The sequence below is a fragment of the Trichosurus vulpecula genome, chromosome 1, assembly GCF_011100635.1.
Source record: "Trichosurus vulpecula isolate mTriVul1 chromosome 1, mTriVul1.pri, whole genome shotgun sequence".
In the NCBI taxonomy this organism is placed as follows: domain Eukaryota; kingdom Metazoa; phylum Chordata; class Mammalia; order Diprotodontia; family Phalangeridae; genus Trichosurus; species Trichosurus vulpecula.
The window spans coordinates 487,840,490-487,912,578 of record NC_050573.1 but is presented as its reverse complement, the minus strand read 5'-3'; the positions used below and the strand labels follow the sequence as shown (position 1 = coordinate 487,912,578).

The following is a 72,089-nucleotide window of genomic DNA, read 5'->3' as shown; positions in this document are numbered from 1 at the left end:
ACTTCTGTAGTTTTATTGCATTCCATGCAATTTAATATTAAGTATTAAATTTTCCCATTTTCTAAACAAATTCTTTTATTTTCTTACACATGTATGTATGTATACACGCGTATGTATACACACTCATGTATTCTGATATATGTGTAAATATGTACACACCATGTACATGTATACATGTATATAGCATACATGTATATGTAGGCATATATATGAGTGTATGTATATATATGTTACACTCATATGTATGTGTGTATATGTGTGCATGGGTGTATATATATATGTGTGTGTATATACGTATATATACACACATATATACATATACACACAGATACAAACGCACATGTAGATATATCTCATTAGCATGTTCTTCATTTGGTATCCTCTTCCATTGCTGAATGTTGATATCATTATCTTTTTAACTGTTTCAATTCAGCTCTTTACAAAGGGTGAGGTGCCACTTCCTCCTGCAGCTCCTTTCCTGGCTAAGCAAATCCATGACTTGTTTTCCATCCATTATTTACCAATGACTTAATTAGGGTATATTCCAAATTTCACTATATTTTATATCTTCTCTTTCTCCTTTTTTCCCACTTTCTCATTCTGTAATTTATTCCAAAAAATACATTGTTTAACCACTGTTAGGCAGGTGGTGGTAGAACATAAGAAGTTTAATTTATTATATATTAGGACTATTCATCCACCATTATTTTTATTTATTTTTTTCTTTTTAATTTTAAAACTTTTGTATACTTTAAAAAAGAAATCCATTCATGTTCCCTTGGTTGTTTCTATTTTAAAAAAGCAAATATATGGCTTTAACTTTTGCTGTTTTCAAAAATTTTAATTGTCTTCATTGGTATAATTTATTTGTGACTTCTGTTTTGCTTACTTGGATTTCTTTGCCTTTCTTGTGTTTCCCTTGTTTGATATATTTGCAAGTTAATAATCTATTCTTTTGTTTGTTTGTTTTGAAGAATGCTTTAAAACTTGCATTTTTTAAAGCTGCCATTTTTTTTCAAATATAATTTCATTTAGGTGTTTAGGGTGTATCAGTTTTAGCTGCTCCTTATCTTTCAGATTATATTATTCCATTATGTTCTGTGGTTTCTGAAAGGTAGAGAACAATATTGTGTTATTATAATGTCCTTTTCTTTACATAATTAAAGGGAAATATATTTCTCTTGGTCCTTAACAGAATTTGTTATTTTAAATTGGAAAGTTAAAAGCCACATGCCTTTGGAGTTTGCAGCACTTTTTATTTATTTTGGTTTTGGTTTTTCTTGTGGTAGTCTCCTGTATACTTTGTTTTCTGAACTCATTTATGGGATATTTCTTGCTATGGTCATTGGCTTTTTGACTTGTGTTCTTGTGTTCATAAATCCAATTTCAAATCAATGTGTTTTCCTTCAATAATGATTATCCATTTCTTACACTTATTTTTTTGTTTGCTTTTATTCCTTCATATTTTTCCCCATTTCAATATTCTTGCATTCCCAATCAATTACCCTCTCTTTCATTTTTTAGACTTGCCAATGTAGATTCTAGTTTTTCTAATCTAATTATTTCTAATGTGAAGTCCATAAATAATGTTAATTATCCCCTTCAAATTTCTTCTTTAAAAAATTCTAATTTCTCTTTTGAACCATTTGGGAATATCCTTCTGGTGTACCATGCACTCTTGAAAATCTACAAGGTCCTATATTTTATAAGGCATTGGTTCAATTTCTTTATCAGTGATCTTTATTTAGATATATTTACAGTCATTCAGATGTCTTGGTAGCCATCTTCTCCTCTGTTTTTAATATATTCCTTATTTTAGGAATACATATAGCTACATGTACTTGTTATAGGAGGTCTTAAGTGAGTTTTTTACCTACTGGAATCTTTTATAGTTTTAGTCTTTTTTTCTCCTCTCATTCTGCTATCACTCACATCCACAGGTTAAAAACAATGCATCAATGATTCCACCTTTATATTTTCATACTTTCACTATATTGAAGCTCAATTTATTTCATCTGCCATTAAAAATAAAATATTATGTCAGTACTAGAAAGAATATAATGTGGTTTGTTAGCAAATATAAATTCATAGTCTGATACATTTTCTCTCTTTGGCATTACTTGATTATTGTGGATTGTTGATAAATTAAATTACAATACCAGACAAGATCAAGGGGAATGCTTATGACCTAATTTATCTGGTTAGTATATTTGACAATAAAAAGGCAAATGCAACTTCTGAGAAAAGCTGATGAATTTAGAATCAAAATGTACATATCACACCAGTATTTTTATGTCAGTTATAAGAAGACTTAGTATAGAGTCAGTTTTGGATTATATATGTAATGATAATTGCAATTCGAACATAAAACAATCTAGACCATTCTCTAAGTCTGATTGCATGTCCCTTCACAATGTGATTCCGATCTACCTTTCAGTGTTAAATTCTTCTGTCATAATTCTCCCCTTCATATTTTCTATTTTAGATCAAAAGGGACTGTTTTTTCCAATTGTCTATGGTTATTCTCCCCTACCTTATATTATCCCTGTCCTTGCCATGCATGGAATGAATTCTACCTCTTTTGACATCTTTCTCTTTCTTCAAGGCTTATATGAAATATCACCTTCTACATAAAACCATGGGCAGTTAGGTGGCACAGTAGATAGAGCTCCAGTCCTGAAGTGAGGAGGACCTAATTTTAAATCTGACTTCAGACACTTACTAGTTGTGTGACCCTTGGCAAGTCATTTAACACTGTCTGATTCAGTTCCTCAAGTGTAAAATGAGCTGGAGAAGGAAATGACAAATCATTCCAGTATCTTTGCCAAAAATACCTCAAATGCAGTCATAGAGAGTTGGAAATGACCAAAAATACTCAAAAATGCATAAAATTTTTTCTGATCTTCACTCTCTGTCCTCTCCAATACATATATATGTATACATAATCTCTCACTCCTGTTTCTCAAAGTATTTTGTTTGAACTTTTCTTTTGCATGTATCACATTCTCTTTCATATAACAGATCTTTGACTTTATCTCTTTTTCCCAAAGTCATAAATGTTGCCATTGAATTTTATCTAAATATATGGTGTGAGATGACATTCAATACTAACATAATACTGCAAGGTCTCCTTCCCCCTAACTTTGTTTCATTACTTTCCTGGAAATTCTTGACCAAATTTCATTTTTTCCAGGTGAACTGGTCCTAAATATGATGGTTGAAATGAGGTCTCACCTTCTTTTGGAATTGTTTGGCCTTCTTTTCTGATGTCCTTAAGGTCCATGCTTTCTGGATGCTAGACTGAGCTGGAATTTCTGGGATCCTCCTTTGGGATTTTCATCTGCTATACAAGAACTTCAGGATCACCTAACTGCTGGGACATTTTTGTTGCTGTTGGACATCAGAGTATCTTTGGACTAAGTGTTATTTAGGGTCTTTCTCCTTCTGCACTGGGACTCCAGAGCTTTTTCATTCTGGGTACTCTTTAGGGCTTTTCCCCCATCAGATATCCAGGGCTGTCCTAGCTGTTCAACTAGGGTTTTTCATATTTTCTGTAATATTCTTTGGCTAATTTCCTCCATTCAAGGTTTTTGTAGGTTTTAGAAGTCATTTTATGTGGTTCTAGAATGGATGGAAGAATTTTTAACTGTTTCTCTTTTTTTCCTTCACTTTTTAAAGCAATTTACTGGTACAATTTGGTGGATCTTAGATCCTTTCTGTATTCCTTCTAAAATTCCAGATCCCACTGTTCAATTTGTTTTTAATCAATAACTTGAATAAAGATAGAGATGGCATTCTCATCAGATATGCAGATGACATAAGGTTTAATAGACAGCTAGCATATTTCTTTCCGAATCGTGATTCAAAAATATCATTACATATTGGAATTGAGGGACTGAGAAAACAAGATTAAATTTTATAGGAACAAATTTAAAGACTTACATAAATGTTAAATATCAATTTCCCAAATATAATATGGAGAAATCATGGCAAGATTTCTCTTCATCTGAAAATAATCTTCAGTTTTGCTGGATTATTGAACCAAATGTTTAGTGTGAGTGTTGCAGGTACATATTTTTCCTCTTTAGGGCCCTCATGAAAAATAAGATATTTCTATTTCAGGTTCATTTCTTCAGATTGAGCATCTCTTTTTTTCAACAAGTATTATGTACACACACACACATATGTATATATACATATATATGTATGTATATATACATATATGGCATAAACTCAAATATTGTCAACATATTAGATATGTTCTAGACACTGTGGTTCTTAACATTTATTAACAAAATAATCATTCTCATGTATGGTATCCATAATTAAAAATCAAAGTCTCATGGGGAAAAGTCTAATCAGAAATAAAAGCATGACTAGACTGTTACTTTCTTATTCTTTGATGATTTATGTCTATTAATGTAGACATAACTATAATGTGTCCATAAGGTGGAATCAGATCATTGGATCCAGATGATTTTATAGAGAAATAATTTGTAACATAAATAAATCTTTCACAAAAATAGAGAAAGGAAGCTCTAAACCATATATCTAGTATTCTTGGATGCCATAATATAGTCATAATAATCATGTTATTGAAAGATAGATATATAGATAGATTAGCCTTAGTGCATAGAGTATTAGATTAATGCAAGGAAATAAATGGCTGTGGTGTAAGCTTCTTGAGATACTAGTAAATTGGGGGGGGGGGAGAGGGAGAGAGAGAGAGAGAGAGAGAGAGAGAGAGAGAGAGAGAGAGAGAGAGAGAGAGACAGAGAGAGAGAGAGAGAATATGTTAGCTTAAGATTTTAAAACGTATGGAAAGGGGAAGCTGACAGTGGATTTAGGGGGAAAACTAAAGTAAACTAAAAAAAAACTCTGTTATATCTAGTAATAAGAAAATTGTAACTTAATCGAAATAAATGCATATTTATAAGATATTAAATAACCCACATGGCTAAAATAATAATTCAGAAACTTACAAATATAATTTTTGAAAGATAAATTGAACCATAAATGAGTTGATAAATGTGATAAGAAAGGTGGAAAGCTTGATCTAGATGTATTTTTAGCGAAACAATTTATAAAGTATATAAATGTACAAAAGTAGAGAAAGTAAGCAATGCACCACTCACTTTGTATATAGTTATACATATTACAAAAATAAGTACAGATACAAAAACCAGGGTAAAGAAGATACTAGGTATAAATGAGAGAAAAAATATGGATCTGTATCATTATTTAATATTGATGGAATAATATTGAGTAAAATATAATCAAAAAGGTAAAGTAGTATGTTTTTCCCCAAAACAATTTGCAAGAACCAAGTTGGATTTATTCCATTAATGGTTTAACAGAAGAAAACTTTCATCATCATCATCATCATCATCATCATCATCATCATCAATATATTGTATTAATAAAAATAACATCAATCTAATCAAACCAAACAAAATCCCTCAAAAGCTTTCTATCAAAATTCCATTGTCACTTATCTTCAAAATACTAAAATTAAAGGGAATAAAAGGGCCTTTCATTAATATAAGAAAAATCTTTATTTAAGTCAAGTGATAACATTATTTCAAATGGCTAAATACTGGAATGTTTTTCCAAAAAAATCACTAAATAATTAAGGATATTCACTGTCATTATTATTGTTTGGTATGTTATTGGAGATATTAGGTATAACGTGAGGGAAAAAAATGAAAGAATAACACTAGCCAAAGAAAACATCTCTATTTACAGATGATATGATGATTTAATTAACTAGAGAAGTCCAAAGGACTGATGAAAATGCATAGAAACCACAACTTCAGAGTAATTTAGATTAAAAAATATATAAAATCATCAGTCTTCATGTATATTATTAACAAAACCTAGGATTAATAAGTGGAAAAATAGTACTGAAAATAACAATAAAATTTACACATTATCTGGGAGTTAACATATCAAAGAACACTCAAGCCCTCTATAAATGCTCTTTACTAAAATAAAAGTTTAAATCTTTTGAATACATATATACACACACATGCATACACATATATGTATCTATACATATACATAAACATATATGTATCTATACATATATACACATATGTGTATATATACACATATACACATATATGTATACATGTGTGTATATACGTGATTGGGGCATTCAAAAGTAATGAAAACTGAAGAAAATTCTTTAATTAGTAGATTTAGTGACACGTTACTCAAACTAATAAGGTAACTTTGTAGGAAAAAATGACAAAATTTATTCTGACAAATAAAAGTCAAGTATTTCAAAGGAAATATTTTTTAATTCTATAATTAAGAGGAAAGACATACAAAATTTCTAACTATGATACTAAGTCATATTCATCAAATCTCTGTAGGGAAATAGTTGAAAAGATGATCAGTAGCACGGAGAGAACAAGGAAGCTCTCGATAGAAATGCATATTCTATAGGAAGTGGGTGGAAGAGAAGAGGAGAGCTATCCTCACACTAGCAGTTAACATTCAGTAAACAAATATTCATTAATTAGTATTATTGTTGTTAAAATATTTAAATAAGACAGGAGAGAGAGAAATGTTTTTCTCCTATTTAACTTGTAGGAAAGGGGAAAGACCATTTACTTTTCTTTCCACCAATTCCCTTTCCTCCTCCTCCCCTGAACTCCTCTGGAACTGCCCCTTCCCACCCCTTTCCTGTCCTCTTCTTCACTTTTACACTCTTTTTTCTTTCTTTCTTTCTTTCTTTCTTTCTTTCTTTCTTTCTTTCTTTCTTTCTTTCTTTCTTTCCTTCCTTCCTTCCTTCCTTCCTTCTTTCCTTCCTTCCTTCTTTCCTTCCTCCTCACATATTTTTTCTTTCTTTCTTTCTTTTTCTCTTTCCTTCTTTCTTTCTAACCTTCTCTCTTTCTCAACCCAGATGAGAGTGTATTTCAGAATCCTCCTTGCCTCATTCTACACTCATCCTCTTGACTTTAGTAATCATTTGTGATACCTTTTTCGAAGCAGTATTCATTGACTTTGTCTCTTACCTATTCATTTAAAGTTAAGGAAGATTATATAAAGTTACAGTATCACAATTCATTGGCTTATAAAGCTAGACTACAAAGGCCATCTAATTAATGCATCATAAAAGGGATCTCAGAGACCATTTCATCTAAGGCCTACCTTTTATAGATAAGGAAAATGAAGTCCAGTGTGATTAAGTTACACATATAATTAATGACAGAAATGGAAATAGAACCCAAGTCCTCTCACTCAATTCAGTGTTCTTTTTACTCTATTAGTTTATATTATAATTATTCTCTCTCTCCTCTTATATATGTATGATTGCATATATATATATATACATATATATGTGTGTGTGTATACATTTTCTAAAACACACACACACACATAATATGTATGTATATATGATTGTAAATTTATGTGTCTTGTGTTTCACATTAGGGAGGTCAAAATATACCTTTAAATTCATACCTCCCTTATCTTAAAAAGAAATCATAAGCAAGGAGAAATTGAAGATATGTGAAATAAAGGAGATAATTGATGGGATATGATCCTGGATATGAGAAGACATGGAATATGATCACTAAAAAGGCTTTTTGGAAGCATTAGGATTTGGCAAGCTTTGCAAATTATAGAAAACCACAAAGCAAACATTGTTTGAAGGATTTCTAGACATCGAATAAAGCTTAAGGCTTAGAGATCCTTCTAGACAAATTGGAAAAAGGAAGAATAAAGGTGAGGATCTATTGGCTCAGTCATTGATTAAACCTGTTATATTTCTTTGGTGCGAATAGCTCCATTTAGTAAATCAAGAACCCTACGTGAACAAAGCCTAAGCACCTCTGTTTTATCAAACAAAACATTTAGACAAAATATGTAAATTGCTTTTTCATTTTAGAAACTTCTGAAAATCACTAGATGAACTGGAATGATATTGCACAGGAAGTATATTCAAATTGGGTAGGTCTTGTATAAATAACAAGGCAGTTAACAACCTGGAGATTCAAGTAAGTTTGAGCCGAAAATAAACGTTTCTTTTTTTTTTCTTTTTTTGCTGGGCGGAAGGCAGGGCAATTGGGGTTAAGTGACTTGCACAAGGTCACACAGCTAGTAAGTGTGTCAATTGTCTGAGGCTGCATTTCAATTCAGATCCTCCTGACTCCAGGGCCAGTGCTCTACTCACTGTGCCAGCTAGCTGGCCCAAGAATAAACATTACTAACCAACTCCCTGAGAAAGAGTAATTTGGGAAGGAGAAGAGTCTAGAACTCAGTTTGTTCTCAGCCTCCATATCCCTCTACCTTGTGAGGACCTTATGAATTTTGAAGGACTGGAAGATTTTTAACTTTTCATCAGCATCCTAGCAATGTTTGAAAATTACTGATACCAGTGTAAGCACTAGAAGCCAAGGGGAAATTATACATGATGAAGAAAAGCAGGTAGAAGTTTCTATGAGTCCAGCAGAAAAAAGATACCATCCCTAAGGGGAACATCTTAATGATAGAAGTTATTAGTCACATTAGTCACTTCTGTTATCCAATGCACATTAAGTATGAACCAATATTCCCCTGGATCCAAGATGTACTGGTGGAAGAGTATAGCACGAATTTTTGTAGGGATATTTTATATTTGTTGTTCTTACTATACATCCTTCATAAAATATCTCTTTCTAGAAACTAAGTAAATTTGGCTATTTATCATTAACTGATAATCATGGGGGTGGGAAAGCATATCAGTTGACTGATGAGCTATATCATTAGAAAAGACACCACAACTATTTAGTACCTTCCCTAGTCATCTGAGGTAATATAGTAGCGTCATCTCCTGCCTCACCTCCCACCAGAGACTAGTTTAGCTATGTAGAGTTTGGGAGAGGAAGTACAGAGAATGTGATACATGAGAATTGCAGATTTTTCTTTATATATAAAAATAACATTGCCAAAGAGAATCCAAATTGCAAAAAGAAAAAAAAAACTTTCTTAAGCATTTTATATCAAGGCCAGAGTTATACGTTTCCCTTAAAATGAACAAAAATTAATGCAATAATTTCTTCTCTCATTACTGGAAACTGTTAAAAAATTATTTTTCTTAAATCACTGTGAAGAGAGAGAGAGAGAGAGAGAGAGAGAGAGAGAGAGAGAGAGAATATGTGCGTGCGCGTGTGTGTGTGTGTGTGTGTGTGTGTGTGTATGATGGAGGAAGGATTGCTATAAGGTGTCATTAGGAGCCTCCTAACAAATATGTTTTATTGTATTTCAGATTAGTACTGAAGATAACTAAACCTTAGAAATAAGTTATATTTACAGTAGTGAGTAAAGTGGAAAAATCAAACAAATCATTATCTCACTTGAATTAGTTTATCTACTTGAATAAAAAAGTATGCTATGATGACTTTCAATAATAGTTCAATTACTGTAGCTCTCATGAAGGGCCAGGTAGGGGCTTAAAAACAAATACATCAAGTGTAGGCATAGATTCAAAGAGTCAATTGAGGTTTCTGACAAGCAATTATAAGTCCACATCGAGATCCAAAATCAAATAAAGCTGACTTAGTGGCAGATAATAAAGGCTTAGCTATCCATAGAGCAGCTAATTGACCAGATATATTCCAAAATAAGAAAATCTTATACTTACATCACAGATCTAGATGAAAATATTAAACTAATTTCATAGAAATAGAGAAGAAAATATTTGAAAAAATACAAATTTAGTTTCTGACATGAAGCATTTGTAAAATGTGAAGCAATTAGAGGGGAAAAGAAGGGAAAATACATTACCTAGAGTGTTCTTCAACAGAGACTGAAGAGAGGCTGGTGATTAGTAAAAAGTAAGAATTATTAAATGCTTACTATATCTTGGTTGATATATATATAGATATAGATATAGATAGATGAAAACAGTAATATGCTATTGTCCTATCATTAAAGAACTTAAGTAGAAAATATTGTGATAAAATGTTGTAGATATTATTTTACACTGTAAGAAATCTGGAAAAAAAGGGTTAAATATTTATTCATTGTCTCTATTAAATTCAGTTATTTCATGAGAATTACCATACTGAAAAATTAATGTCCAAATCCTAAAAGAGTTCTCCTATTGCATAATTTTTAAAAGTTTCTTTTCATGGAAAGTTAAATTATACCTAGTCTTACTGTTTTCCATGAATGAAGATACTTTTGTACCATACACACTGGTACTGGAGAAAATAAACACCTTAAATCGTTTTCAAGTTTAAACTGAAAAAAATGTATCCATTCCTTCAGACTAATGAACCTCATAGGAAGAAGGCTGATAGAGATCAGGAAGCATTTCTTAGGGCTGAGAATCCAATGACTCTCTGACCTGACTGAAATAAAGCAAGAACTGTTTGCTTATGCAGTAACCACCAAGTTTACCTATCTACTTGGATACTGAGTTTTCAGAATTTGACTTCTAAATTGGTTTTAAGATCTAGTCACATGGTTCTCCTCTCCTAAACCTAAAAATTTATGAGCTCTGCACTTGTGTGTTTCCTAAGTAACAAACAGACAGTAGGATAAAAAATACCCTTTGGACAAGACATTTCCTAAAATTATGTAGTTAAACAGTTACTACAAAACTTTCACCCCAATAAACCTTGCACTCACTCCCACTGGTCTGCATAGTGCTTGTGGAAAGAGTAGAAGTGGTGAAGCAGACATGTGAGATATATGTGTAGCAAAGGCCACTAACAAGTCCTAGTAATGGAGGGTCTGCGCATCCTTTCTTTCTCAATAGAGTCTTCATGCAGCATCCCATGCATATAGCATCTCTCTTGAGTGGATTGTTCAACTAGGTTCTTAGAGGTTATCATTCCTAGCGTTCATGTCTTCATTACAAGACTCTAGATCTCTTTTCCAATTTGGGGAAGCTACTTCTGACCCCAAGTGACTGCTTTTCTGTATCCTTGTCTAAATGAAATTTATACCTTTACTCCATCAGTTGAATGTCAAATTCTCTTAAACCAATGAATTTTCAAACTGCTAGGTTGGGTGCCTCTCCCTCTGATGCAGGAAACCATGGCCAATGATTGACGGGGAGTAGAGAGAAATCCCTTCTTTCTCTTAAGGAAGAATCTCCACCTGCCGGTTTCCCAGTTATTACATGAAAGAACCCATCTCTAATATCTCATCCCCTTACTCATATGCTTTGAGGCAACGCAAGGGGGAGAAGGGGGATTTGGACATCTCACCAAAGGATCCCACAATTAACTTTACTCGCATGTACTGTAAGACATTTTGGGGAGAGGGAAGTATTTAAAAAATAAGTCCTGAAACAATAAGATCATACTTTCCAAGATATTACCTTGCCTATGCTTCTATGTATCTCTTCACAATTAAGGGCTGTTTACTAGACGGTAAGTTCTGTCAGAGGAAAGACTCTACCTGATGTATACTTTGCATTTTACCCAAATGTTTGGGATAGAATTTGTATAGTCAGCATTTATTATGTGTTTGTGAATGAATGAATGTATTTATACGTACATACATACAAATACAGGCAAAAAGTATATGTGTGTATGTGTATATATGTGTGTGTATACACAAATGTATGTACTTATATATACACATAAAGATAAATATGTGTTGTAGAAACAAATTTACTCATGTACGTATGCATGCATGCATACATATATATATATATATCAATTTATATCCGTGTCTATGTATAGTTATAGTTTATCAATCTATTTTCAATCTGTCTTCATTATCCAGATTTGCCATAGTTTTTCCTCAAAGTTATACCACTACCCTCCTCTGGCTGTCCCTGTAGTTCTTTACCATTTCTCTATCTTCCAGGCACAAAACAATTTCCATTCATTCAGCGCAGGCATCTATCCTCCTTTTCTAAACTTTCACAGCTGTCCAAGACAGGCATTTTTGATTGACAATGGTTACTGCACCCTCTCTCCACATACATCCCTTGAACAAGTCACTTAGTTTATATCTAGGCTATCAATGATTCACAGTTGGATATTTTTAGAAGTTATATCTTTTAAACTGGATCTTTTTGCCTTTTTAACTCCTGTTCCCTCTGAGTGCAGATGTGCTCTGCTTGGCATTACTATGTGGGCCAAAGGTCATTAATCCATGGCTCATGTGCCAAATATAAGATGATTTTGAGTGGCATGGATAAGATTGTCCCTGGGGAAAAATGTGAAGCAAATGGGAATCATATTTTGTCTTCTCTTTGTATTCTAACATGCCCTGCTCTCTTTTTCTTTTTATCTCCTGGTACACTTCTCCCTACTGCAAGATCTACACAGTGGATAGAGTGCTGAGCCTGGACTCAAGAAGAAGGGAAGTCAAATTCTGCCTCACACACTTGCTGGGTATGTGTCATTGAACAAGTCACTTAATCTGGGTTTGCCTAAACTAACTCATTTGTAACATGGGAAAAATAATAGCACCTATCTCTCAGGGTTGCTGAGAATAAAAAGAGATGATATTTGTAAAGCACTTAGCACAGTGTCTAGCAGACAGTAGGTATTAAAAATTATTCTTATTATTCTTATTATTTTATAAGCACCTATCATTTATATCTTTTTTACTTCTTTTGGTTGCCAACTAAATAATGTGTCCAAATGTGTTAACTGATACTTCTTTCTTTGAGGTTTGTATTTTTCATAGTGGCCATAGTTTGAGAGAGACATACTGATACTGGAATGGAAAAAGAGGATTTTGATTTTCGATATTCTCCTCCATCCAAAAAGAAAAGCAAGACCATGTAACTCTATTCAGTTGCTAGCATTAACATTACACAGAATAGCAGATAACAGTTTATTCAATCAAAATGTGTTCATTAAACACCAGGTTATATAATAAGTGAGGGTACAGAGACAAAATGGAAACATTTCCTTTCCTCAAGGCACTTACATCCCAATTGATGAAAACAATATATGTAAAAAGAGGAAATATAAATTGTATGCAAAGTAAATACAAACTGGTAATGATTGTGAATGAATGAAGACTTGGCCTAGGCACTTAAAGTGTTTCCAAAACCTAATATAACACATTCAAAAGACTGAATAGAATATCACCGAGAACAGGGATTATTTTACTCTATACTTCTATCTTTAGTGCTTGTCACAGTGCCTGGCACATAGTTAGTTCTTAATAATTAATTGAGATATTACCTTTCTGACAAAGGTCCGTATAATCAAAGGTATGGTCTTTCCAGTAGCAATTGTGAGAGTTATACTATAAGGAAAGCTGAGTGCTGCAGAATTTATGTTTCGAATTGTGATGGTGGAGAAGACTTTTGAGAGTCCCTTGGACAACAAAGAGACCAAATCAGTCAATACCTACAGGGATTAATTCAGACTATTTACTGGAAGGTCAAATACTGAGGCTGAAGCTAAAATACTTTGGCCATATGAGTAGTAGACGATACCCTGACAGAAAAGTCCATGATATTGGGAAAGATTGAAGGCAAAAGGAAAAGGGAACAGTAGAAGATGAGATGGATAGATAGTGTCGTAGAAGCAATGAACATTAGCTTGGACAGACTTTGGGAGAGAGTGAGGGATGGAAGGGCCTGGCTTGCTATGGTTCACAGGGTTGCAAAGAGTCAGACATGACTTAATGACCCAATGACAACAACAATTTCTTAATGATTGATTGATAGTATGAAAAAACAAATATTGAGGAGGAGGAGGAAGAGGTGAATGGGAAAAGGAGAAGGAAGACAGCAAATGTACATATAACACTTTAATTTTTACAAAGGACATTCCATGAGTCTCAGTGTAGTTTTAAGCTTTCATATTATAACTTAAGCTCTCACAGAGTAGTTTTTAGTCCTCTTCCTGGATTCTTTAACTCTGGTATACTCAAAATCTCAACTTTATAATCCATAGGATCTTAGCTCTTTTTATTGGCCATGGGCTTTAATAAGAAATTGTGAAATATTTTGCAATATACTATAAATTTACACTAAAACGTATGGAATAATCTCACCGTTCCAAAGTTTTTAACGTCTCTTAATGTCATGGTCTTCTTTGGCAGTCTGATGAGGTCCAGACCCCTTTACAGAATAATGTTTTTAAATGTATAAATTAAAATAGATTGTATAAAGAAGGAAATCAATTATATTGAGATACAGCTGTCAAAATATTTATAAACAAATTTAAAGACCCCAGGTTAAAAACCCCTGAACTGTTGACCTCATCTGTGTGTTAAAATAAAGTAGTAAAAGATAGTAAATATTACACAATTTCTTATTGGAGTCCATGGTTAGGAAGGATCTAAGATCATATGGATAAGTTGGGATTTTGACTCTATTGAAGCTGTAGAATTTCACATGAACACAGAATTTTCTCAACCTAAAAATTACATCACAAGTTATTCCACAATGTCATTTGAGCACTGAACACTGGAGTGGCAGAAGGGATAGATAAAATATCAGTGTGGGAAAAATTTAGTACAAAAATTAATAAATTTAGATTTTTTAAAAATGACATAAATATTAAGAACCTGGTAGAGGAAGGGTGGAAGAGGAAATCTATTGAAAACTGGTAAGTAAACTTTAGCTATTAAGGGAGACTGAAATATCCCTGAGGCATGAGGTATTATGTACAGACATGAATACTGGGAGTCCCAAATTTTTGCAACTATTACGGCTCTGACATTTCAGTTGATCTGACTAGGTAAACTTGGACTACTTCCAGAGTTTAAAGTCTCATTTATTTCAGCTGAAACAATTAATATGACTCTAAAAAAGTGGATGGTGCTTTTTAAATATTTCCCAGTACCAAGAGGTAACTTCAATAACAAGTGTTTCCTTCTTCCCTCATCTGACATCAGGGTAAATCTTTCCTTTACTTGCACTCAATATTGTATGTCTTTTATGATAACTAAGGTTACTTATCTTGTTATATCTTTCAAAACTTATATGTAATTTTGATATGTGCATAGAATATATCTTGTTGGAGGAGAGCCTTTAAGGTGATACTTTCTTTTGTAGACCCAAATATTCTTGTTTTGTTGGGTTGTTCTGCTATAGTTAAAAGGTTTTAGTACAATACTATCATATTTCCTACACTTTTGAGTCATTTTTGTAAATGAAAGTTTACCTCTTCATGTCTCATCAAGGATACCTTCAATGTATGCACAGTTTATCTCCATAAAATATGTATACAATTTAGAATGTAGGAACATAGATATTAATATTGTTATCAATCATTTTTGTAACATCTATACCTACGGTACCTTTTCCTCCTTTATACCCCTTAAAATTAATTCTGTAAGATTGTGAGATATGAGGTTGTGAGACTGGAGTTCAGCACAGGGGTTCTATTAGGATACATAGATTTGAGAATTATAAACAAAGAGATGGTAATTAAATCCACAGCAGCTAATGAGATTACCAAAAGAAGTAGTATAAAGAATGAAGAATGAAAATAGACCCTGTGAAACACCCATGGTTAGAGGGCATGACAGGGATATGACTCCAAAAAAAAAGGAGACTGGGAAAGAGTGGCCAAATAAGTAAGAGAGGTAAGAGGAAAACCAATAAAGAATGGTGTCCCAAAAACCTAGAGAGAAGAGAGTATCCAGAAGAGGATGATCAGCTGTGTCAAAGGCTGCAGAGAGGTGGAGGAGGTGATTTTTCCAGATGGTGCTAGAAAATATCCTAAGAAACTGATAGAAACAAACTTGTATTCTGTGTCTCATAAGAGTGCAAACCATTTCCCATCCCCCCACTACTGCTCCCTATGCTTCTCTTTTATAACTTTTTCTTCTTTAAGGCTATGTTTGGTTTGAGTCTGGCTTCCTTGATTGAATCATGAATACCTCTGGGTTGTTCCTTACTTTTTCTTGATTCAGTTTTCTCCCCTCTCCTCACGTCCACCCAATTAAATCATTTTTGTGGGGAATAAGTGATCTTTAATAATCAAAAGAAGAAATGCAGTCGGACAAACCTAACAAGTCTTAAATGACAATAATTTTTTTTAATGTTTATTGACTGACTCCAAATTCATTTGCATAATTTCTCCTTTTTTTTAGCTGAGGCCTTGCCAATAAGACAAGGAGGAAAGAATTTTGCAGGTAAATTGTTAAGGAGAGATACAAAAATAGCAGCAGCTTGAATTTAGAATTTTATCCCATTCATCCCTCAACTCTGGCCTTTGAAAATTCATTAAGAGTAGTTTAAAAGGTGTGAACAGTCCTTTAACTCACTTTCTTTTTAGAAAATAGAGTCATTCCTATCTAACTACTTTTACTAAGCCTTCATGGTTCTGAAGAGGGTTTGGGGTGAGGGGTGCTCGACACCCCAAAGTACCAACACACCGGGTCCTGCCAAAAGAATTCAACTCAAGCTTTCTCAGCCAAGGGAAATGACAAAGTTTATTAAGAGTTAGCCAAATAGGCCTGCCCAAAGAGATCCCACCCCTTGCGATGTCTGTAAGGAAAGCGGGCCAGATCAATCTGAGCTAGATTGGATCTGACCTAAATGACAATAATTAAGAGATTTACCTTTAAGTGTGAGAAAATCATTAAGAATTTGCTATTTAATTGGCTGAAGTTATGTTTAGAAAGACATTTGGCATGTAATTTCTTTGTCTATTACAAATTCGAAGAATCATTTTCTAAAACCCAAAGACACTAACAGTCTTCAATATTTTTTCTCCCTTCCTTCTCCATGCACTGTGAATTTTGTCAAATAGCTTAGTCGAGAAGGGTGCAGGTATGCTGTATTATCAGGTTCTAAATAATAACATATTTTGTTACATTGTTCTCTACAAAAAAAAGGAATGAATGCTTCTTAAGTTAGTCTGCAAAACAATTATGTTATACCTAGTGAGAATTTTTTCATGTCAAAGTACAGAAAATGTAATGCAAAAGCAATCCAGACAGAGACAAAATTCTACCATCAGTGATAAAAATATTTAAAAATTAGAGATTTGACAAGTAGAAGTGTTATTGAAAACAAAAGAAAGATTAGGCAAATGCATAGTCAAATAGTCCAATGATTATATAAAGATGATCTTGAATCTTTGCTAAAAGTGGGATAATTATAGTTAAATCGTTATTCTTTCTTCTGCTGTGATAAGCCTTTGACCTTTTTATTTGAATCCACACTGATGGTCAGAATTATCACATTATAAAAAAAAAACATTGTAGAATATTAAGCAACCTATAATAGTTGGAAATTTAAGCAAAACACTGGTTTCAGATATATTTTTTGACCTTTTTTCTGAAAAATGTATTCACAAAAATCCATGAAGTTTAATTAATCTTAATCATTTAATATCGTATTACTTAAATTTTCAGGGCAATTGCAATTAGTAGTAGCAGTATTAATGATACCACCATTGTATGTTTCTTACATGTTTCATTTTTTCTACTTCAGATTAACATAATTTCCTGGAAATGGAACAAATTTAAAATTTAAGCCCATATCCTAAACTTTGCAAAGTCTTCTTCATCTTTCTTTTTATGAGCCTCTAAATCTGCCCCCACTTTAGACAACGTTTACTCAATTGCTTCCTAAGAAAGGAGCAGAGTAGGCCTACTTCTCATTTTCCTTCTGAATTGCCTGACAAATTGACCTTTCATTGAACTCATTTTAAAGAACAATTTAAGTTTCTTTAAAGTACTATTGGAAGGACTTACCCTTTATGGCAGTCATGTACCCAACTATTGTTATTCTGTGAACAATAGCAGTCTTTCTGAGATCCTTCAGTTTCTTTTTTTCTCCATGTCACAAATTCCTGCCTTTTAATGTAATAGGCAATCATAAGTTTCCCCTCCAATTTTATTCTCAGCTTCCATTTAGGTCTCACCAGAATCTCTGAAATCTTGGAGAATCATTATGTACTTTTCTGCTCTTCCTTTGAGTTATTTTGAATCTTCCTACATGGACATAATTTTAAATTGTTTAAAGATATTACCAATATTGATGGGTATGTCATATATCCGACTTAACTAAAGTACTTCAAAATTATTTATAGTAATAATTACTTAGAAGTGGAATGTCTAGGTCTGACACATACAGATCTCTGATCAACTGTTTTTCTGGACAAGAGAACATGTTTCAGCTTACATCCAAAGAGCTATCTGAGTTTTCTCAAACAAGTAAGATTGCTAATTTCTTTGGGAATGCTAGCCAAATCTGACACATGGATGTCAACTTCTTTTAATTGAATTGTCAATTATAAAAGTTGCCCAATGTCAGTTTTTGCCCTCAAACAATCTGCCATGTTTAGAAATTAAATGAAGAATTAAATTAGAATAAATATAACTCATTTTGATCTCTGATGTGACATTCACTTGTCTCCTTTAAATAATATAACGTGTCTCATGAGCTGCAAGTGATATGAAAGTTTCATGTTTGAATGTTTCAAAATTTTTAGTCTCAGTCCTCTTCCAATATTTTCCTATCTCTTATATGGCCAGTGACCAACAAATACTAAGCCCTTGCCATAGTCTACCAACCTATTAACATACTAATCTATTCAGGCTGCTTTTGTCCTTCTAATGTCCTGAATTTTTTAAACTGCTGATACTGGAGGAATTTTCATCTTAAAAACTTTATACATGACTGCTGTGTTTCAAATACATCTATTTTACATTGCCAATATTCTTAAGTGCTAGAAAGTGTTTTATTTGTTCTCCTTTGTTAGCATGCAGGAGAAAAATCCAAGAAAAGATGAATGCTTTGTCACTGGACAGGTGGTCACATTCTGCAGCATTCAGTCCTTTAAATTGTACTACAATATGCTTTTCCACTAAGTTTTAGAAAGAACTATATGACCTCTGAATATTCTTAGCTTTGTACACACACACACACACACACACACACACACACACACACACGAAAGAAAGGGCACATGTATTAATGAATTCCCTACAATGTTCAGGGCACTGTTCTAAGGACCTTGCAAACATTAGCCCATTTGATCCTCACAATAACCCAGGGAAGTAGGTGTTATTATTAGACCTAATTTATAATTGAAGAAAATGAGGCAGATACAAGTTAAGTGGCTTGCTCAGGGTCACATAGCTAGTAAAGGAACCACAAATCCATAAAAAAATTAATTGTTCAAAGACCAATTGAATTTTTGTTTCAAGTTAATGAACTAATAAGTTTGAATATATATGTATGTATGTATGTATGTATGTGTATGTGTTTACACACCTTATTTTAATGGAATCTTGAATCTCAAATTAATCAAAATCATCAAGTTGGTTTTTATGTACCTATATCCTAAGTAAACACCGGGCATTCAATTATTTTCCTGTGTATTTTTTCCTCAAAAATCCCTCCTTGATTACCACCTGAATGTGTCATGGAGGTGATAGACAATTACATTAGAACTATGTTTCAAAATCAAATTCTCCTTTTAAAACTTAAATTAGAACCTTCAAAGATACTCTCATGCAATGCAATCACTGTATAACCTTGGCTTCGCGAATCAGATGGTATACTTAAAAACTAGGAGAGCTAAATACCCAGTAGTACTGAGAGAAATGGAATAAAATAGAAAGATACTATATATTCTGGTTCAGCAAGAGCTAAGGTAGTATTCTTTGCATGGGGCAATAGAAGATTAGAGAGCACAATCGTAGACTTCAGAATGAGAGCTTTTTAGCTACTTGAGGTAGGGGTAAGCACAACAAAAACAATGTCACTCTGTTAATTCTTTTAACCTGATTCAAAACAATTTTTTGATGTTTGTTTTTCTTAAAGTAATATATGCACCACAATCTGGAAATCTGCAAATCAACATACATTCCTAAATGTCAATGTTTTTGATTATGTGGAACAAAGAATATTGTGTTATTTTTTAGTGAATAAGTTATTGTTTTATTTGGGGAATAAACCTGTTAGCAATCTTTTATTTTCAAATAATAATATATATATGGAGAGAGAGAGAGAGAGAGAGAGAGAGAGAGAGAGAGAGAGAGAGAGAGAGAGAGAGAGAAAGGTTTTTTTTTCCTGGATCAAAAGTAGAACTTTGAAAATACCTACACATACTTTGATTTGACAACTTATTTCAATTTTGTTAAGCACTAATACTTAAACAACAAACACAGAAATACAGATAGAAGGTAGGTTTTCAGCATTCCCAATTCAAGTACATCCTCTCTGGAATATTTGGGAGAATACATGGATTAGAAATCCATTGCATGAGAAGTTGTGGAGAGGGTATTTTCTATATCACGAGGCAGAATATCCACATCAATAAAATCATAAAGCCTTCAAAGGATCAAAGTAACATAAAACTAGAATCCCATTTGAGTATTATGTGCCAGAGCATGTATTCATCTCTCATAACCTTCCAGTGTAAAGTGTCACATCCACAATACTTCAAGGCTTCACAATGAATGTATAGTGGAAATTTTCAATATTATGCTAAATCTTGCTATTTGTTTTAAGAATTCACATCTTTATTTATATTTAGAGCTGCGATAATTTTGAATTATAATATTTTAAAAACGGTATTAATTTCAAAGAAATTGATAAGGTGACTAAGGTTAGCAGATTGAAAACAGTAGTTGGCATTGCTTTTTATTTTTTTTTTTGAGTGGTGGAGCTTTTATTTATTTATTTTTAGCTTTGAAAAATTTATTGAAAATCCACCAGTTCCAAGTTGGTTTGGAAACATTAAACAGCTTCTTTTTCATGACATGGTCTTTTTTGAGTGGTCCCATGAAAGCTTTCTTCTCCTCCATAGTCTGGAACTGACCATGGCCAAATCTGAAGGTGGTATCGGTAAACTTCAGGTGGATCTTCTCCAGGGCATGATGTTTTATCTGTACCAGCAGAGACTTTCTCAGGGTAATAACACACTTATTGGTCCCAATGACACAGCCTTTCAGCTTGATAAAGTCATTTGCCATTTTACATAGTAGACAAAGCCTGCCAGAGGGTTGACACTCTTGTTGCACAGATCATAATCAGAGGATCAGTTGTTTTTGATTAATTTGCCATCTTTGATCTGACAGCCCTGCCCAATCTTGTAGATCTTTTTGTTGATCTCGATCTGATGGTGGTAGCCCTTCTGATCAGCTCTAGACATAGAGAAGGATATATGGGCTGGGTGCTAAGCTCCAGTACGTGCCACCTTACACAGGTTTTGGTGATTTTTGGAGGCAGTTTCTTTGTGTGCCAGCAGCTGGTGACGTGACACCTTTGTAACCCTTGCCTTTGGTGTCTCCAATGACATCAATCATCTTATCCTAACCAGATATAGCAGACATGGGGACCTGTTTCTCCAGCTTCTTCCAGACCCTGTATAGTTTCTCAGCTATACTGCCTCAATTCACCTGGATTTCCATCAGGTGAGGCTTCTTCTGCCTCAGAGGGAGCAGGCACACCTGGGTGTGAGCATTGACTTGGATCACCTGGCAGTACTTCTACATTCTGTTGAAGTCTTTCTCCAGATGTTTCTTGCTGTTATCATCTTGCCACTTCTTGCAGTACTTGGTGAAGGCCTTCTTCTTGGACTTATGCCAGTACTTACAGAATAGCCTCCTATGCTCATCATTTATGTGCATAGCAAAGATAGTTTTGAAGCTATACAGGCCTCATGGAGTTTGCACATAGCCCATGATGCCTACAATGATGATGGGAAGGCATCTCCACTATGGTGATGGCCTCAAGCACTTCCTTCTTTTTGACCTTTGAGCCAGACCTGTCCACCTCTGGAATGATGAGGATCATTCCTGCCTTATATTCCAGAAAAGCTGTGAGGTAGATGGGCTAAGAGGGGGTTATCTTTGTGAAATTACTTCACCTTTGCCTGGAGCCTGCTGCTCCTCTTATGAGGCAGGAAGCCCTGAGACCCGTGCCTGGGAGCTCAGAACTTTCTGTGGGATGTGATGCTGCTGCTGTTGCAACTGTAGCTGTAGCCGCATCCAAGGCAAGTTGGGGTGGGGGGAGCTTTAAAAAAAGCTTTCATGGTTTTTCTTAATTTTCTCACAATTACATAAAAATGATCTTTAACTTTTTAAGAATATTTTATTATTTATTTAATATTTTTAGTTTTCAGCACTGATTTCCCCAAATTTAGTTACAAATTTTTCCCCATTTCTATCCTCTCACCAGTCCAAAATGGCATATATTCTGATTGCCCCATTCCCCAGTCAGCCCTCCCTTCTGTCACCCCACTCCCTTCCATCCCCTTTTCCCTTACTTTCTTGTAAGGCAAGATAGATTTCTATGCTCCATTGCCTGCATATGTTGCTTCCCAGTTGCGTGCCAAAACAACTTTTTTTTGAACATCTGCTTTTAAAACTTTCTTTCCCCTCTTCGCTCCCCAACAATGCTCCCTAAGAAGGCAGGCAATTCAACATAGGCCACACATGTATCATTATGCAAAAAACTTCCACAATACTCATGTTGCTCCCTCCTATCTGGTCCCCCTTTATTCAATTTTCTCCCTTGAACCTGTCCCTTTACAAAAGTGTTTGCTTTTGATTACCTCCTCCCCTAATCTGCCCTCCCTTCTATAGTCCCCCCTTTTTTATCTTCCTCCTTCTTTCCTGTGGGGTAAGATACCCAATTGAGTGTGTATGTTATTCCCTCCTCAGGTCCAATCTGATGAGAGCAAGATTCAATCATTCCCCCTCATCTGCCCACTCTTCCCTTCCAACAGAACTGTTTTGTCTTGCCAATTTTACCCCATTCTGTCTCTCCCTTTCTCCCTCTCTCATCACTTAATTTGATTTTTTTTAGATATCATCCCTACATCTAACCCTGTGCCCTCTGTCTATATACATACATACTTATATACATATATATATATATAAAATATACACACACATACACACACACACACACACACACACACACACACACACATATATTCCTACCCTAATACTGAGTTCTCATGAATTACACACATCATCTTTCCATGTAGGAATATAAACAAAACAGTTCAACTTTAGTAAGTAAGTCCCTTATGATTTCTGTTTCTTGATTACCTTTTCATGCTTCTCTTGATTCTTGTGTTTGAAAGTCAAATTTTCTATTCACCTCTGGTCTTTTCACTGAGAAAGCTTGAAAGTCCTCTATTTTATTGAAAACCCATATATAGCCTTGGGGCATTATACTCAGTTTTGCTGGGTAAGTGATTCTGGGTTTTAATCCTAACTCCATTGACCTCCGGAGTATAATATCTCAAGCCCTTCAATCTATTAAGGTAGAAACTGCTGGATCTTATTTTATCCTGATTGTGTTTCCACAATACTCAAATTGATTCTTTCTGGCTGCTTGCAGTATTTTCTCCTTGATCTGGGAGCTCTGGAATTTGGTCACAATATTCCTAGGAGTTTTCTTTTTGGGATCTTTTTTCAGGAGGCAATTACTGGATTCTTTCAATTTCTATTTTACCCTCTGGCTCTAGAATATCAAGGCTGTTTTCCTTGATAATTTCTTGAAAGATGATATCTAGGCAATTTTTGATTATGGCTTTCAGGTAGTTCAATAATTTTTAAATTATCTCTCCTGGATCTATTTTCCAGGTCAGTGGTTTTTCCAATGAGATATTTCACATTATCTTCTACTTTTTCATGCCTTTGGTTCTGTTTTATAATATCTTGATTTCTCATCAAGTCACTAGCTTCCACTCACTCCAATCTAATTTTTAAGGTAGTATTTTCTTCAGTGGTCTTTTGGACCTCCTTTTCCATTTGGCTAATTCTGCCTTTCAAGGCATTCTTCTCCTCATTGGCTTTTTGGAGCTCTTTTGCCATTTGAGTGAGTCTATTTTTTAAGATGTTCTTTTCTTCAGTATTTTTTGGGTTTCCTTTCACAAGTCACTGATTTGTTTTTCATGGTTTTCTTGCATCACTCTCATTTCTCTTTCCAATTTTTCCTCTTCTTCTCTAACTTGCTTTTCCAAATCCTTTTGGAGCTCTTCTATGGCCTGAGAGCAGTTCATATTTTTCTTGGAGGCCTTTGACGTAGGCTCTTTGACTCTGTTGACTTCTTCTGGCTGTATGTTTTGGTGTTCTTTGTCACCTCTGAGTCTGAGTCCATTTTCACTGCCTGTGCATATTCCCAGAAAACTACTTGACCCTTTAGCTTTTTGTCAGGGTATTACTGCTTGTAGAGTAGAGAGTACTTTTTCCTAAGCTTGAGGGGCTGCACCGATTTTTTCAGAGCTACTTCTACACAGCAAGCACTGCCACACCAGCACCTCTTCTTCCCTAGAACTGCCAACCAGGCTTGTGGCACAGTTCCAGGCAGGGTAAAGCAGGCTTTGCACTCCCGCTCTAATCCACCACTTAATTACTTCCACCAGGTGGGCCTGGGCCTGGAAGCAACTGCAGTTGTAGCTCTGGAAGAAGCCTCAGAGCTGTACCCCTTCCACCGCCGTCGGGGTGGGTGGCAGACTTTGAACTCCTTTCACTCTGTCCCAGAAGTTTTTCCCACTAACCTGCTCTGTTGTCATTGGTGTTTGTGGTTTGAGAAGTCTGATAACTGCCACAGCTCAATGATTCAGGGCCCCACAGCCTTTTCTGCCTGACTCCTGGTCTGGTTTGTCCAGGCACTGCTCACGCTGGCCTCTGCTCCACTCTGCTCCCAGCTCTGTGAGATAGACCTTACCCAGAGACCCTCCAGGCTGTCCTGGGCTGGAGCCCTGCTTGCCTCTGCTATTTTGTGGGTTTTGCATCTTTAGAATTTGTTCAGAGCCATTTTTATAGGTGTTTGGAGGAACCAGCGGGGAGAGCTTAAGCAAGTCCCTGCTTTCCAACGACCATATTGGCTCTGCCCCTAGCCATAGTGATTTTTAACTTTCATAAAATTTTGAATTCTAAATTCTCTTTATCCCTCCTGCCTCTCCCATTTCATTTTTTGGTAAATTTATAAAATTCATTTTAATATTAAAATGAGACAAGAAAATAATATTGCCATTTTGTAGCACAACATAAGAAACTATTCAATATAAAATGATAAATTCCAATTTTAAGGAAACCTATATAGTAAATACTGTTTTCACTGTTTTCAAAGGTACCCAGCTTTTTTGCTTCCTTGTAGGTTTTCTTTTGTTCTCTGCTGTGTACTTTTTACTTTATTTCTTCCCATTCCTTCCCCTCCCCTGTTGGTGTTGCTTTCATGAATAGATATGAAATTATTACTAGCATATAATTACATATACATATATATATATATATATATATATGCATATATAGGTGCTTCTGAAGTGCATGATAATTTCTTCTTGAGTAAACTAAACAATTTTCCCATTTATCAAAGTTTTATTGTTCACTTATTTAGCAACTTAAACAAAAAATGTCATATTCAAAAAGATTCAGGTGAATGCTGGAGCAGATGTGGAAAAACTGGGAAAATAATGCCCTTTTGGCGGAGTTATGTACTGGTCTAAGCATTCTGGAGAACAATTTGGAACTGTGTCAAAAGGACTGAATAATTGTGTATATCCTTTAACCCAGCAATACCAGCACTAAGTCAGTAACCCAAAGTGACAAAAGAAAAGGGAAAAGGACCTATTTGCACAAAAAATATTTATAGCAGCTCTCTTTGTATTGGCAAAGAATTGGAAACGGAGGGCATGTTCATCAAGAGGAGAATGGCTGAACAAGTTGTAGTATATGTTTGTGATAGAATGCTATTGTGATATAAGAAATGATAAACAGGATGGTTTCAGGAAAACCTGGGAAGACATACATGTACTGAAGCAAAGTGAAGCAAGTGAAAGTAGGAGGACATTGCACACAGTAAGAGTGATATTGTGAGGAAGATCAACTGTGAAATACTACTGTGATTAAGACAATGGTCCAAATCCATTCCAAAAGATGAAAAATGCCATCCAACAGAGAGAGCACTAATGGTCACTGAGTGAAGATTGAAGCAGACTTTTTAAACTTTCTTTATTTTTCCTGTGTTTGTATATTTGCATATTTCCTTTTGCAACATGACTAATATAAAGATATGTTTTGCATGACTTCACATATATAATTCAACTATCTCATGCCTTTTCTTTTTTTAGTAATATTTTATTTTTTACCAATTATGTATGAGGGCAATTTTTTTATTATTTATTTTTATGAGACTTTGAGTTCCAAATTTTTCTCCCTCCACCTCCACCCCACTCTCCCTAAAATGGTAAGCAATTTGATATAGCATATATAAGTGCAATCATGTATAATACATTTCCATATTAGTCCCATTTGTGAAAGAAGAAAGAGAACAAAAAAGAAAAAAAACACAGAAAAAAATGCGGTGAAAATAGGATGCTTTGATCTGCATTCAGAGTCCATCAGTTCTTTATCTGGATATGGATAGCATTTTCCATTATGAGTCCTTTGCAATTGTCTTGGATCATTGCATTGGTGAGAATAGCTAAATTATTCATGGCTGATCATCACACAGTGTTGCTGTTACTGTGTACAATGTTTTCCGGGTTCTGCTCATATCTCTTGCCTTTTCAATGGATGGGGGGAAGGTTGGGAGGGAGGAAGAAAATCTGGAACTCAAAATTTTGAAAACTAAGTGCTAACAAATTTGCATATAGTACGGAAACATTTAATGAAATCATACTTATATACATATACATACACACATATACATACATACATATCTATATCTATATACATGCATACAGATAGATAGATAGATAGATAGATAGATAGATAGATAGATAGATAGATGGATAGATAGATTCGTGGTATAATGGGAAGAGCATTGAACTTGGAGTTCTGATGATTTAGTTTGAAGCTCTGCTCTTGATACTTGGTAGCTGTGTGACCTTGGATAAAGGCTATTTATGGGTCAAAGACCTATGGTGTACCTCAACTACTCAGTGGTGATGGAACCACATTGATTAGTGATATTCTCTAAGATTTAGTTTGCTAATCTTCAAAATGTCTTTCCTCCAAGGATCATCCTGACTAAATGTGAAAGATTCATTACTAAAATCTATATATGGGGTGTGATGCATTTTTTATCCATGTTAATTTTAAAGATTTAGTATCTTCATTAGTTAAAGGAGTTGGAGTGTGAGGTATGTTCAGGGAAGAGTAGTACCTCTGGTGTGAGGGCTACTAAAACCTTTTCAGGGCTGCTTTTCCACCTTTAGCATCTACCTGATTCTCACCTGTATCTCAAAAAAGCTGTAGCATGTGCAGCAATCACACTCTGGTAAATAATTTCAGGAGACATGCTAAACCAGGTTGAAGGTAACTGATGGGCCTCAAACCCTTCTATGAGTTAGGAGAATGTCCATCCTAATTACATGAAGATGTTTTTATGGTGGAATGGGTGAGTGAGTGTTCCAGTAGCCAGGAAGGCAGCTGAAGCAGGTGCTGTGGAACATTTAGAGCTTGGTTAGAAATCAAAGACAGTAAGGGCACCCATTTCATCCCAAATCATTACCAGATATCTTGATTTTGTACAACTTTACCTCACTTAAATCCCATTTATGCATGGATCAAATGACATCACCCACACCATTTTACTTTTTTTTTTACCTACCTCAAGGTCCTAGGATGAGCAATGCAGTACAGGACAAGAAGCATCCCAGTAAGCCAGCAAGAAGACCCACCTCAGCAAACCAGAGAGAGATCTTGAACCTCAGTGTGATGGAGCACGCAAACACTGACACCAGGGTCTCCCACATGCCTCAGCATAGCCCGGGAAGAGGCGGACTACAACTCCAAGAACTGCCATGTGCTTCAGTGTAACCCTAGGAAAACAGGCAACCTCAAGTGGGCAGGCCTTCACATACTTCAGGATAGCCCAGGCAAAGAGCCAGCCTGCAGCAGCCAGACTACCACATGTTTCAACATAGCTCCTGGAAAATGCAGAAATACCCCACCAGCCTCAGCCCCTGACATAAGAAATTTGAGATACTACCCATTCCTCTCTGGAAGCAGAGCTCAAATTTAGAAAAAAGGGAAAAGGCCATCAAAGATGAGCAAAAAACAACAACAAAAAAAGTATTTCACCATAGAATGATATTATGGTGATAGGGAAGACTAAGACACAAACTCAGAAGAGGACAAAAGTGTTGAGACACCTATGGGGGAAGAAAATGGGAAGCCCAGAAAGAATTCATGGAAGAGTTCAAAAAAGAGCTTAAAATCACATTAGAAGAAAAATTGGAAAAAAAGAAATGAGAGTGAAGCAAGAGAATTATGAAAAAAGAATCAACAGCTTAGAAAAAGAAAACAGCTGCCTAAAAAGTAGAATTGGCATTGAAAAGGAGATACAATAATCCACAGAAGAAAACAACTGCTTAAAAAATACAATTAGCAAAATGGAAAAGGAAGTACAAAAGCTAATTGAGGAAAACAACTCCTTAAAAGTTTGAATTGGGTAAGTGGAAGCTAATGACTCTGTAGGACTTCAAGAATCAATCAAACAAATTCAAAAGGATAAAAAAAATAGAAAAGAAATGTAAAATAACACATTTGGGGGAAAAAAACTAACCTAGGAAATGGATCTAGGAGAGACAATGACAGAATGATTAGACTACCTGAAAGTCATAATAAAAAAAGAGGACAGCATCTTTCAAAAAATTATCAAGGAAATCTGCCCTAATATCCTGGAAACAGAGGAGAAAATAGGCATTGAAAGACTTCACCAATCACCTCAGGAAAGAGATCCCAAAATTAAAACTCCAAGGAACTTTATAGCCAAATCACAGAACTATCAGGTCAAGGAAAAAATACTGCAAGTGGTCAGAATGAAACAAGTCAAATATCAGAAAGCCATAATCAGGATCACACAGAACTTTACAGTTCCTACTTTAAAGGATCAGAAGTCATGGAACACGATATTCTGGGAGCCAAAGGAGCTAGGTCTACAACTGAGAATAATTGCCCAGTAAAACTGAACATATTCAAGAGAAAAAAGGGTATTCAATGAAGAATAAGGATTTTAAGTTTTCATAAGAAGACCAGAACTGAATGAAAAAAAGTGATCTCCAATAGCAAGACCCAAGAAATGTCTAAAAAGGGAAAAATCCACAACTTTGTGTTTTGATCAATTGTGAATAACTCAGCTTTTCTCATCAACACAATGATCCAAGAAAAGTACAAAGGACTCATGAGGGGAAATGCTATCCAAATCCAGATAAAGAACTGATGGACTCTGAATACAGCTCAAAGTGTTTTGTTTTACTTACTTTATTCTTTTTCATGTTCTTTTTTTTCCTTTTTATCTGTTTCTTCTTTCACAACTGTGACTAATGTGGAAATGTGTTCTCCATGATAGCACATGTATAACTTCTATCAAATTACCTACTATTTTAAGAATAGGGTAGAAGAGGGAGGGAGGGAGAAAAATGTGTAACTCAAAAATCTTGTAAAAATGTATGACAAAAATTGTCTTGACATGTAATTGGAAAAAAATAAAATATTATTAAAAATAAGTGGGCAGCTTTCAGAGGTTTCATGTAAAACACTGGATTTATTCATCTGAACCAGAACACTTAGCAAACAACAAGACTGGTTTGACAAAACTGATGGTGGAAATCCAGAAGCTACTAAATGAAAAATGAAGATTCTCTAGAGTTTACCAGCAGGATAGTTCGCTCATCTCTAAGATGGCAGTATTTAGCTATATCAGAATTAAAGTGCAAGCAGAGTTTAGACAGATGGAGGATTCTTGGCTCAGTAAAAAGGCAGATTAAACTCAGTTTAACATGGAAATTAACACTACAAAGGGCTTTTATGATGCCCTCAAGGCTATTTATGGGCCAAAGGCCTATGGTGTACCTCAACTACTCAGTGTTGATGGAACCACATTGATTAGTGATAAGGGCATGACCATGAACTGATGCACTGAACACTTCCATAGTATTCTCGGTAGACCATCATCAATCAATGCTGAAGTCATTAACTATATACCTCAGGTTGAAGTCAATCCCCCTCCAGCTAAACTTCCAAATGAAGAAAAAGGTTTTTTAATTCCATTAAACTCTTTCTGTGTGTCAAAACACCTGGTACTGATTCTATTCCAGCTGAGATTTACATCCACTATTCATACAAAAACTAACTGAAATCTCCTGGATTATGTGGCAAGAGGAGATTATGTCTCAGGAGTTCAAGTATGTCTCCATTGTCCACCTCTACAAAGGAAAAGGAAATGGATTGTCCTATGACTATGGGGGGAGGGATCTCTCTCTTAGTCATTGCTGGCAAGATTGTTGCCAGAGTTCTCCTTAGTAGGATTGTACTTCACCAGGAAGATGGACATTTACCTGAGAGCCAGTGTGGCATCAGAAAGTGAAGAGGAATCATAGATATGGGTTTGCTGGCTGACAACTCCAGAAAAAAAAATGCCAGGTGAAGAACAAAGGGCTATATACAACATTCATTGATCTGACCAAGACCTTTGATCTTGTAAGTCATGAGGACTTGCAGAAAATTATGTTAAAATTCCGTTGCCAAGAGAATTCATCAGTACTCTATGTAAATTTCATGATGACATACTTTCACAGGTTCCAGATAATAGACAGTGCCCTCCTGCTTTCCCAGTCACCAGTAGAGAGAAGCAAGGCTGTGTGCTGTGTCCATGCTTTTCAGCATAATGTTTTCAGCATTATTGTCAGAAGCCTTCATCAAGGACAAAAGCAGCATCAAGGTCAGAGACTATACTGATGGTAAATTGTTCAACTTGAAAAGGCTACAAGCCACCACTATAGTGGAGGAAAAGTAGGTGTAATTTTTTTGTTCCCAGATAATGGAGCACTCAATTCAGCCTCTGAAGCTGAGATGCAGCAAAGTATCTATCAATTCTCTGCTATTTGTACTCATTTTGACCTAACAATTAACACTAAGAAAACAAAGGTTCTCCACAAGCCAGCACCATACCATCCATATGTGAAAGCATCAGTCCAGCAAATGAAAAAAAAAAAAAAACAACTGAAAACTGAGGATGAGTTCAGTTATGCTGCCAGCAGGTTTTCTAATAATCTACACACAGATGATGAGGTTGATACACACATTACTATAACTGGCTCAGTGTTTGGGAATCTCTGAAGGGAAGTGTGGGAGAGAAGAAGTATTGGGATGCTTACCAGACTGAAGGTCTGCAGAGCCATTGAGCTGATCTTGTGGTTATATGCCTGTGAAACCTGTTCAGTCTACCAGTGATGTACCAGGAAACTGAATTGATTTTGCTTGAATTGTCTTAGGAATATTCTGAAGATCACCTAACAAGATAAGGTACTAGACACTGAGGTCCTTTCTTAAACTAAACTGCCAAGCATTCTAACTCAACTATAGAGAGCACAACTTTAACGATTGACTATGTTATTCTAATGCCAAATGTATGGTGTCTAAAAGACTATTTCATGGAAAATGCGTGCAAGGACGCTCTCCACAAGGTATCTCTGAACAACTTTGGAATTGATTTGAGACATGGGAGACACTCACATAGGACTGCCCCCATCAAAGATGGTGCTATGCTCTAGGAATGAAGCAAAATTGGATTAGCTCAAAAGAAATACGAGATGAACAAATTTAGAGACAATTTAGGTACACCATATTTGTGCCTGATTTGTGGTAGAGTCTTCTGACCTCCTATTATCTGATCAGCCACAGTGGAACACTGTAATTTGACTCCAACATAGTGATATCACTTTGGTCTTCTTCAAGAACAAAGGATAACAACCAACCAGCTAAAAGAGCATCCATACCAATGAACTCTAATATATATTTTTAAATCATATCAAAATTATATTACATTCATGTAGCTCTTCACATTAGTCAGAGAGTTATCATTTTGTTCCTCAATGCTGTATATGAATCTCTGGTATTGTATTATTGCATCTTTGTAGAATTACTGCTATTCATAATGTAATCATTTGGCAAAGAAGATACTTAACAATTGTATTTTAAAATTAATTGAATGTTAGTCTTTCCAAATGCCCTTTGAAGTGGGCATGGAAGATAATCAAGTCATTCTTTTATGAATGAGGAAACAGAGACTCAGAGATACTCAAACACGATGTGGTCACAGAACTAAGTGAGATAGCTAGGACTTATACTCACCTTTTCTGATTCTTAGACCACTGCTATTTCAACTACACCATACTGTTAAAAAGAAAAAGCCCATAAACAATGGCACATATTTAGCTACTTGTCATGTGATCAAAATGCTCAAGGTTGCATAACGAAAACATGGACACATGCATTAATGGAGGCAGGGTCATATTAAGCAATTCTGAGATTGTGAGCACTTAGGAATTTTGGAGCTCCCCAAGCAATGGCAATAGAAAATAAATATGCACTATCTCAAGAAAAACCAATAATTCACCACATTTAGTGCTATATGAGGTCTAATCTAAATGCTAATGTGCTAGGCTTTAAAATTATAGGTTCTCCTCCATAATTTTAACTTAAATATGGGCCTGGCAGAAGAGATGACTTTAGACCCCGAATAAGATCCCCAGGTCTTAAAGATCTTTTTTTTTAAACAGCCTTATGACTGCTAATAATCTCCATGGTTCTCAATTTCCCCTAACCTAGACACTGCAACTATTTATACTGAATTGCCAAAGAATTGTTTATGGTAGTTTGAGGAGACTGACCACTGGGTTGGTGGTGCTTAACAGTCGCAAGTGGACATAGCTGTTATGGACCAAGATATAAAAGTATTTAGAGTATATTCTATATGTTAGGCAAAGGATATGCACATGCTGCTCAGTTCTTACTTTTTAAAATTTTTTTTTCTACAAGGGAAAATTATATTTAATTGGGAGTTACAAAATGACTAATAGGAAATAGATACTTGAGATAAACAAGGAGACAGTAAGAGAGAACCTAGCTGTCCTCATATAATTCAAGTCACCTGGCCCAGATGAATCACATTATCTGGTTCTGGAAGAATTGCTAGCTATTATTTCTAAGCCATGATGAATGATATTTGAAAGATCATGGAAAATGGGAATGGTTCAACAATATTGAAGTTGGGCAAATATTGTCCCAGTTTTCAAGAAATGGAAGACAATGGTATTGAAAACAAAAGTCAATGAGTTTGACTTCTATACCATAGAAATTTTTTGAAAATATCTTTAAAGAAAAGATTGGGGAATAATTAGAATGGAAGGTAGTGATTATAAAGAACAAATATGACTTCATCAAGAGATAGTTATGCTGGAATAATATTGCTTTTTTATGTGATTTCTACATTAATAGACAGGGGAATGTTGCTGTCATTAACCTAGATTTTTTTTAAATGCCAAAATATCTTCTAGTCTCCTTGTGGAGAAGTTGGGGAGATGTGGGTTAGAAGATAATGCATTAAGATGGATTCAAAAGGAATTCGATGGCCTGACTCAAAAAGTAGCTGTTAATGGTTCAATGTCAATGTGGCAGTAGTTCCTCACTGGAGTAATCCAGGGATCTGTACTTGGTGTTCCACTGTTTAACATCTTTATTAATGAGTTGGATGAAAGCCCAGATGGTATGTTCATTTTATCTTAGAAACCACGAAGCTGAGAGAGATTATTAACAAAATAGCTAATAGAATCAAGATCCAAAAGTCAGTCAGAAAATCAATAAACATTTTTTTTATGATGTAATATGTTCCAGGGGCTTTGCTAAGTTCTGGGTATATAAAGAAAGACAAAAAACAAAAACAAAAGGAACAAATAAAAACAGAGTCTCTGCTCTTACATTTAATTGAGTTAAATTGGAGAAATAGCATAAAAAGCTATGTACAATCTCTCTCTCCATATGTGTATATATATATATATATGCATATATATGATAAATTGTAGATGATGAGTAGAGGGAAGGCACTTGTATAAAGGAAAGGTTTCTTACAGAAGGCAGAATTTCAGTGGGGACTTGAAGGCAGGTAGGGAAACCAGGAGGTTAAGATAATGAAGCAGAATATTCTAGGCCAGCAACGATGCTCATAATCTGGAGATGAAGTGTCTTGTTTGGAGAGCAGCAAGAACATCTATGTTTCTGGATCATAGAGTACATCGGTAGGAGTAGGGAGAAATAAGGTTCAAGAGAACTGGAAAAATAGAAAAGGCCAGGCTGTGAAGATTTTTTAATGCCAAAGAAGGTATTCTGTGTGATATTTAGGTTAAAAGGAGATTACAGGGAGCCCCCTGAATTTATTAAACAAACAAGTGATATAGTCAGAGTGCTATGAGATGATCATTTTGATAGCCAAGTGGAGGATGGATCTTAAAAGGCTAGAGCATTGGGCTGAATTTACTAAATTGAAATTCATCAAGGTTGGAGTTATGATAATTAAACAGTCTTTCACTTGTGATATGAAACAAATGAACTTCACAATTGTTTTAGGGATAAAGTGTAATTATATGTCATTAATGTGGATAATATTGGGATTTTAGTGGGCTGAAATCTTAATGTGAGTCATCAGTGTGATGTGGAAGCCAAAAAATTCTATTGTGTTCTTGCATGACATTGAAAGGATCAGTTTCTAACAATAGGAAGATATAGGTTCTCTGACCTGATCTGCAGTATTACTTTCAAATTGTGGCATGCTTTTTTGAGAAGGACGTTGAAGTGAGGGCACAGACACTGTTGGTATAAGAGAGGAGCCTATACACAAACATAAGGTAAGGAATTGACAGTTTTGCATGAGGATCCAGTTAGGATGGAACATTAAATTCATGAGTGAGTATATTAAACCCGGGAATATAAAAATGAGTTGAAATTGTGAAGGGCTTTGATGCATACCGGAGGAGTTCCTAATTAATCCCATATGCAATATGGGACCATTAAAACTTCTAAATGTTCTTTAGGAATATTAACTTGGCAGCTGAATTGGAGAGGAGATAGAGTGGATTCAAGGAAACCAAATAGAAAGTATTATAATAGTCTTGACAAGAGTGTCTAAATTATAGTGATTGTCATGTCAATGGAGAGATGAGATGTATTAAAGATGTTGAGGAAATGGAATTGAGAAGTCTAAGTAACTGATTATTTATGAGTGTCAATGGAAGCAGAGAATCAATGATTATGAATCTTAGAGACTAGAAGAATAGAGGTGCTCTTGATAGAAAAAAAGGGAAGTTAGGAGAAGTCATTAGTTTAGGAACAAAGCTAGTCATTTCCAAATGGTGGACAAAGGACAAAGATGTGGGTTAGATATGTAGACTTGTGAGTTATCTGCATAGACATGACTGTTGGATGCATAAGAGTTGCTAGAAAAAGAAACAGAGAGAGATGGTGAGAGACAGATAGAGAGAACGACAGAGATAGAAAGAAAAATGAGAAATAGAAACAAAGAGATATTGAGGGATAGAGACAGAGAAACAAAAACACAGAAAGAAAAAAGAGAAAGGAGATACACAGAAATAGAAGTAGATTGCATATACAGAGAGAGATAGACAGAGCCAAAGAGGCAGAGACAAGAAGAAGAGACAGAGAGAGAGAGAGAGAGAGAGAGACAGAGAGAGAGAGATATAGAATTAGGGACAGAGACAGAGATAGAGGCAATAGCTAAAAAAAAAAAGAGGAGAGTGTCTAGGACAAGGGTGGGGAACCAGTGGCCTGGAGGTCAAATGTGGCTTTCTAGAGTCTTAAGAGTATCCTTTTGACTGAGTTGATGTTTCACAGAACAAACCCTTTTATTAAGGGGATTTGTTCTGTAAAGTTTAGATTCAGTCAAGGGGCTACACTTGAGGATCTAGCAGGCACATGTGGGCCTGGACCCCACAAGTTCCCCACCCCTGCTTTAGGAGAAAGATCTTAAGTATAAATGGGTCTGAGATGCTTTATCTTTTTATGGGCCTCTTCTTACCATCCAACTTGTTAGATCATCATGGGTTTTCCACCCTCCAAGAATGAGTGCTCTCCAAATCAGCTCTGTACTCTAATGTGCCCCCTACCTTATATTTAAATTTAATTTTTTTTCCTTAAAACTTCAAGTCAGATGCTTTCTACTCTATGATATAATTCCTGATCTTCCTAACCACTACTACCCTTTCCCCTTGTTCCAAATTACCTTGCATTTCCTTATATAGGGGTATCTTGTAACCCTGAAAGAGAAGGTAATGTTTTTGAGTACAAAATTTGGGGGGATTAAGAGTATATTCATAATTGAATAATGAATAAATGTCTGATGTTGGAGTTCATGAAGACCTGAATCCAAGTGTCTAGTACAGTTCTGGACACCAGTGGCCCTTAATAAATGTTTGTTGACTAACTCTGCTAGCTATGTGACCATAGGCATTCAATTTGTCAGTTCTGGTCAACTCTCTAAGACTCTATATGGCAAATAGCGATTGATCAACATTGGGAGAGGGAATTTCCTCAGAGGAAATTTCCTATAATAGATTAAATCCTAAGCCCACTGCACCTTCACCCAAAATAGCAAGAATAGAGTACAGAACCTGGCACCGTGCCCCCTTAATGATCAGAATCAATGCAACTCAAAGCATGTCAGATTCTTTTTATGCTATTCTTAAAGACAAGGTGGGATAGATATAAGTTAGATGGTGATTGAGTTAGATAGAATCAAAACTAATTGAATGTCAGAAACCAAAGTATGGCCTATAATTACTTGATTTTATTTCACGTGATTTGGAAAGATGCGTGACAACTAAGTGGATAAAGTAATGGGACTGAAGTCAAGAAGATCTGGCTTTGAATCCAACCTCAGACACTGACTAACCACATGAACCTGGGTAAATCATTTAACTTCTGTCTGCCTCAGTTTCCTTGTCTAAAAAAACAAGGATTTTGTATAATTTACCTAATAGTGTTTTATGAGAATCAAATGAGATACGTAAAGCATTTAGCAAAGTGCCTAACATAAAGTAGGTGTTATATAAATGCTACCTATTGTTCTTATGTTGGAATATCCCTAAAGGTTTATCTATGGCTCTGTATCACATTTTAGATGAACATTTTTAGATGAAATGAAGTGTTCAGGGAAACAGGAAATATCAGAATCCTGAAATATCTGGAAGGGCTATCATTTGAAGCCAGATTCAATAAGGTGAATCTTAATAGGGAGAAATATAGAGCATCAGACTCATCTTTAATAGAGTTCATGAGTAGAAGATAGGTGAGGCATGGCTAAAAGTTTATCTGAGATTTTTATTTGGCTACCAAGTAAATATAACTTATCAGCACAAAATACCATTCAAAAATATGATATTGTGATTTTAAATGGCAATAAGAAAACTAGAGATGTTATCTCTGCTAAGGTCTACTCTTCTTAACCTGCATAAAAAGTAATTTACTCAGTTTTAGTCCCCATATTTTATGGACAATGATTAGCTAGAATAAGTAAAGAGGTGAATAAATGGGATAATCAAAGTTCATTCTATATGAGAAAAACCTGAAGGAATGAAAGTTATTTAGTTTGAGGGAAAAAAAGAAGTCAGAAGGAGACATGATAGATGTCTTCAGGTATTTGAAGGTCTCTCAGATGGAAGGTGGCTTAAATTGTCTCTGCTTTGCCTCAGAGAACAAAACTAGTACCATTTGGTTGAAATTGCAGAGAGGTGGAACACAGAAGATGGCACTGTGAAAGGAAGGAACTGCTGGAGCTCTTTCACAAATTCTATCAGACACATCTGAAAAAGTGAGTCTGTGCAGATTTGAGAGAGTTAGAAGCCATTAGTAGACTGAGAGGGGTGGGAGTGCCAGGCACACCAAACGGCACCAGACCAAACCAAGCAGGAACAGCAGAGGAATCCAGCCAGCGTGCGGGTCTGGGACAGCTCTGGGCCACTGAAATGCTGGAGCAGGAAAAGGCCCAGGGAGGAAATAATGGCTACAACTGTGATCGAGCCCCAGGCCTCTCAGCCCAGGACCAAAGTCTGTTGGTGTGCAGAGCCTGACACTGCAGGAGCAGCTAGCCCAGAGGCCTCCAAACCACAGTCTAAAGGTTTGAAACTCACCTTCTTGAACTTCCGGCAGCCATGATGTGCAAGTAAAACAGCTTTTATCCCTCCTTTGAATAAACCGAGAGAATGATACCTCAGGAGAAACAGAGGAGCCAGAAGGGGGGCTTCAGTAGCCAGAGAAGTGGGGCAGAGGTCCCTTCCTATTGTGGCAGAAGGAGATTAGTACAGGAAGAGAGGTGTCCCAGCAGCGCTCACATCAGCAGAACAATGAGAGTAACTGAGCCCCAGGGGGTGGAGCTAACAAACATCAATGCCAGGAACCCAGACTGGGCTTTGCACAGCCAGGGGAAGTGGCAGACACCAGCACAGACAAGAGCTGAGACCACCCATTCTGTAGAATAGTCCTAAGGAAGAGGAGACTCCACAGCAGCCAGATCACCACTCTCCCACACCTCAGGAAACCAGAGGCTGTAGAACATAAAGCCAGTAAGCAGACTCACAGATTCCAACACAAGAAAGTTGGGACAAAGCCCCACAAGCCTCAGAAACAGAGATCCACTATAGAAGCCAGGAGGAAAAAAAAACACCATTAAAAAACATGCTAAGAAGTCAAAGACCCTTGATTTGTATTATGGAGACAGGGAAGACCAAAACACCAATTCAGAAGAGGACAGCATGGACACTACACCCACATCTGAAACCTCAAAAAGGAAAGTGAACTGGTCTGCAGACCAAAAAGCATTCCTGGAAAGTATTGACCATCCTCAATCTTAGTACATGCCAGTACCCTAGTTTGTTTCAGATCTCAGAAGGAGCAGAGATTCAAAGTTCAATTGAATCAAGATTACACATTGCTGTGTCATGAGCTCCTGTTCCACCTCAGTCAGAGAGAATAGCCATGGGGGAAAATTGACATAATGAGTATTTGGTAGATCTGTCGGTTTCACATTTTTGTATTTAATACTATTTTATTTTCAAATTACATATGAAGATAGTATTCAGCATTCATTTTTGTACGATTTTGAGTTCCAAATTTCTCTCCCTTACTACCTCTTCTTTACCCTCCCCAAGACAGCAAACAATCTGATATAGGTTATACATGTACAATCACATTAATCATATTTCCACATTAGTCATGTTGAGAAAGAAGAATAGAACAAAAGGGAAAAACCATGAGAAAGAAAAAACAAACAAAAAGAAATTTAAAAGATAAAAATAGTATGCTTTGATCTGCATTCAGACTCCATAGTTCTTTTGCTAAATGTGGATATTTTTCTTTTTTTAAAATTTATTTATTTAATATTTTTAATTTTCAGCACTGATTTTCACAACAGTTTGAATTACAATTTTTCTCCCCATTTCTACCCTCCCTCCCACTCCAAGAAGGCATATATTCTAATTTTCCTGACACCCAGTCAGCCCTCCCTCCTGTCACCCCACTCCCCCCACCCCCTTTTCCCTCACTTTCTTGTAGGGCAAGATAGATTTCTGTGCCCCAATACCCCTTTATTCAGTTTTCTTCCTTGATGGTGTCCCTTTCGGAAAGTGTTTGCTTTTGATTACCTCCTCCCCCTATCTGCCCTCCCTTCTATCATCCCCCCTTTTTTATCTTCTTCCTTCTTCTTTCCTGGGGGGTAAGATATCCAATTGAGTGAGTATGTTATTCCCTCCTATGAGGGCAAGATTCACTCATTGCCCCTCACCTGCCCCCTCTTCCCTTCCAACAGAACTGCCAATATATTCCTCTCTCATCCCTTAATTCCATGTTTTTAGGTATCATCCCTTCATATTTAACTTACCCTATGCCCTCTGTATATATATATATATATACGTCTACATTCCTTACAGCTACACTAATACTGACGTCTCATGAATTATACACATCAATTTTCCATGTAAGAATGTAAACAAAGCAGTTCAAGTTTAGTAAGTCCCTTATGATTTCTCTTTCTTGTTTACCTTTTCATGCTTCTCTTGATTCTTGTTTTTGAAAGTCAAATTTTCTATTCAGCTCTGGTCTTTTCACTGAGAAATCTTGAAAGTCTTATATTTTATTGAAAATCCATATTTTCCTTGCAGCATGATGCTCAGTTTTGTTAGGTAGGTGATTCTTGGTTTTAATCCTAGCTCCATTGATCTCTGGAATATCATATTCCAAGCCCTTCAATCCCTTAATGTAGAAGCTGCCAGGTCTTGTGTTTTCCTGATTGTATTTCCACAATACTCAAATTGTTTCTTTCTGGCTGCTTGCAGTAGTTTCTCCTTGATCTGGCAACTCTGGAATTTGGTGACAATATTCCTGTGAGTTTTCATTTTGGGATCTTTGTAAGGAGGCAATTGTTGGATTCTTTCAATTTCTATTTTCCCCTGTGGCTCTAGAATATCAGGGAAGTTCTCCTTGATGATTTCTTGAAAGATGATATCTAGGCTCTTTTTTTTTGTTTTGTTTTGTTTTGTATTTTTTAATAAAGTTTGTAATCCAATGGACACACAAAATAAAACTGCGTTGAGAAAAAACAGTTCCATAAATTAATAAGTGTTAGAGGAAGGGATAGGGAATAAAAAGTCTCTTTGTACAAGTGTATAACACTCCCACATTGTTCTCTAACCCCAGTTCCCTTTCTCTTCTGGATCCCAGCCATACTTCTTAATCAACGCTCCCGCTGCCAGCATCTTTAATTCATCTAGGCTCCTTTTTTGATCATGGCTTTCAGGTAGGCCAATAATTTTTAAATTATCTCTCCTGGATCTATTTTCCAGGTCAGTGGTTTTTCTAATGAGGGATTTCACATTGTCTTCCATTTTTTTTTCATTCCTTTGGTTCTGTTTGATAATAATTTGATTTCTCATAAAGTCACTAGCTTCCACTTGTTCCAATCTAATTTTTAAGGTAGTATTTTCTTCAGTGATCTTTTGGACCTCCTTTTCCATTTTGCTAATTCTGCCTTTCAAGGCATTCTTCTCCACGTTGGCTCTTTGGAGCTCTTTTGCCATTTGAGTTAGTCTATTTTGTAAAGTGTTATTTTCTTCAGTATTTTTTTGGGTCTCCTTTAGCAAGTCATTGAATTGTTTTTCATGGTTTTCTTGCATCACTATCATTTCTCTTCCCAATTTTCCCTCTACTTCTCTAACTTGCTTTTCCAACTCTTTTTGAGCTCTCCCATTGCCTGAGACCAGTTCATGTTTTTCTTGGAGGCTTTTGATATAGGATCTTTGACGTTGTTGACGTCTGGCTGTCTGTTTTGGTCTTCTTTGTCACCAAAGAAAGATTCCAAAGTCTGAGTATGAATCCGAGACCATTTTCATTGCCTGGACATGTTCCCAGCCAACTTACCTGACCCTTCAGTTTTTCAGCAGGGTATGACTGCTTGCAGAGAGTACTTTGTCCCAATCTTGAGGGGATGTGCTGTTGTTTTCTGAGATATTTCTTCATAGCAAGAACTGCCAACCCTGACTGGACTCAGATCTAAGCAGGCTCTGCACTCCTGGTCTGATCTGCCACTCACCATGTGTGCCTGGAGCTAGAAGCAACTGCAGCTGTAGTTCTGTGTAGCTGCACCATCTCTGCTGCCTCCAGGGCAGTGGTTGAACTGTGAACTCCTTTCACTGTGTTCCCTGCAGTTTTTCCCACTAACCTTCTCTGTTGTCTTTGTTGTTTGTGGGTTGAGAAGACTGGTAACTGCTACAGCTTACTGATTTAGGGGACTAGGGCCTCTATCACCTGGCTTCTGGTCTGGTTGGTCCTGGCACAGCCCATTCTGGGCTCTGCTCCAGTCGTAGCATGGTGCAATAGACCTTACCCAGTGACCATCCAGGCTGTTCTGGGCTGGAGCCCTGATTCCCTCTACTATTCTGTAGGTTCTGCAGTTCTAAAATTTGTTCAGAGCCATTTTTTATCGGTGTCTGGAGCATATAGGGGGAGAGGACTAGGCAAGTCCCTGCTTTCCAGCCGCTATCTTGGCTCCACCCCTTAACTCCTGGGTGTGGATTTTTTTTTCATCACAGGTCCTTTGGAATTCTCTTGGGTCATTGTATTGCTGAATGTATCATCACACAGTTTTGCTGTTGCCGTGCACAATGTTCTTCTGGCTCTGCTCACTTCACTCAGCATCAGTTCATATTAGTACAAGTTTTTCTGAAATCTACCTGCTCATCATTTCTTATAGCACAATTATTTATTCTTATAGCACAATTTATTCCTATGCTTTCTAGTGTTTTTAATAGGAATGGGTGTTGTATTTTGTGAAAGGCTTTTTCTGCATCTATTGAGATAATCATACGGCTTCTGCTAGTTTGGTTATTGATATGATCAATTATGCTGATAGTTTTCCTAATATTGAACCAGCCTTGCATTCCTATAATAAATCCTTCCTGATCATAGTGTATTATTCTTGTGATAAGTTGCTGCAATCTTTTTGCCAACATTTTGTTTAAAATTTTTGCTTCAATATTAATTAGGGAAATTGGTGTATAATTTTCTTTCTCTGTTTTGAGTCTTCCTGGTTTAGGTATTAGTACCACTTTTGTGTCATAAAAAGAGTTTGGAAGGAGACCTATTTTCCAAATATAGTATGGAATTAATTGTTCTTTAAAAGTTTGATAGACTTAACATGTAAAACCATCTGGCCCTGGAGATTTTTCCTAGGGAGTTCATTGAAGGCTTCCTCAATATCTCTTTCTGAGATGGGGTTGTTTAGGTAGTTTATTTCTTATTCTGTTAACCTGGGAAATTTGTATTTTTGTAAATATTCATCCACTTCCCTGAGGTTATCAAATTTATGGGCATACAATTGGGCAAAATAATTCCTAATTATTGTTTAATTTCCTCTTCATTGGATGTGAAATCACCCTTTTCACTTTCAGTACCGGTAATTTGGTTTTCTTCTTTCTTTTTTTTAATCAAATTGACCAAGTGTTTATCAATTTTATTGTTTTTTTTTCATAAAACCAGCTATTAGTTTTATTTAGTTCAATAGTTTTCTAGATTTAAATTTTATTAATCTCTCCTTTGATGATCATTACTTCTAATTTGGTGTCTAATTGGGGATTTTTAATTTGTTATTTTTCTAGTTTTTTTCAGTTGCATGTCCATTTCATTGATCTCCTTTTTATCTATTTTATTCATGCAAGCATTTAGAGATATAAAACATCCCCTAAGAACTGCTTTTGCTGCATCCCATAAGCTTTGGTATATTGTCTCATTATTGTCATTATCTTGCATGAAGTTATTAATTGTTTCTATTATTTGTCCTTTTGCCCACTCATTCTTTAGGATTAGATTATGTAGTTTCCAATTATTTTTTATTTTATCTTTCCATGGTCCTTTATTACAAATAATTTTTATTGCATCATGATCTGAGAAGGATGCATTGACTATTTCAGCCTTTCTACACTGGATTGTGAGGTTTTTATGCCCTAGTACATGGTCAATTTTTGAGTATGTGCCATGTACCACTGAGAAAAAAGTATATTCCTTTTTTTTTTTTTTGAGATAAATGAGCACTTTTTATTTCTTTGTTTCACAAATAAACTTGCTGAAATAGTTGTTTCCTGTGGGCTAATCAAATAAACCAAATCCCATATCTTCATCAGATTCCTCCGATTCTTCCTTGGCTTCCACCTTGGCTGGAGCAGCAGCAGCAGGCGCAGCAGCAGCTGGGGCGGCAGCCGCAGGGGCAGCCACTGCAAATGCCGAAGGGTCGGCCAGGAAGGCCTTCACCTTTTCGGCAAGTGGGAAGGTGTGCTCAGTCTCCACAGCTACAGCCAAGACCCGCTTGTACCCATTGATGATCGAGTGGGGTACTGATGCAACAGTTTGGTAGCCAATGTGCAGACAAACGCTGGCAATGTTGCGGACACCCTCCAAGAACCGAAGGTGCAAAGTTTCCTCCATGATGTCCAGCACTTCAGGGTTGTAGATGCTGCCATTGTCAAACACCTGCTGAATGATCAGCCCAAAGGAGAATGGGGAGATGTTCAGCATGTTCAACAAGGTGGCCTCGCTGGCACCCACTTTGTTCCCGGTCTTAATCAGCTGCACATCACTCAAGATTTCAATGGTGCCCCTGGAAATCTTGGTGGTGATACCCAGAGCCTGGAAGAAGGAAGTCTTCTCAGGACCCAGGCCAGTGTTCTGGGCTGGCACAGTGACATCACATGGGGCAATGGCACCGGCACGGGCAGCAGCTGGCACCTTATTGGCCAGAAGCATATCCCTAATATCGGTCAGATCTTCCTTGGTGAACACAAAGCCCACATTCCCCTGAATATGAGGCAGTAGTTTCTCCAGGGCAGGGTTGTTCTCCAGATGCCCACGAATGGCTTTGCGCATCATGGTGTTTTTTCCCATCAATACCACGGCCTTCCCACGGAGGGACATTCGGATCTGCTGCATCTGCTTGGAGCCCACATTGTCTGCTCCCACAATGAAGCATTTTGGATAATCATCCAAAAGTTGGATGATCTTGAGGAAGTAATTGGATTTCCAGGTAGCCCTGTCTTCCCTGGGCATCTCGAAGGTGCTGCAGGGATTGCCACGTGGGGTTTAAAGACGATGTCACTCGCACGAGGACACCTGGAGAGAGCAGTATATTCCTTTTTATCTGCATTCAGTTTTCTCCAGAGATCTGTCATATCTGCCTTTTCTAAAGTTCTATTCACCTCCTTAACTTCTTTTTGTTTATTTTGAGGTTAGATTTATCGAGTTCAGAGAAGGGGAGTTTGAGGTCCCCCACTATTATGGTTTTGCTTTCCATCTCTTCCTGTAACTCCCTTAACTTCTCCTCTAACAATTTGCATGCTATACTACTTGGTGCACATATGTTAAATAATGATATTGCTTCATTGTCTATGGTGTCTGTTGCAACAGTCCTCTAGCAGCTGCTCTACAGATGTAATAGCCACCAACAACCAGCACACAGAAAGCTGCCAACACAGGTTCTTTTGATCTGCTCTACTAAGGAAAGCAACGTTAAGGAGTTAACAATCTTACTTTAATCCAACATACAAATATCATTCACTCAGCTCAGGGGGAAAAGCCACCACACTGACCTTCAGAGAAAATACAAACAGATTACAAAAATACATTTATAAACAGACGAAATACAATTCATACTTACCAAGGAACCATCAACATCTGAGTTCAGCTGGGAGCTGGACAACGGCTGGCCCAGAGTCATGTGCCACTCCTGCTGTTGCTCAGAGCTCCAAAAGAGAAAGCCAACCTCTGGGTTTATATATCTTGTTCAGGCTCAAAGGTGAGTCACATAATCACCCACGTGACTTAAAATCATCACAAAAATGCAACTTAGAGCCACGTGGTCTAAAAGCCTCTGATGTCACAAACATGTCACTCAAATCCATGTAAACTAGGCTTTTCCTTGAGGCAAGATCATCATCAAGGACTCCTAATTTAATCAAGGAAACAAAGGCCAAACTCTTCAAGGGCACTTGGTTGAATAAGTGCTAAGAGCCCATTTTCATTGTCAATACATGCCTTTTAGCAGGATATAGTTTCCTTCCTTATGTCTTTTAATCAGATCTATCTCTGCTTTTGCTTTGTCTTAGATTAGGATTGCTACTCCTGCATTTTTTACTTTAGCTGAAGTACAATATATTCTACTCCATCCTCTTACTTTTACCCTGTGTCTATCCCCCTTTTTCAAATGTGCTTCTTGTAAAGAACATATTGTGAGGTAATGGTATTTAATCCATTCTGCCACCCACCTCCGTTTTATGGGAGAGCTCATCCCATTCATATTCACAGTTATGATTACAAGCTGTGTCTTTTTCTCTATCCTGTTTCCCCCCACCCCATTTATGCTTTTATTTCTCTTTCTCCCCTTCCACTCCTCAAAAGAGTTTTGCTTTTGACCACCACCTCCCTCAATTTATCCTCCCTCTTGATTTCCCTCCCTTATCTTACCCTTTTCCCCTTGCTACATCTTCTCTCCCCTCTGACCACCCCCTCTTTTCTTTTGCCTTTCCCCTCCTACTGCCCGTAGGACAAGTTTGATTTCTATACTTTTCAGAGTATGTTACTCTCTTCTTCATCTAAATCTGATGAGAGTAAAGCTCATATATTACTTTTCTCTCTCCCATCTTTCCCTCTACTGTAATGTGTTTTTGTGCCTCTTCATTTGATGTAATTTACCCTTTTCTACAATCTCCTTATCTCTTCACCCAGACTCATCCTTTTACATCTCTTAATTTTGTTTTTATTGCTATATCAGTTATTTTATATAGACACCCACAGTCTATGTGTACCCCTTTAAATTGTCAGAATAACTGTACTATTCTCAAGATTGACATATATACGTAACATATATAAAATTATATAATCCTATATAATGGTGTAAATAATTTGCCCTTATTGATTAATAAGATTTGTGGGGGCTTTTCCACCTGCTTACCTTTTTATGTCTCTCTTGAGTTTGTATTTGAAGATCAAATTTTCCATTGAGTTCTGGCCTATTCATCAGGAAGGTCTGGAATTCCCTTTTTTCATTTAATGTCCATCTCCTTGCCTGGAAAATTAAGCTCAGTTTTGCTCGGTAGTTGATCCTTGGTTGTAGTCCAAGCTCCTTTGCCTTTTGGAATATCATATTCCAATTTTTCCTGTCATTTAATGTAGAAGCTGAAAGATCCTGTGTGATCCTGATTGTAGTTCCAAGATATTTGAATTGTTTCTTTTTGGCTGCTTGCAATATTTTCTCCTATAATTTGTAATTCTGAAATTTGGCTATAATATTTCTTTGAGTTTTCAATTTGGGATATCTTTCAGGGGGTGATCAATGGAGTCTTTTGAAGACTATTTTACCCTCTGGTTCTAGGACCTCTAAGCAGTTATCTTTGTAATTTCTTCGAAGATCCTGTCCAGGCTCTTTTTTTCATCGTGGATTTCTGGTAGACCAATACTTCTTAAATTGTCTCTCCTGTGTCTATTTTCCAGGTCAGTTGTTTTTCCAGTCAGATATTTCACATTTGTTTCTATTTTTTTTCATTCTTTACATATTGTTTGACTACTTTTTAATGCCTCACAGAGTCATTAGCAACCACTTGCTCAATTCTAATTTTTAATGAGCTGCCATCTTCATTTTGCTTTTGAGTCTCCTTTTCCAGTTGGTTGATTTTACCTTTCAGGGTGTCATTTTCTCTATTTAGTTTCTGAATCTCCATAGCTATTTCGCCGATCTTATTTTTTTATAGACGTGATTTCCTCGGTGTTTTTTTTTTTCATTTTTTCTTTTACCTCCCTAATTTGTTTTTTAAAATTTTCCTTTTGCTCTTCCAGGAATGGTCTTTGGGCTTCTGACCAGTTCATATTCCCTTTGGAGATATCGGATGTGGGTATAGTGTCAGTGCTGTACTCTTCCAAATTGGTATTTAGATCTTCCCTGTCTCCATAAAAAGAATCAATGGTCCTCATTTTTTTCATGTTCTTCTTCATGTTGGTTAGCTTTTCCTGGCTTTACAGTGGATTTCTGCTTTTGGGGCTCAGGGATCTCTGTCCCAGATTTCTTGTTCTGGGGACTGTGAGCTTAGTTAGTGGCTGCGGTGTGGGTGAGTAGTCCTCTAGCTGCCTGAAGTCTCCTCTTCCCCTGGAGCTGCTCTCAAGCACTGTTGTACTTCAGCAATGGTCTTGGCCATTGTCTCTGTTGGTGTCTGCCACTTCCCCTGGCTGTGCAAAGGCATGTCTGGGCTCCTGGTGTTGACCCTTGCTGGCTCTGCCCCTCTGGGACTCATGAACTCCTACTGTTTGGCCACTAATGCCCCACTTCTGTCTCCTCTATTCCAGCCTATTTCCTGAGGAATTCTCTGGGTCAGTTAGGGAGGGAGGGAGGGATGAGAGCTGTGTACCTGGCTATTATGTCTCCTGGAAGTTAAAGAAAGCATGTTTCAAAACTTTGGGCTGTAAGACTCAGGAGTAGATGTCTCAAGGCCACAGAATTGTGCTGTTCTTGAGCTGGGAGGCCTGGGGATCTCCGCTGGTATTGGGCATCCAGCTTTCACCCAACCTGGATCCCTGGCTGGTTTCTGCAACTGCTTCCACTTTGGTCCTGTCTGGTGTACCTCCACACACTGGGCACTCTCCCAGCCTACAGATCCTTCCTGTCAACCTTTTGGACTCTCCTGGCTTGGAAATTTACCCCTCTCAGTCTGCTATTGGCTTCTAACTCTTTCAAATCTGCTCAGATTCACTTTTTCAGAGGTCTCTGACAGAAGTTGTGAGAGGGCTCTAGTAAGACACTGTTTTCACATGGCCATCTTGGCTCCACCTACCCAGAGTTTTCTTTTTGGGATCTTTTTCAAGAGGTGATTGGTGGATTCTTTGAATTTCTATTTTATCCTCTGGTTCTAGAATATCAGGATATTGTTCCTTGATAATTTCTTGAAGGATGATATCTAGGCTCTTTTTTTTGATCATGGCTTTCAGGTAGTCCAATAATTTTTAAATTATCTCTCCTGGATCTATTTTCCAAGTCAGTGGTTTTTCCAATGAGATATTTCACATTGCTTTCCATTTTTTCATTCCTTTAGTTATGTTTGATAATATCTTGATTTCTCATAAAGTCACTAATTTCCACTTGCTCCAATCTAATGTTTAAGGTGCTATTTTCTTCAGTGGTCTTTTGGACCTCCTTTTCCATTTGGCTAATTCCGCTTTCAAGGCATTCTTCTCCTAATTGCCTTTTTGGAGCTCCTTTGCCATTTGAGTTAGTCTATTTTTAAGGTGTTGTTTTCTTCAGTACCTTTTTGGGTCTCCTTTAGCAAGCCATTGACTTGTTTTTCATGATTTTCTTGCATCACTCTCATTTCTCTTCCCAATTTTTCCTCTACTTCTCTAACTTGCTTTTCCAAATCCTTTTTGAGCTCTTCCATGGCCTGAGACCAATTCATATTTTTGTCAGAGGTTTTTGATGTAGGCTCTATGACTTTGTTGACTTCTTCTGGCTGTATGTTTTGATCTTCTTTGTCACCAAAAAAATATTTTAGAGTCTGAGTCTGAGTCTGCTTTTGCTGCCAATTCATGTTCCCAGCCAACCACTTGACCATTGAGCTTTTTTCAGAATATGATTGCTTATAGAGTAGAGAGTACTTTGTCCCAAGCTTTAGGGGCTGTGCTGCTGTTTTCAGAGCTACTTCCACTCCATTGTGGCTGCTGTAAGCTCTGCCACAGCAGCACTTATCCTCCCCCAAGAAGCAGCAACTAGGACTGTGACCCAGATCCAAGCAGGGCAAAGCACTCCCTGCACTCCTGCTCTGATCTACCACTCAATTCCTCCCACTGTGTCAGCCAGGGATTTCAGAAGCAGCCAACACTCAAGCTCTGGAAGCAGCCGTGGGAGCTTCCTGCTGCTGCCAGTGCCACCACCGTGATGCCTCAGCTGACCCCAGGGTTGGGTCAGGATTGCTCTCTCACCTATTTCAGTAGCTTTCACACTAACCTGCTCCATAGTCTTTGGTTTTTGTGGGTTGAGAAGTCTGGTAACTGCTATAGTTCAATGGTTCATGGCCCTAAGGCCTACTCTGGTTGGCCAACACTTGTTCTGGTCTGTCCTGGCATGGCCCATGCTGGGCTGTGCTCTGCTTCCAGCACCATGAGATAGACCCTTCCTAGTGACCATCTAGGCCATCCTGGGCTGGAGACCTGCTTCCCTCTGCTATTTCATTGGTTACACAGCTCTAGAGTTTGTTCAGAGCCACTTTTTACAGGTGTTTGGAGGGATTTAGGGAAGAGCTTAAGGGAGTTCTTGCTTTCCAGTCACCATCCTGGCTCTTCCCCTCTCATTCTGCCTTTTGTATTTGTAATTATAAAGAAATATTTCCTTAAATCAAGATAAAATATATCTCTTTCCAATTTACCCCCATTCCTTCTAGAACTACTTTCTGCACAGAGAAAGGAAAATATAAATATTCTAATACCTCTTCCATATGCCAATCTTTCGTGAACTCAAAGACAAGAATCATGTTTCCTTGAGGCTTCTCTTCTCCATAATCAACATTTCCAGTTTATTAAGTTGATATTCACATGGCCTTGTGATGTCTGAGGAATTGTACCATCCAATTAGCCTCTTCAAGATGTTCTCCAGCACGTTGATGCCCTTCCTAAAATGTGTTGCTGGGCACTCTACCCAATAACATATATATATAGGCTGATAAATAGAGCAGGTTCTCCTTATTCCCAAAATTTATGGTTTTTATAATGCAACTGAGACTGTATCAGTTTTTATGTCTGCCACATCATACTGTTAGTTCATGTTTAGATTGTAGGCGTCCAGTATTATCAGATCTTTTTGACAAACAGTTTCACATATTTTTTTAATTTAATTTTATTTTTTGAAACCAAGGATGAGAGCTACATTATGTCTATCAATTCAGCCTGGTGATCTAGTCTGTCAAGATCAGCTTGACCCCTAATTATATCTTTCACTATAGTAGCTATCTCAATCAGCTTTGAGTCATCTATAAATTTGATAAGCATATTGTCTTTACTTTTATCCAAAAAAGACCACAGAATTGATAGATAAAACTGACAAAATTGGTATACTTTTAGCTAAACTTAAAGACGAAAGTTGATTTATAAAATTTATTTTAAAGTGAACAAGATAAATTCACAACAGAGACAAAATAAGAATGAATTATCAAAAACTACTATATATAGTTATATTTGGACATATATATGCATTTATATATGTATATATGCATACATATAATGTAACCACAGAGTGAAAAAAGTTGAATATTAAAAGTGCATTGGTATCTGAGCATATAAAATATCTAGGTTAAGAAAAAGAAAGAAAATAAAGACTTTAACTCAATACAATTAAAAGATATTGAAGAAGTCACCAATGAATTTCCAAAGGAGGAAAAATAAAATCTCTGGGATAAAGGAATTTATAAATAAATTTTACTAGACATTTAAAGAGAAGTTATTAGGTATACTACATAAATTATTCTCCAAAATAAAGACAAGATAAATTTTATAAATCTTTTTTTGTGAGCTAGATAACAGTGTCACCAATGAATGTTGATCCTCAGAAGGCAACTACAGCAATATATGCAGAAAATAATTCATGATGGCTAAGTTGTATTCATATCAGGAATGCAGCTAGGTGACACAGTGGAAAGCGCACTTTACCTGAGTTCAAATTCAGCCTTAGATGCTTTACTAGCTGTATGATCTTTATTCAGTCACTTAACCTCAGTTTCTTTAACTACAAAATGGGCATAATAATGACCCTACTTTGCAAGTTGTGAGTCTCAAATGAGATAATTGTAAAGCATCTAGCACATAGTATATGTTATAAAAATTCTAGCTGTTATTATTAATATTCAGGATGCAAGGTTCGTTATATATTAAGGAGAAATGGAGTATGTAATCATGAGCAAAAAACTCATTGCTTATTTCAACAAATGCCAAAAAAGAGTCTTGGATTAAAAGTAACACTCCTTTACGTTAAAATCTCTAAAAAAGCATAGGCACGGATGAGTCTTTATTTACTGTGATTAAAAGCTTACATTTAAAACCCAAGGACCAGCATTGATTTTAATGGAGAAACACTTCAATTTTTTTCCCAGTAAAATAGGAATAACCAGTATCTCCTCTCCATTATTATTTGACACGCAATAACACAAAACAAAATTACAGTTATAAACCACAGAAAAGTGGAGACCAATTTATTTCCATTTGCCAATGACATGATGGTATACTGCAAACCCCCCTGAGAATCAGTGAATGAACTAAATGAGACAATTAATTACTTCAGTAACCTAACAAGATACAAAACAAACCCACAAAAATCATTATTTTTATGCAGTACTAACAAATACCAGAAATAAATAAAATAAATGTCATTAAATAAGTATAAAATATGTAAAACATATGAGTTAATCTATTGGGTCAAGATTTGTATAAATATAAGGTACTTTATATGAAATAAAGAGAGAAGAATAATAGTTTATTCATAGCTCATGATTGACTCAAACTCTGGATGAAGAATAAGGCCTTACCACTGTCCTTCTGACCAAAACAAAGAGACTGCAGATTCAGTCCCAGGTCGAGAGAATGAAAACCAGAGTTTCATTTACCCATGTTAGTTATCTCACCTTTTGAGACATGTACTCTAAACATTTTCCCTACAAAAATGGATTGGGCTTTCTCAGGAGGTTTTGGATTTCCTTGCATCGAATATCTCAAGACCATTAACAACCATTATCTACATACCTTGCTAAGAGGATTCATTTTCAGGTAAGATTTGAACTAACTGGATCTCCCAACTCTTTAACTCTGTGATCCTCTGATTATAATAGAAAATTATTTTGAATAGATATTTATGAGAATGTCTCAAACAATGAATCCCAAGTCAGCCAAAGTCAGCCCAAGGCAGACAGTTATGTAAACGTGAGCAGGACATTTGACCTCTCTGATTCTCAGTTTACTCAACTGTAAAGTTGGACTATAGGATTTCTAAGATCTCCTCAAATTTTATATTTATCATTATGATCTCATCTTTTTTGGGGGGTGAGGAGAGATAATGAAAAAAAACATAATCCCAATTCACATTAGCCATATCGATATCACACATATACACACACACACATATGCATACGCACACTTCAGAGAAAGCAGTCTTATCCTAAATCCTTTGGTTTTAAAAATCCTTGCTTTAAAAATGGAAAAGAAATATGGGAAGACATTTAGAATATCTCTTGACACAGGTTGCATCTACATACAAAAAACCTTTATTCCCATATGATGCTTATAATAATAGTGACTGAGATAAGATGTTGACTTATAACTTCACTAGTATAGGCAACTTTGGGATGAGGAAAAACCCTCTATCAATTAAGATTGTCACTTTCTCTGAAATTTCTCATTTTAGAGATTTGCCTAGAGTATGAATAAGTTGAGACTTGTTCAGAGTTACAAAGAAAATGTGTGTCAGAGGTGAGACTTAAACCTAGGTCTTCTTTACTTTGAGGCCAGTTTACTTTCTGCTTCACCATAGTTGCCTCTGCTTACCAAAATGTATCATTAAAATCCATTATAAATTTAGAAAATAATTTTAGTATATGAATAATAGAATATGTAGGATGGTAATTTATATTTGACATTTTATACTTGATAAAAAGGCATTCAGATGACTATATAAGCTGCACTCTAAGAAAGCTTCAACAAAATTACTGAATAGTCAATAGAGTGAAAATGATGTCCTATTCTACCATTATCAGTGAAACTCTTGTTTCTTAGAATGAAATAATTGAAGAATTTATCCTAGAGACATGAGCTGTGTAACTCTTATCTATTGTTTCTTTTTTCTTTTTTTTAATCTTAATTTAATTTATTTAATATATTTAGTTTTCAGCATTGATTTTCACAAGAGTTTGAATTACAAATTTTCTCCCCATTTCTACCCTCCCTCCCACTCCAAGATGGTGTATATTCTGGTTGCCTTGTTCCCCAGTCAGCACTCCCTTCTGTCACCCCACTCCCCTCCCATCCCCTTTTCCCTTCCTTTCTTGTAAGGCAAGATAAATTTCTATGCCCCATTGCCTGTGTATCTTATTATCTAGTTGCATGCAAAAACTTTTTTTTTTGTTTTTGAACATCTGTTTTTAAAACTTCGAGTTCCAAATTGTCTCCCCTCCACCCACGCTCCCTAAGAAGGCAAGCAATTCAACATAGGCCACATGTGTATCATTATGTATAACCCTTCCACAATACTCCTGTTGTGAAAGACTATATTTTGCTCCTTCCTAACCTATCTGCCTTTTACCAATTTTCTCCCTTGACCCTGTCCCTTTTCGAAAGTGTTTGTTTTTGATTACCTCCCGCATCTGCCCTCCCTTCTATCATCCCCCTTTTTTATCTTCTTCCTCCCTCTTTCCTGTGGGGTAAGATACCCAATTGAGTGTGTATGGCATTCCATCCTCAGGTCAATTCTGATGAGAGCAAGATTCACTCATTCCCCCTCAGCTGCCTTGTGTTCTCTTCCTACAGAACTGCTTTTTCTTGCCACTTTTATGCGAGATAATTTACCCTTTTCTATCTCTCCCTTTCTCCCTCTCTCAATATATTCCTCTCTCATCCTTTAATTTGACTTTATTTCTTTTAGATATCATCCCTTCATCTTCAACTCACGCTGTGCCCTCTCTCTCTCTCTCTCTCTCTCTCTCTCTCTAATATATATATATATGTATATATATATATATATACATGTACATATATACATACATACACATATGTGTATATATATATAATACATATATATATATATATATATATATATGCATATTCCCTTCAGCTACCCTAATACTGAGGTCTCATGAATCATACACATCATCTTTCCATGTAGGAATGTAAACAAAACAGTTCAACTTTAGTAAGTCCCTTGCAATTTCTTTTTCTTGTTCTTTTTCTTGATTACCTTTTCATGCTTCTCTTGATTCTTGTGTCTGAAAGTCAAATTTTCTATTCAGCTCTGGTCTTTTCACTGAGAAAGCTTGAAAGTCCTCTATTTTATTGAAAATCCATATTTTGCCTTGGAACATGATACTCAGTTTTGCTGGACAGGTGATTCTTGGTTTTAATCCTAGCTCCATTGACCTCCAGAATATTGTATTCCCAGCACTTTGATCTCTTAACATAGAAGCTGCTAGATCCTGTGTTATCCTGATTGTTTTTCCACAATACTCAGATTGTTTCTTTCTGGCTGCTTGCAGTATTTTCTCCTTGATCTGGGAGCTCTGGAATTTGGCGACAATATTCCTGGGAGATTTCTTTTTGGGATCTATTTGAGGAGGCGATCAGTGGATTCTTTCAATTTCTATTTTGCCCTGTGGCTCTAGAATATCAGGGCAGTTCTCTTTGATAATTTCTTGAAAGTTATTATCTAGGCTCTTTTTTGGATCATGGCTTTCAGGTAGTCCAATAATTTTTAAATTATCTCTCCTGGATCTATTTCCCAGGTCAGTGGTTTTTCCAATGAGATATTTCACATTATCTTCCACTTTTTCATTCCTTTGGTTCTGTTTTATAATATCTTGATTTCTCATAAAGTCACTAGCTTCCACTTGCTCCAATCTAATTTTTAAGGTAGTATTTTCTTCAGTGGTCCTTTGGACCTCCTTTTCCATTTGGCTAATTCTGCCTTTCAAGGCATTCTTCTCCTCACTGTCTTTTTGGAGCTCTTTTGCCATTTGAGTTAGTCTATTTTTTAAGGTGTTGTTTTCTTCAGTATATTTTTCAGTATTTTTTAGGTCTCCTTTAGCAAGTCATTGACTTTGTTTTTCATGGTTTTCTTGCATCCTTCTCATTTCTCTTCCCAATTTTTCCTCTACTTCTCTAACTTGCTTTTCCAACTCCTTTTTGAGCTCTTCCATGGCCTGAGACCAGTTCATATTTTTCTTGGAGGCTTTTGTTGTAGGCTCTTTGACTTTGTTGACTTTTTCTGGCTGTATGTTTTGGTCTTCTTTGACACCAAAGAAAGATTCCAAAGTCTGAGACTGAATCTGGGTGCATTTTCACTGCCTGGCCATGTTCCCAGCCAACTAACTTGACCCTTGAGATTTTCAGTGGGTATGACTGCTTGTAGAGTAAAGAGTACTATGTTCCAAGCTTGGGGGGATGCGCTGTTGATTTCAGAGCTATTACAGTCAGCTCTGCCACACCAGCTCTCCTCCTTCCCCACGAACCTCCAACCCAGACCTGACAAAAATCTTAAGCTGGCTCTGCACTTCTGCTCTGATCCGCCACTTAATTCCTCCCACCAGGTGGGCCTGGGGCCATAAGCAACTACACCTGTAGTTCTGTGGTTGCCACACCTCCGCTGCCCCCAGGGTGGTGGCTGAACTGTGAACTCTTTTCCCCTGTCCCCAGCAGCTTTTCCCACTAACTTTCTCTGTTGTCTTTGGTATCTGTGGGTTGAGAAGTCTGGTAACTGCTGCAGCTCACTGATTTGGGGCACTAGGGCATGCTCTGCCCAGCTCCTGGGCTGGTTGGTCTGCACCGCCCATGCTGGGGTCTGCTCTGCTCCCCTCTGCTCCCAGTTCTGTGCAGGATAGACCTTACCCAGAGACCATCCAGGCTGTCCTGGGCTAGAGCACTGCTTCCCTCCGCTATTTTGTGGGTTCTGCAGTTCTTCTCTGTTTTCTTTGGTGTTTGTGGGTTGATAACTCTGGCAACTGCCACAGCTCACTGATTCAGGGTGCTAGGGCCCACTCCGCCAGGCTCCTGGTCTGGTTGGTCCATGTGGCCCACACTGGGTTCTGCTCCGCTCTGCTCCACTCCCAGCTCCATGCATGAAAGACCTCACCCAGCAACCATCCAGGCTGTCCTGGTCTGGAGCCCTGCTTCTCTCTGCTATTTTGTGGGTTCTGCAGTTCTAGAATTGGTTCAGAGTCATTTATTATAAGTTTTTGGAGGGACTTGGTGGGAAGCTCACGTTAGTCCCTGCTTTCCAGCCGCCATCTTGGCTCCACCCCCCCCCCCATTGTTTCTTGTGGGAAGGATAATTGAGTGCTGTACTCCAAGCTGGAAAAAGTAGCCCCAGATTCTGTATCAATTTAACATGACTTCTCTGGGTGGTTGTAATAGCCTTGCATGCCTAATCCTAGTCCTTAATGTCTTATTCCCTTAACCCCATGTGAGGAGGGATACTGATCAAGCATTCTTAAAGTGCTTTGATGTTTTTTTCCCCAAGGGGAATCCTTGTATCTGTGTATCCTTGGGAGGGGCTGTGACTTTAATTTGACCAGCTTAATATTATCAAAAACACTGAGTGGGAATTTTTTCAGTGGCTACTGCCACCATGCCTGGGTATAGTAGGTGATTAATAAATGCTTGCTGACCTTAACTCTACTGTACTTTTCCACCATAAAGTTTTAAGTATCCCACTAAGTTGCACATTGAAAAAAAATGCAGATGTTATGAAGCCATAATTATTTCATATAACATCTCCCAAACCATAAACATAAATGATTGGTAACTTCTCATGGAAGAAATGTTATCTTCCTAGTTCTGGAAACCTGCACATATATGTTTTGTATCACTACTAAAACCACAAAAACAATAGCAATTTATTCTTATTAAGAGCAAAAATTTCCTTGGCTATAAAGGGCATGAATTCCTATTTGGATTTTACATGAAGGCTCGAGACTGTACTAGCTGTGTAACTTTGAGTATGTCACTTAGCTTTGGGAAGTATGGTGTCCCAATCTGTAAGAGGTATAATAATATCTGTCACCTATATTTCACAGGACAATTTTTACATATCAAATACGGAGCAAAAGAGCATGTAAATGGCCTTATAAAAATAAAATACTATTCAAAAGTGTGATGGCTTGCCTTGGGAGGTAGGAAGTCCCCTCTAACTAAAGAGCATTGAGCAAAGGTTGAATGCTAGTTAAGTATGTTTTAAGGATTTTTTTCCAGATATATTTGAGTAAATTTCCTCTGAGACTTTTTTCAACTTTGTGATTAAAATCTAAGTTTTTATTTTCATTTTTTTTTAATTTGCATGATTCCTCCTATGTGCTATTTTTTAATACTAGTTTATAGTTCAATAGAGGTCAAAAAGGAAATGCTATTAAGTGTTATAATGGCAAGGTAACTGCTTCTGAACCATGATTCAAAGAACTGGAACTCTTACTTCCAAAGTTAATAAAATTCAAAAGAAAGGCAAATAATTTTATCATTACTGTTATTTCAATTGTGCCTGAACCTTTTTTAAAGAGTAGTTTTCCTTCTGCAAGGAATGGTCAAATCAATGAAATTCAATTGTATAGATATAACTCATAAGTTACAACACTAGGAATCTTGTAATGACAATGGTTTTTATAAAGGTGAGGATATGAAAGAACTAATGAAGAAGTGTGTTGGAAAATGTCAATATTAAACTTAACCCTGTGGATTTCATAAAGATGAGGGCTGAGAGTCCCAGTGAAGAAATGAGTGACCCCATTAATCAGGAATGGCAATCAAAGAATAATATTCTAAGGAGAAAGAGTTGAGTAGTTGTAAGTATTAAGTCATAAAATATTGACATTCTGGGTGCTGAGAAAGGTGCAAAGTCTTGACTCACATAGGACATACCATTTGGTATGTACATAGGCAGATATCCTAATAGATAGATTGATTTCTAAGTAGCTACAGTTATGGAGATTGAGTGATCTATCTATATACTATTTTTCAGAATATGAAAGTGCAATAAGAGAAGCACAAATATATAAGTATTTTGTTTGGATGTAGGATCTCATTGATATGGGTGTGTCTTCTGTCAATATGCACTGAGAACAATCTGTTCCTTTTCATGTTGCGTGATTCTTTTCTGTGTTATTCTATTTATCCACCATGGATGATAATCTGAACACTATAGAGTCCTTCTCTGGGCTGTTGTAAGATTCAATAAATAACAGTGTAGATGTCATGCTTTCCTCACCTGTTAGCATTTACTTCTCATACATGGATGGTACACATTCTTTTTGACAATACATGTCCATGAGGGTATTAATGATTTTGTTTTTTGTTTGTCATTCTGTGTCCAGTGGATTTAGGCAAATAGAAGTTCAGTGATTTGTCTAGATCACAGTGCCAGTAAATGTCTGAGACCAGATTTTAAGTGGGGTCTTCCTGACTCTAGGCCTAGTGCTCTATCCACTTGGCCAATTAGTTGCCTCCATGAAAGAGTTATCTTTGGCCTCCATGTTTCTCTCCATTATCTTTTGTGTGATCTGTAAAAGAGAGGTATAAAATGCTATGCCAATACAGAACTCATATGAAAGACACCTAAATAAAAGGAAGGAAAAGAGATCAATCCAGTTTCATCTGGTCAAAGTTTAATATTCTGAATCAACCTATTAACAGTAAAAGCAGAAAAAAGATTACTGATCATTGCTGCCATAAAATTAAAAGATATTGAAATATTACTTGTCTCAAGTCATTTGCACACTCCTGAAATTAAGAAAAGTTTGGGAGAGCCAAATCTAGAACCCTAGAGACAATAATCAAAGAGTTAGAAAGGATCAAACATCTAGAAACCCCAAGAATTACTTACACAACATCTCAGCAACTTGCCATTACAAGCTTTGTTTGAGGATTTCCAGTGCTAGTATACCCTTTGCTTTCCAAGTTAGCTTGTTCCACTTTAGGATCATTTTAATTTTTCAGTGGTCTTTCTGTCTACTCAGCTTGACTCTTTCCCTCTCTTTATCTTCTATCAATGAATTGATTCTTCTTCAGGCAGAATATATTTAATCCTTCTTCCTCGTTACAACTCTCCAAGTGCTTCAATCTCTACTACTCTAGTGGAGATAGCTAGGTGGTGCAGTGCTTAGAATGCCAGGCCTGAAAAGTCAGAAGACTCATCTTCCTGAGTGAAAATATGGCCTCAAACACTTACTAACTCTGTGACCCTGGGAAAGTCACTTAGCTCCATTTGCCTCTATTGTTTAATCTATAAAAATGAGCTGGAGAAGGAAATGACAAATCACTCCAGTATTTTTGCCAAGGAAACCCCAAAAGGGATCAAAGAGAGTCAGACATAACTGAAAAGTAGCAACCACCACCACTATAATGACCTGTCCAAAAAAGAAAATGAACTTCATCTGGCATGACTGTTCTTAGATAGCCAGGTGGTGAAGTTGATAAAACTTTAGTGCTGGAGTCAAGAAAACTTGAGTTCAATATCTGGTCTCAGACACCTACTAACTTTCTGATCCTTGGCAAATCACATGAACTCTCTTTGCCTAAGTTTCCAAAATTGCTAAAATATCTCTAATAACACTTATTTCTCAGGGTTATTATGAGCATCAAATAAGATAATAATTGTAGGCATTTAGCACAGTACCCAGCACATAGTAAACTTTCTATACATGTTAGTTATTATTTTTATTTTTATTATTCATGAGTTTTAGTGATCATTATCATGGCTTCACTAAGTATTATAATCCTTTTCTTTTTTTTGTTTCTCTCTTTTTTCCCTACCTTCCTGTTTTCTCCTTTTCCTCTTTATCTCTTTCTTTCTCTAACTCTTTCTTTCTCTTCCTGTTTCTTTGTGTTCTTTTTCTTCCTTCTCCATTAATTGTTAGTGTGTGTCCATAAAATTATCCTCCATTTTTCACATATAATTTTGTTTGTTTTTGATTTATTAGAATGTTATTAGACTGGTCAGTTCTAGAATTAGCAGACATTATTTTCTTGTCTCATTTTGGAAATTAGGACGTTTACCTTCCTTTGGTCCTGTAACAACTGTCTTGACCTCCAAGATCTTTCAAAGGACAGTATGTTTACTGTTAATCTTATATGTCATTTCTTTCTATAATGTAACATATAATTAGCTTGGTCCCTGTCACTTGTACTTATTGAGGTAAATAAATTAAATTTTTGCCATCTTTCTGAATACTTGTTAGGCACAGTCTTAGCAATGTAACCTCCACAAGAGTCTCAAAGTTTTATCATTTCGAACACTAGTACCTTGGATGTCTAGAAAGCACTCATCCAATCATATTGAATCCAACAACCTCTTGATGTAGCATTTGAAAACTTACAAACATTTTCCTCAGAACAACCTTGTGCGGTAAAGTAACAAAACCATTATTATCTATTTTTTACTTGAGGAAACTGAGGGAGAAAGAAAGAAAAATAACAAGATCATCCACCCAGTGGTTCTCAAAAATAGGACTTCAATGCTTAGGATAAATCTTGACTATCTCTGGGCTATGAGATACTTATAAATAATCTGAATGTCTGAGGCAGTTTCTTGAATCCTAAAGCTGGTCCTGAAGCCCAGGGATACAAGACTATATATAGTGTCAGGTGTCTTAAGTCACAGGTCCTGTTACACAAATAGATATTTCCCTTATTAGATTGTAGGGTCCAAGAAGGTAAGGAAGATGTCTTTTCTAAACCATGTATCTCCCATAATATTTATCAAAGTGTTCTACACAGAATAGAATCTTTAATTTTATTTTCATTTATAACAAATTATATTTGTTGTCCTTAAATTCAGTACTGCAAGGAGTTGTCAGGTTCAGCTAAAAAAAATTGTGGACATGAAAGCCATGTATTCTCATCTGGATTTTGTTTGTTTTTTGGACCTGAACCTGGGATTTCCTTAGTTTAGGTGATTACTGCTGGGAAAATTTCCCCTAACAGTTCAAATTACTACTACTTTTACTATTACTATTACTACTCTTAATTTATAGTTTGAGGGAGCACAAGAGAGGAAGTGATTGGCTCATGGATATAGGAATAGATTGTGTCAGAAACAGAACTTGAACCCAGGTCTTTCTGACTTGGAGGCTGGTATGGTATCCACTACTCCAAACTCCTTCAAGATATTGTTATTATTATTGTTGTTTTTGTTGTTGTTGGTTGTTGTTTGTTGTTGTTGTCTTTTTGCCATTTTCCATGTTTTTTTAATCCTTTCATAAAGATTCATTGGTTTCAGTTCATCCAAATTGTAAATGTGGAGTCTGATTGGTGACTTGGGGGATAACAGAAAGTAGTCCAATTGAAGAAAGAAGCAAAGGGCAAATGAATATCTATCTGGGTGCAATACAAATTAGGTCTATGAAATATTCTTTGGAGAGTACATCAATTTGGCAATCAAGAAAATCACCAGTAATGACAAAGGACAAAGCTAGGAACTTTCTTCAATTTTCTCTGTCACTATAGAAACGGTATCATAGAAAACTCTCTTTCCCTTTTCCATCTCTATGGTAACAGTACACATAAGCACCTTAGAAAAAGGAAGGGCAAAGAGGTGAGATCTTATAAGTGTTGATAGTGGTAGGCAGAAGAAATTTGGCTGTCTATTAATCCTTGTACAATCCCATTGTATTATTTTCCTTTCAAGGGAACATATAAAATGTACTATGTAAGCCAGAGCCTTAGGTCAAATGATTGCTTTACTATCCCCATAGGGCAGAGGATAACTGGGTAGAATTGAGTCCACAAATCATATTTAGTCCAAACTCTAAAGTCACCTCACTGCATATTTCCCATTAGGCTTTTTTTAAAAAAATCAAATGCAAAAAGACGAAGCAAAAAAAAAAATCTAACACATAAATACCAGGTGCTCTATGTAATATCCAGTGCTGCTTCTTCTCTAGCTTTGAATTGCCACATAGCAATAAATAGCATTCTGATAGTTTAGTCCTTGGGAAAAATAATATGATGGCATTGAGAATATGAAGATCATTACAGAGGTTGTGTTTTCCAGTTTCCAGCTTATTCAATTGAATTTATACATTTTTTTAAATCCAAAAGAAATATAAAAGACTAGAGGGTTGGTAATTGAAAAGAGAAGGTAAGCAAAGGAGTCATGTCATTTCAGTTTCTAAGAAAAGAGAATTATTCTCAAATAAATAGATTCTCAGCTTTTTCTCATTGTCATATGCCAAATATAATACTGAAAACGAAGTGAAAGATAAAGACATTCTGTACCATCTTCTGAATCATTTCCTACAGTTTCCTTAAAGTTCAAAATACTTAACTTTGCAGGAAAATGAATTTTACAAAAGCACATGCTGGATTGAATAAAGTACAGAGCCACTAATGAAGTACTCTTCTAGATGGACACCAGCTCAATTGGAAGAGAGCTGTTATCAAAAACAGCATGTGCTCCATGCTATGGAGTGGATGCAAACCATATATAGAAAATAGGATTGGCCTATCCTTCACCTTTCAATAGAAAAGCTTCATTCTGGTCATTTAGGGAATATTTCATGCTCTTACTCTCCTAATGTAAGAGAGACTAATGTTTTGTAAATGCACCAATAAGATTTTTGTCATGTTTGTTGACATTTTCCCCACCACTTTTCTCCTTCTGCCTCTGAGGGCATAAAAAAACAGCCTTTGTGGAACTGATGCTACTTTCTCTTGTTTATTGCTAATGCATCTTTTAAAGGACAGACTTTGCCCAGAAGGAGAAGGTCAGATTTCATTCTATCAATGTCAAGGAAATGAAGCAGATGTGGCAGTGATGGCAAGGCCAGCTGTAGAAGGTAAATTGAGCATTTTTCTTTGGTGAGATAGCCCATGTTGATTTCCCCTTATACTTCTCAAATGACTAATTGGTGCCTCTGCCTCATAGTTCTTTGTGAAATGCTTTGCAGTGAAATAATGTGGTTACATTTATCCAATATTGCAAAAAGAAAAGAAGGAAAGAAAAAGAAAATCAAAGCAAAATTTAGCTTTATAAGTTGCTCATGCTGGAAATGGAATACAAAAGCCTATCAGACCACCCTCTAGCTGAAAGGACCATATGTAGTCAACTGAATAAAAGTAATTTTCTTTTTTGTTGTTGTTCAGCAAAATTGTTTACTTAAGAGGCAGTTTATAATGAAATAATGTTAGATTTGGAATAAAACTTGGGTTTGAATTATGACTCAAAATAATTATGTGACTTTGGACAAGTCACTCAATTTCCTCATCTGAAAAATGGCAAAATAACACTGTGGGAGAGGAGCTACCATTCTCATAGGGTTTTTGTGATTAAAGCATTGTTGAACCTTATAGTATTACTTCAGTGAGGTAAAGGGTTAATATTTTGGGCCAGAAAGTTTTCTTTGCATCGTAAATTAAGATGTTGGAAAAATGAAATGTTAATTGTAGGGTGACCAAGCACTCTGTGTGCGGGTATTTGTGTATGGAGTACATTGATTTTTTTTTTTAAATTTGGTGTTGGTGGAGTCAGGGGAGGGTGAATTAATTAAATAACATAGTATACTCACTGCTTAAATAATATCTGTCACCTATTCCTCATCTTCCCCTCCCCAAGTTGTCTGAATATAAATGTTTTAGCCAAGAATTATTTGGGATATATAGTTCATATAAAAATTCAGTGAAAAATAAATTTAAACTATTTAAATTATAGATGTTATCTATATAGTAAATATATGTATTACCTAAATGCCCAATACATGTCTTTTAGAGTAAAGTTATGGTTAATTTAGACTTTTTAAAATGAAAGAGATTGAAGAAATCCCACAATTTCATACTTTTTGCAGCTTATAATTTTTTAAAGTCAATATCACAAAAAAAATCACAGTTTCTTTTTTATTTCCATAACCTTCTGTTAGTATAATTTAATTTGGCTTGAGAACATACACTTTTAAAAAGTTGTTGTGATTGTTCTTTAAATTTTTTAAACTATTTCCAATACATAAATTGTCAAAAGATATGAACAGGCAGTTGTGAGATGAAGAAATTGAAGCTCTCTATAGTCATGTGAAAAAAATGTTCTAAATAATTATTTATTAGAGAAAAATAATTTGAAAACAACTCTGAAGTACCCATTCACACCTATCTGTTTCGTTAATATGACAAAAAAATCATTATTTTATTTTTTCCCTTCTAATTATTATTTATTTAATTAATATTTTTAGTTTTCAGCATTGATTTTCACAAGAGTTTGAATTACAAATTTTCTCCCCATTTCTACCCTTCCTCCCACTCCAAAATAGCATATAATGTGATTGCCCTGTTCCCCAGTCAGCCGTCCCTTCTGTCACCCCACTACCCCCATCCACTTTTCCCTTATTTTCTTGTAGGGCAAGATGGATTTCTATGCCCCATTGCCTGTGTAACTTATTTCCCAGTTTCATGCAAAAAGTTTTTTTGAACTTTAGAAGCAGTTGCTTCTAAAACTTTGAGTTCCAAATTCTCTCATCTCTTCCTGCCCCACCCCACCTCCCTAAAAAGGCAAGCAATTTAACATAAGCCACATGTGTATCATTATGCCAAACACTTCCACAATACTCATGTTGTGAAAGACTAACTATATTTTCTCTTTCCTATCGTAGCCTCCTTTATTCAATTTTCTCCCTTTACCCTGTTCCTTTTCAAAAGTGTTTGCTTTTGATTACCTTCTCCCCCTATCTACTCTCCCTTCTATCATCCCCCCTATTTTATCTGCCTCCTCCTTCTTTCTTGTGGGGTAAGATCACCAGTTGAATGTTTATGTTACTCCCTCCTCAGGTCAAATCCAATGAGAGCAAGATTCATCCATTCCCCCTCACCTGCCCCCTCTTCCCTTCCTACAGAACTGCTTGTTCTTGCCACTTTTATGTGAGATAATTTACCCCATTCTATCTCTCCCTTTCTCCCTCTCTCAATATATTCCTCACTCATCCCTTAATTTTATTTTATTTTAGTTATCATCCCTTCATATTCAACTCATCCTGTGCCCTCTGTCTATATACATATGTATATTCCCTTCAGCTACCCCAATACTGAGGTTTCATGAATTATACAGATCATATTTCCATGTAGGAATGTAAGCAAAACAGTTCAAGTTTAGTTAGTCCCTTGTGATTTCTTTTTCTTGTTTACCTTTTCATGCTTCTCTTGATTCTTGTGTTTGAAAGTCAAATTTTTTATTCAGCTCTGGTCTTTTCACTGAGAAAGCTTGAAAGTCCTCTATTTTATTGAAAGTCAATATTTTACCTTGGAGCATGATGCTCAGTTTTCCTGGGTGGGTGATTATTGGTTTTAATCCTAGCTCCATTGACCTCCAGAATATCATATTCCTAGCCTTTTGATCCCTTAATGTAAAAGCTGCTAGATCTTGTGTTATCCTAATTGTGTTTCCACAATATTAAATTGTTTCTTTCTGGATGCTTGCAGTATTTTCTCCTTGATCTGGGAGCTCTGGAATTTGCCAACAATATTCCTAGGAGTTTTCTTTTTGGGATCTTTTAGAGGAGGTGATCGGTAGATTCATTCAATTTCTATTTTGCCCTGTGGTTCTAGAATATCAGGTCAATTTTCCTTGATAATTTCTTGAAAGATGACATACAAACTCTTTTTTAGACCACGGCTTTCAGGTAGTCCAATAATTTTTAAATTATCTCTCCTGGATCTATTCTCCAGGTCAGTGGTTTTTCCAATGAGATATTTCACATTGTCTTCCATTTTTTCATTTCTTTGGTTCTGTTTTATATCTTGATTTCTCATAAAGTCACTAGCTTCCACTTGCTCCAATCCAATTTTTAAGGTAGTATTTTCTTCAGTGGTCTTTTGGACCTCCTTTTCCATTTGGCTAATTCTGCCTTTCAAGGCATGCTTCTCTTCATTGGCTTTTTGGAGCTCTTTTGCCATTTGAGTTAGTCTATTTTTAAGTTGTTATTTTCTTCAGTATTTTTTGGGTCTCCTTTAGCAAGTCATTGACTTGTTTTTCATTGTTTTCCAGTATCACTCTCATTTCTCTTCCCAATTTTTCATCTACTTCTCTAACTTGCTTTTCCAATTCCTTTTTGAGCTCTTCCATGGCCTGAGTCCAGTTCATGTTTTTCTTGGAGGCTTTTGATATAGGCTCTTTGATTTTTTTGACTTCTTCCTGCTGCACGTTTTGGTCTTCTTTGTCACCAAAGAAAGATTCCAAAGTCTGAGTCTGAATCTGAGTCCATTTTTGCTGCCTGGCCCTGTTCCCAGACAACTACTTGACCCTTGAGTTTTTTGTTGGGGTATGACTGCTTGTAGAGTAGAGAGTATTTTGTCCCAAGCTTGAAGAGCTGTACTGTTGCTTTCAGAGGTATCTCTCCACAGTATGCTCTGCCACACTAGTGCTCCTCCTCCCCCAGGAACCACCAACCTTGACTGTGACTCAGATCTAAGCAGGCTCTGCACTCCCCTCTCATCTGCCACCTAATTCCTACCACCAGGTGGGCCTGGGGCCGGAAGCACCTGCAGCTGTCCTTCTGTAGCTGCAGCACCTCCGCTGCCCGGAGGCAGTGGCCAAACCACAAACTCCTTTCACTGTCTCCTCACAGTTTTTCCCACTAACCTTCTCAGTTGTCTTTGGTGTTTGTGGGTTGAGAAGTCTGGTAACTCCCACAGCTCACTGATTCAGGGTACTAGGGGCCTGTTCTGCCTGGCTGCCATTTCTGGTTGGTCTAGGAGTGGCCAATGCTGTGCTGTGCTCTGCTCTGTTCCCTGTTCTGTGCGATACACCTTACCCTGTGATCATCCCGGCTGTCCTGGGCTGTAGTCCTGCTTCCCTCCACTATTCAAAAAAATAGTGGGTTCTGCGCTTCTAGAATTTGTTCAGAGCCATTTTATCGGTGTTTGGAGGGTCCTGTGGGAGAACCCTAGACAAGTCCCTACTTTCCAGCTGCCATCTTGGCTCTGCCCCAAATATCATTATTTTAAAACAGTCATACTCTTGCATATGCAAAGTGTGCCTTCCTACAAAATGCTAAGTAGTTTATATTCTTTCTATTGAACTAAATTTTGTAATCAGGTAAAGATTTATCTTCTGAACAACTTGTGAGCATTGTAAGAAAAGCCATGAATAAATCAACCATTCTGAATAAGCCTAAAATAAATTAAACCAAACTTGTAAGTCATAAATTTTGATGAATTTCATTACATTATAGTCATGTGTAATAATACACTTAAAAAATAAATAACCATAGTTATTCATAGCTTAGAAATACACACATACACGCATGTATGCACACAAACGCACATATATACATATTCATATATGTATATGTGTATGTATACACACATACATGTGTGTGTATCACATAATGGTTTTTTTTTAATTATATAGAGTGACTTAACTGGCTATTTTTTTTCTTCTTTTCTTTTTATCTGTTTTGTATCAAACAGTAATTTCATAGTGTTGAGAATTTTGTTTGTAAATACCTTCTTTTTTAAAGCAGAATAACAATTGAATAATGCTTAATAGTCTTAAAGAATCCTGAGCTTGGAGATGTTAAATGATTTACACAGGGCTACACAGTCATTATGGGCCCATTGATTGAGCCCAGATCTACTGGACCTCAAATTTGATTCTCATTTTGCCCTGTCATGTGGTCATGCCCCCAAGAGATGTATAAATTCATTGACAACCTGAAATGTTGAGTAGGAGCATAATATGGTCAGTTAGGTATTAAGCAAAGGCTGGGTGAGTACTAGAAATAGGCGAGACAGGGGGAAAGAGAGAAATAATTTTTTTTCTTCTGTTGTTTGTTCATTGTTTTGGGGGGGGCATAGTGAGTTCCTGTTTAGATACATTAACTGTGATGTACTGATAGCATGCACAGTTATCTCTAGCAGGAAGTTAAAAATGAGGGACTGTGGATTAGAGAAAGAAATAAAAACCCAATTTAATTAATCCTGCCTTTACTGCTATTTGTCATGACCTCCTAAAATTCCAGAGAGACAAAACTCTTGCATACATACTTGTGTGTGTGTGTGTGTGTGTGTGTGTGTGTGTGTGTGTGTGTTTAAATGACAGAGTATTGATATGGAGTATTTACATAGATGATCCCAGAAATCCTATTCTAGGAACTCTTAATTGTGTTCTACTTGGTATGAATTGAATTCTGTTTCGTATAAACTGAGTAGCTAAACCTGCTTACTCTCTCTTCAGAGCCATAAACTCAGTGGAGTTGTAGTCTTACTGTGAAAGCTATAAGGTCACATTAGACCCCTCTCTCTAGGAAATTACATTCCTTTCTATATGTCCTGAGCATCCTTCTTGCTGTCAGGGACATGTTGATTCATTTGAATATGAAGAAAATAAAGTGAGATGGACTAAAAGGGGTTGTCAATCATTTTAAAGAAGCACCTTCTTCCCTTTTTTCCCAAAATCCCTCCTTTCACATCCTATGTGGTGACATTTACTCTTTAATTGTAAGAGGAGAAGTGAAATTTGATTTCCCCCAGCTTGACAGTTTGGCAATACTGTTGCATTTATCATTCCCTAGATCTTTCATTTTCTCAATAACTCCACACAGGCAGCAGGTAGAGATGAGAAACATCTTTATTGTTCCTTCATTAGCTTTAAACTATCTATTTCAGTCCCCTCATGTATCTCTCCTACTATCACATTCATCTTAAACTCTTCTGTCTTTTATGTAAAACAATTCTAGAACTTTCTGCTTTATATAGATAAAAATGACAAGATGAAAAATTTGACTGGACCAAAAATCCCCAATTATTTGCAAAATAATAAAATGTTTTTAAGCTATGCCAAAGGTAGAATTTTTATAAGAAAACAGAACTTTTACTTTTTTTAAGCATTGAACAATTTTCAAGTGACATTTTAACCCTTTCGGTGTATTGGAAACTATTTAGCATTTCAAGGAAAGCAAAAACTTTGCTTATACATATATGATATATCTCTCTCTATATATATATGTTTATCATACGTACATATAAAATACATCATATATACATACATATAAAACATATATTATTGTAAATATGAATCAAGGTTATATTTAAAAATTAAAAGCTAATATTACCTCATATATACATATATGTGCATATTACCTTACATATACATATATGTGCATATTAATATCTAATTAGTTTGGTAGAGCCTTCCTATGTGTACATGTATATAATTACTGATTAATAAATCTGCATTTATTTAAGTATGAAAAGTAGTATAAAATAATGGATAGAACAAAAGAACTTGGAGACTAGAAGACCTGGGTTCTAATTCTGGCTTAAATACTTAGGCATTCCATTCCCTTGGGTAAATAATTTAAAATCTCTGTGTTTTAATTTCCACATCTGTGAAAAAAAAAAACTTCTAAGTTTCCTTCAAGCTCTAAATCTATGATCTCACGATTATGCATGTATATATCTATGTATGTATGTACACCTCTATACATGCATGAATGTATGCATGACAGTTCTATATATTATGAAAATTAGCATGCAGTAGATAGAGAGATGACTTTTAAGTTGCCAGGGCTCCAAGTTCCTCTTCTGAAACACATTGATTGTGTAACCCTGACCCAGCCTATTACTTCTAAGTGAACCAGGCAGTTGACTGTGACATTAAGTTTCAGAAAAATAGAAATGATTTTCATTGTTAAAGCAATTATTTCATCAAATGTTCACCATGCCTATGAAACAACAGGTCTAATTGACACTATCCAAAATCCCATTTTGACTAATGAATAAGATCTCTACAATTTGGCTACTAGTCAACAAGTCAGCAAGATTTTATTAAGTGCCATTAGGTGGGAAGTGTTGGGGACACAAAAAGAGTCAAAAGACACTCTCTGCCCTCATGAATTCACAATCTAATGGGGGAAACAGCAAGCACAGAAAGAAGGCTATAGATTAAAGAAGGCTTGAAAAGGCTCTCTATAGGAGGTAGGATTTTTCTCAGGATTTAAAGGAAGCCAAAGAAGGAAGGACGCAGAGATGAGGAAGATCTTTCCAGGCACGAAGGACAGCCAGAAAAAATACCTAAAACTGCAGGTGAATGGGAACGTAAAGGAGTCTAATGTCAACAGATTGAAGGGCACATGGTAGTTAGTAAGGTGTAAGAAGACTAGAAAAGCAGGGTGGGATGTGTTACAAAGGGCTTTGAATGTAAAACATAGATGATAGGGAACCACTGGTGTTTACCAAGAATCAAGGGTGACATTGTTGGATCTGCACTTTAGGAAAATCTCTTTGGAGGATTAAGGAAGGATGGACTAGAGTGGGGATAGACTTGGGACAGACAGACTAATCAGTACACTGTTGAAGGAGACTGAGAATGAAGTGATGAAGGCTTGCACCAGGGTAATGATGGCATCAGAGAAGAGAAGAGAGCATATTTGAGAAATGCTACAAAACTGAAATGTATAGGCCTTGGTACAAGACTGGATATCGTTGGTGGGAGGAGGATGAGGTACAGTGAAAAGGCATGGATAATATCTAGGTAGAGAATCTGGAGAACTGGGAGGATGGTAGTGCCTCGATAGTGATAGAGAAGTTTGGAAGGAGGGAGGATTCAAGGGGGGAAATAATAAGTTCCATTTTGATTATATTAAGTTTAATATGTCTACTGGATATCTGGTTTGAGATTTCTGAAAAACAGTTGGAAATTTTTGATTGGAGGTCTGCAAAGAGAATGTGACAGAGATTGTAGATTTGAGTATCATTAGAAAAGAGATGATAATTAAATCCATGTGAGTTAACCAAGTTCACCAAGTGAAGCAGCACAGAGAAAGAAGAGAAGAGGGCCCAGATCAGAGACCTGTAGTACACACACAAGTAGTGGGCATGACCTGGATGAGAATACATGAAAGGACTGATCTTAAAAGTCAGAGGACAACCAGAAAACGGTGGTGTCTCAAAAACCAAGAGACTGGATAGAATCAAGGAGAAGAGGGAGATCAACAGTGGCAAAGACTACATTGAGGTCAAGAATAATTCGAATTGAGAAAAAATCCTTTGGATTTGGCAGTTAGTTGATCGCTGTTGACTTTGGAGAGACCAATGTCATTGAAATGATAATGTCAGAAGCTGGGTTGTCAGGGTTAAAGAAATGGAAACATTTATTTTAGATAGCCTTCTCAAATTTAACCACAGAGAGCAGAAAAGACATAGGATGATAGTTTCCTGGGATGGAACGATCAAGTGAGAAACTTTTCAGCGTGGAAGAGACATGGACATGTTTGTGGGTTGTAGGGAAAGAGGCCAAAGTCACTGAAAGATCGAAGATAAGTGAGAATAGGGATAACAGAGGGGGCACTAATAGGATAGAATGGGATCAGTTATGAAGATAGAGGGATTTGTATTGCTGAAAAGGTAGGGCTACCTCTAGCTGTGAGATAAGATAAAGGGGGAATGTAGAAGCATTTGGTTGAGATGAGATAAAGAAGAGGAAAGGAGTCTCACAGAAAATGGTCTCAATTGTCAAATATGGCACATGTCATGATTTGCACCTTACCATTGTACTTTTTTCCCTATGGGGCAGAATTCTACTTGGGTGAAAATACGAAATGTAACAAAATAGTAATAATAAGTAATATCAAGAAACCTATCAATAGAAGATAGAATGTCACAATCTAAGTCTCAGTTTTCTCATGTGTAGGATGAATATAAAAATCTATTTTGCAAGATTGTTCTCACAATCAAGTATCATGAAAACCATTTGTAAACTAAAAACATTCTAGAATGCAAGTTGTTATATTACTTTCTAATTGTTTATGCTGCTCCATTTCTAATATATAACATAGAATTCAATTCAATTCACTAGGAATTTATTGCACATCTATTATATGTAAATTCTTGCATTTGGGGATTGGAGTGCAAAAAAAAATCCCTATTCAAGGGGAGTTTTCATTCTGCTAGAAGAGTCTTTAGAAATTAATTAATCACATCACCTCTCAGCTCCTTGAGAAAAGAGTCCAGGGTAGGGCTTCTTTTTCTTCTGTTTTATATTTCTTATATAGTGGGTGCCATGGTTGATTCCACTAATTTAGTTAAACAATTGATCTTCCAATGAACAAAAAATAAATACTCTCACATCTGTTATTTGGCATGGCACAGTCAAAACA

General features: G+C 36.3%; 1 protein-coding gene and 1 pseudogene across 1 annotated transcript; both read right to left on the bottom strand.

Moving 5' to 3' along the window:
• Positions 1–17,044: 17,044 nt before the first annotated feature.
• On the bottom strand, positions 17,045–37,858 carry LOC118840352 (annotated as a pseudogene).
• Positions 37,859–43,317: 5,459 nt separating this feature from the next.
• LOC118829717 (60S acidic ribosomal protein P0-like) lies at positions 43,318–44,331 on the bottom strand. The gene has a single exon (XM_036736624.1). It carries the CDS (start codon positions 44,290–44,292, stop codon positions 43,339–43,341), a length of 954 nt encoding a protein of 317 aa, XP_036592519.1. The 5' UTR covers positions 44,293–44,331; the 3' UTR covers positions 43,318–43,338.
• Positions 44,332–72,089: the final 27,758 nt, after the last annotated feature.

Coding starts and splice junctions, on each gene's coding strand:
- LOC118829717 (XM_036736624.1), bottom strand. CDS start 44,292: ATGCCCAGGGAAGACAGGGCTACCTGGAAATCCAATTACTTCCTCAAG.